This window comes from Saccostrea cucullata, unplaced genomic scaffold (assembly GCF_032062105.1).
Source record: "Saccostrea cucullata isolate Sc308-1 unplaced genomic scaffold, CSIRO_AGI_Scuc_v1 ctg2077, whole genome shotgun sequence".
In the NCBI taxonomy this organism is placed as follows: domain Eukaryota; kingdom Metazoa; phylum Mollusca; class Bivalvia; order Ostreida; family Ostreidae; genus Saccostrea; species Saccostrea cuccullata.
Window position 1 is genome coordinate 43,836 of NW_026941541.1, and position 72,089 is coordinate 115,924.

The 72,089-nt window shown below is 34.8% G+C and overlaps 1 protein-coding gene and 2 pseudogenes across 1 annotated transcript; 2 read left to right on the forward strand and 1 right to left on the reverse strand.

Annotated features, from left to right (window-relative positions):
• Nucleotides 1-12,326: 12,326 nt before the first annotated feature.
• On the reverse strand, nt 12,327-23,240 carry LOC134258026 (uncharacterized; annotated as a pseudogene).
• A 12,721-nt stretch (nt 23,241-35,961) lies between these two features.
• LOC134258027 (uncharacterized) lies at nt 35,962-38,517 on the forward strand. The gene is made up of 3 exons (XM_062740585.1): nt 35,962-37,293; nt 37,469-37,596; nt 37,938-38,517. Exons 1-3 carry the CDS (start codon nt 35,962-35,964, stop codon nt 38,515-38,517), a joined length of 2,040 nt encoding a protein of 679 aa, XP_062596569.1.
• A 30,086-nt stretch (nt 38,518-68,603) lies between these two features.
• Nucleotides 68,604-70,763, forward strand: LOC134258031 (uncharacterized; annotated as a pseudogene).
• The last annotated feature ends 1,326 nt before the right edge of the window (nt 70,764-72,089 follow it).

A 72,089-nucleotide genomic window follows, 5' to 3' on the forward strand; every position in this document is an offset into this window, starting at 1 on the left:
TCGTTGGTGAACATCAACAATAGTTTCCTCCTCGATAGTTTTGTGTTCGAAAATTTTCACATTGTGCTCAGACCCCAAGTCGAAAGTAAAAGTCTCAGTCATGTCCATGGTTCTGCATTATCGGCCACTCGCCGAATTGTGAGATGATTTTCCTGCGTTGTAGGTGCGATTGTTACATAGTTCCTTGTTTACATGGAAAATAATCTTGTTTGGGCAGATATATATTTCAAAATAAAGGTAAACTGCATAACATGATTTTACCTGAGTATGATTATCTATTATTTAACTGGTAATACCCAATTAACAATTTAGTCTCCATTTAAAATTTTCTGTAACCCTGGAAAAGTTACCGCATCCTCTTTTCGCAGTTTCTATACAATTTTTAACACACTAGTTCTGAACAAAACGACAATTTCTCTTTATAATGTTTTAATGTTATGCATACATCTTACCCTCAGAATCATAAATGTAAGACTCAAAGTTTTGTTGAATTTTGTCCGAATTATGGGTTCTGTTGCTTCAGTTATCACCATACTTGGTTAACTTCAGAAGTGTCCTGAAGTTGTCCCTTGTCCGACTGATAGAGTGCTGCACTTTAAGCAAAGGACAGCTTCAATTTCTGAATGAAATGTTTTTGAGAGAGGAAATATTTTCTAAGTTGAGTATATATGTATGTATTGTGTGGTATCGATATACAACAGTTTCAGCTATGTCTATATAAAAATGACAATTTTTTCCGTAATATTGTGAGGACAAACATATTTTTCCAAGAATGAGTGCATTTTAGTACCTCATTAGGAACCTTTTCGGCTACCCATTCCGCAAATTCAAGAAACCGTGTTAGATGTACATGCTTTCAGTGTAATAGCATACAGAAAAAGTCATTCAAATGACGTTTATAGTCAAGGACTTTTGATAACTTAGTCCATGAGCCGTGCCATGAATTTTTCGGTATCGGTACCATCTTGGGTGAATAATTTTCATAGTTATTTATTGAAGAACATACATCTCTACCTTCAGAAAATGTATGATAGCATTCAATTGATTGTGGCTTTAATGGTGTATCAACCGTTTATATACACCAACCCAACTTGTTCGTTCTCTCAGCCGTGTCTTTGAAAGAAGAAGGTTGGTTTTTTAATATGCAATTTCTATCTTATTTTGAATGATGTTTTCTTGAAAATTCTTTTGAATGCAGACCAAGCCTTTACCCTTCTCAATTATCATTCAATATTGGCTCTGTAATGAGCCGTCTAAATTATATAGGAATATAATTCTACCCATGATCATAAAAGTGGAATATGCGACTTTGAAATTTTAATCAGCTGAAATAAATTAACTACACACATCAAAAACATATTGCACGGTCACTTACTTAAAGAATTTTTATCACGTATTAGCATTTTAAAATAACATTTCAGTAACAAATACACATGTATATATAAAATGATTTCATAGTTAATTTTTATCCCTATCCTAAAATGAAAATTGAAGAAAAATTCCCTTGATTTAACCTGTGTGTATATTCTTTACTTAACAAAGATATTGTGAATTTGTCAGGTCTCAAGTAGAGCCTTTACGTAAAATGTTTTATTTATTTAATCTCAAGCTAAACCATGGTGATAATGGACACTTGTATGTTCTTCTTCTTAGTTCAACGTGCAATTTGTTACAGATTTTTGACATCAAAATTAAGCAACATATGTGCACGGTTATTTGTTTCAATATATATGTGGTTTGTGGGCAGTGTGCAATGGCCTGACGCCCCTTACCTCTACTAGTCCGGGTAGAAGGAACCCGTACCCTCTTAAGGGAGACTCCTCTAGGAGAGCACTCTCTACATAAAGCTCTGAAGGGTCTCAAACCCCCGTTGATTGAAGTCTTGCCTACCTATTACGAATGTGAAGACTGTGCACCGGCGGACTCTGCGGAGGAAACCGTCATGGTTCAATGGAGAAGGCAGACACAGCAAGCACCGTGGGATGCTTGGAGCAAGACAAGGAACATATATCACGTCTAGGTAATCCACTGCATTTGTCTTCATTTCCAGACGTCCTGATATTTGTCTTGCCAATAGATCTAGATGGTTGCGGGCGAGAAAGTAAGGTTGGCGACGCGCAACCCTTCTTCACTTTAATCAAACTCATCACGCAAGTCATTATTCATCTTCCATCCCTTCTATCATCCACCCAAGGCCCTGTGGCGACAGGTGAGGAACTAAGATGACAGGTGCGGGTTCACTGGAAGTCGCTAGTCGCGGACCTGCACAGGCCATAGGATTGCTCTTCACCGACCGAAGCAGCGTTGGAGTTCGGCAGCCACCTGTGCGACTGAGCAACTCTCTTTAGGAACGCACTGCACCAACTATGGCAAAGAGGAGCCGATTAGAAAAGGTATCCCAAACATTGCCTGCTCCACCTTTCTCTAGCCAGTTTACCGCGGCTGGTGGGGACCCTACACATGCAATCGAAATAACAAAGAGAGCAAGAAGAAAACAAGGATCATCCCACTGAACCTTGGATCATGGAATGTTTGAACGCTTCTCGACAGAGACATTACCGACAGACCCCAGAGATGCACAGCACTGATTGCATGCAAACTCGCGAGATATAGCATTGACATTGCGGCTCTCAGTGAAACTAGGATGGAGGTGACAAGGAGAAACGAGAAGCTTGCATAGGATTTGCTATAAAGACGACGCTTGCTGGCACGCTAGTCGGCGTACCAAAAGGAGTGAACGACCGCCTGATGACGATGAAACCCCCTCACTCGAGGAAAGTTCGCCGCTATTGTCAGCGCATATGTTTCTACCCTCACTAACCTAGAGGAGGCTAAAACAAGTTCTATGATAACCTCTTTACATGACACTACTGGCTTTTAAACCCCTGTCCGTATGAAAATCCACTGACTTTCTCTGTATCCTCTGTATCCTACAGCATTTTCACAGTGATCTACGGTATATCTACAGTATGCTACGGTATGCTAGCTCTGTATACACAGTAAATCTCTGTATGCCACTGTATGTATCCCCAACTTGCCACAGTTACTTACAGTAGGCCCCGATACGCCTACAGTATGCCACTGTATGGCTACTGTTTCCTACAGACAACTACGGTAAACCCCAGTATATGCCCCAGTACGCCCCTGTATTGAAGCAAAAAGAAGGTCACACCCTCCCAGAGCACTGAACGGTTACCTAAGATGTGTGATTATCAATTGAGTACACAGAGTTACTTACATAGGAAATTTTTGAACGCTATTTTAAACACATAGTAGTTTTTTTTTTTTATTGTTAGGAAACTTATTGTGTTCTTTTATAACTCTGAAATAACTATGAAAAATTAATAAATCATTGCTTCAGAGAATATTTATCTATCAATTTTTAGATTAATTGTTTAATTATTCTTTGAATTGATTTATAAGTTAATTAATTTATTTATTTTCCGAACATCTATTTAATCTATAAAATACTTGGAGTGACTTTGTAACTTTTGTTAAAAAAAACACAGCCCGGGTAATTCTTTTTTTTTTTTTTTTTTTTTTAACTTTTAGTATTATATAATTCTTTATTCAATAACTTTAAGCCATACGGCTCATCAGTTTATATAAACAAATATACATAATGAACGAGAGGTGAGAGTCTGCGGGGGGTGGAACCCCTAGTGTCCATCTACCTGACTCCCCTACTGGTACACCAACAGATATACAATATATTTCAACTTCTCCATTATTATGTGAAAAATTATTATAGCATGATATAATACATGAATACATATGATTTATATTATTCGTTATTTCTGGTAACAGATACTAGTATACAATTATATATTTCAACTTCTCCATTATTACATGAAATATTATTATAGCATATAGTACATGTATACATATGAATTCATTGTTTCTTGTCACAGATATACAATATATGTTTCCAATTCTCAATTCTTAAATGAAAAATACTAATGTTATAGTATATAATACATGAATACATATGGATTATATTATTCATTATGTTCCCCAAATGAAGTTTGGGAACATATTGTTTTTTCTCTGTTTCTTATTATTATGTCGCCCCGAACGAAGTCGGGGACGACATATTGATATTGTACGCATGTTTTTTTTTTATCCAGGCTGTTTATCGGAGATGCATATGGCTGGTGCAATCTTCCTGAAACTTTCCTCAAAGGACGATAACTGGTTGTAGTTGTGCAGTGAGGTCGTTCAGTTCCAATATGTCTACAGTTGCCATGGAAACCTGTAAAAAGCGACGAATTTTGTCCGAGAGTGTTCTCTCTGGTCCCTTAAACGTTCGTCATGAAACTCTTTTTATTTTAATGATTAGTATCTGTAGTTGTGCGCTTTGCATTTTAAATTTTCAAATAATCGATTATTGCCATGGAAACCAGGGGAATGTTAAAATTCTTTAATTTCGATTTTATCCATAACAACTCAAGCAATCGTAATGAAACTTTCAATGTTAATTCCATGCAATGTGTCAAAGTGATTTCTTTTTTTTAAAATAATTGTAATGAGTCGCTCACAGTTGTCATAGAAACGAAACAGAAAAAAGGTTAAGATGTACACATGTGTTCTCCAAGGTCTAAGTCAAAGGGTCAAAGTTCTTCGTGTCCAATAAAAGTTCTTTTCACAAGGATTACATTTTTGAAATACGAAAGCCCTAGCCCTTACCGTTCAAACGTAAGGTACTGTGTTCAAGACGCCCTCCCTTTTTTGAAGCGCACTGCCAGGTAGAATACACAGACATAACATATACAATTTACAAGTAACCTTTTAAAAGTTTCATTCATAAAATTCAGTTCTCCTGATGTGATTTGATAGTTTGCCAACAGTCATTCTTCTTCTGTCTTGTCTCTAGATTTTTATAATTATTCAATTTTTTCTATATAAAAAAATAACGATTGTCAACTGCATTTATTAGCATTTCGCGTTATTTTGGTATATCTATTACTTGTATATTATTAACTCATTAAATAGTGCAAGAATAAATTAGAAAATTGGTACGTTATTTCCATAGTTTTTATTTATTTATAAATTTTTAAATACTCGGCTTATTTGCCGTTCTCTTTTAAAGAAAGCTTCAAATAATTGCTTTAAACAATGTGACTGCGAATAAATGAAAAAAAAAATGGGCCCATCTCTTAAATAATTTTGCTCGCCCTCTTCTGACTCAGGGTTCACTTATTGGGTCGGTATATATAGGTAGGTGAGAAGATCTTTTTCCAGAAAAGTCCGCACACATGTATACTTGTTGACAGGATATGATGAATAAAACTATATTTATCTGTACTGGAGTTATAAGTCGACAATTTTTAGTCAGTCGGTCGGGATAGGGGATCCACACAATTTTTTAATTAGGGCCCCGCAAGGATTTGCGGGTGCCCTATAGTAATCACTCTGTCTGTCTGTCCGTCTGTCACCTTTCTGTCCACAAATTTTCGGTTTTTTTCTAATAACTTTTTTTATGGTTGCCCAATCAAGTTTCAATTTGGTATGGTTGTTTAATAGGCAGAAATACATATTTTGATGCTAAGTTTGATTCTCTATGTCTTCTAGTTTGGAGCTGGGTTGGTGAGGTAGATTCCTTTATTATGCATAAGAATGAACAGGCAACTTTTTTTATGGTCGCCCAATTAAGATCAAATTTGGTACGGTAGTTCAGTAGGCAAAAATACATATTTTAATGCTAAGTTTGGTTCTCTGTGCTTCTTGGTTGGGAGCTGGGGTGGTGGGGTAGATTCCTTAACTTTATATAAGAATGCATTGGCAGAGAGAGATAACTGCTGAAGATGTTCCCATTCAGTAAACTGATTGCTACTAGGAGTCCTATGGGATTAATTAGCTTTCCTCCTGAAGAAAATCCAGAGCATTATCTTTATCTGTCACCTTGAGATTAATTACCACCTCTGTCTGCAAATGAAGTTTGTTTTGAAGTTAAATCAATTTGGAATGCTTTGAACACTCTGAAATGTGGATTTTAATATAAATTTTTATTATTTTTTTTGTTTGATAGTTATGATTTCATTGAATCCTAAAAAAAGAAAGAGATTAAAGAAGATTTTTTGATATACCTGGGTACTTTTTTCACTTTTTTCCTTTTTTTTAAAAAATATATTAATTCAAGAATGTTTTTAATTTCTAATGTAGTTGTATAAAAACCCCATTCTAATCATTAATACTGAAAAAGTTCTTATTGTAACTTTAGAAGAAAATGATGAGAGAGGTACAATTAATCCCTTGGGATTAATTATCTAGCCTGCTACAGAATATTTAGTAGGCTTTTCTTTATCTGTCACTTTAAGATTAATGAAAACTTTTGTCTGCAACTGCTGTTTGATTGAAGTTAAGGTCAAGCCTTCATGATATTTGCATTCATTGAAGGCTGGCATTCTATATAACACATGATTCATAATTGTTTAAATATAAATTCAATATTAAGTTGTTCTTTACTGCCTAATGTAAATACAAGAATATTATTTTCAGGTTTTTGAATATTCAGGAATTATGTTGAAATTTTAAGAATACAGTTGCTGTTGCTTTTTTGTACATTTATTAATCATTCTGTAAGCTGCACCCTTTTAATTCTACCCCATGGCGGTGCCCTTGAGGAGTGGTCAGTTTTCTAGTTGATCTAATAATGATAATTTGTACATGTACTTTAAAAAATGACTAATTATGATAAAAGTTTTTAGAAACAATAAATTAAAACGAAAATACCTAAAGTAAAAAAAAATCTTATAAAAGCATTCTTTAAACCAATTTTTGCAGGAGTCTCTGAATGACGTTATCCTAATACGACATTATAAGGTTGATGTCACGACGTTGTGGGTTAATTGAGCTGAACACAATGCATTGGTTATGCAACTGTTATCGGAAAACGGTTGGAGAAATTTGAAAAAAATTAAACTGTTTTCAAACTAGCAAGTTATTGTGATATTTTATTTTGAATTTAAATAAATTTGATAACAGGGCTGCCCTATTATACATACTGTACCCAGTTCATTATAATTTTTTATGCATTTTCAATCACAATATATATGTAAGGAATCCATTAGCATTATTATGTGGTTTTAATGATGATTAACTCTAATGTTTAAGGATAAAGTTTCATTTATTACCTCAAATGTTGTCATGTTGGTAGATCCATAGCAACGCTGGTTGTTGAAGTCATTAGATGGTTGTATACACTTTACAGTGTATACAGCTCCTACTTCAACTTTCTCTTCTGCCTCCTTACCCCAGAGGGTAAGGAGGACTGTTCTACATGTACCCCCATAGCCATTTGCACCTCAAGCTGTTGGGAACCATTGGATACAAGTGTTATTTCTCCAACCAAAATGTTGAAAAAATCTGTATCGTACACATTATTTAAAAGTGTGAGACATACACAGAGATAGAGAGAGAGATGAACTTACACTTTTTACTAGCATGGGAGCAAGGGACATCCTCATGCCATTTGGTAGTGAAGATGCCTCCATTAACGAATATGTCTTTAGGTTTATGTATATTTCAATGGCTCTTTGCTCCTCTTCGCTCAGAACAAAGAAGGTGTCCATAATCTATATGAGAAATGTGAAATAAGTTTTAAGAGTTGTCCTGAATCTATTGATAGTTTCGGAATAATTGCTATTTAGCGAATGAAAAAGGTCTTTTTAAATATTTATAATAAATATCTATATAATTTTTAAAACAAAATTGATGAGAAGGGCGTGCAGAATGCTCATTGTCATTAAATATGTATGAAGTCATTTGAGGAATGTTTTAGGTCACCTGAGTAAACTCAGGTGACCTATTGCTATCTGTTTTTGTCCGTCGTCGTCCGTCGTGCGTTAACATTTGAAAATTTTCAGCTTCTTCTTTGCAACCACTGAACCAATTTCAACCAAATTTGGCACAAAGAATCTATAGGTGAAGGGGAACAAAAATTGTGAATTTCATGATCCCTGCCCCCCTGGGGCCTGAGGGGTGGGGCCAAAACCACTAAAATTAATGCAATCTTTAAAAATCTTCTTCTTTACTCCTGGACATCAAGCAGTCAAACTGTTTGCATGATTGTAATCAGCAATGAGTCCTCTACAAAAATTGTAAAATTCATGGCCCTGGGGTCAGGGGTTCTAGTGCTAGGGCGGGGCTAAATAAGTAGATAGTGAAAATGCATTATTTCTTTGAAAATCTTCTCTGCTCCTGGGTATTAAATAAACCAACTAAGTACATAGTTATGATGACCAAGAGTGCCTCTACCAAAATTGTGAATTTTATGGCCCCAGGGTCAGGGGTTCTGGTGTTAGGGCGGGGCTCTATTGATTATATAGTGAAAATACATGAATTCTTTGAAAATCTTCTCCTCTGCTCCTGGGTATTAAATAAACTAAGTACATAGTTATGATGAGCAAGAGTGCCTCTACCAAAATTTTGAATTTTATGGCCCCAGGGTCAGGGGTTCTTGTTTTGGGGTGGGGCTCTAATGATTAACGTTATATATTGAAATGCATGAATTCTTTGAACATCCTGGTAAATATGCTAATGATCTAATTACATATTTAAGGCCAGGATTTATTTTATTTTCAGTTTTACAAACCCTCCGCTCAAGGTTTTGAATGTTCAGAAAAAAATACAACAATATTTTTCTTTCCGATGTCAAATTTGAGTCGGGATCGAGATTTCACATTTACGAACTCGCACTTCCGGATTTAAGATGAAACGGCGGGTAAATAAAACGAGATCTGAAAGATAGCTTGGTTTAGTGTAAAATTCATCGATACGAGTGCCATTCAAAAAGTTTCACCTGTTCAAAGGACAAATAAAATGCTGACGACTTTGTTGCACAATGACATGCTGGTGAGATAATTATGTATTCGTTTCAAAAGTATCTGTAAATTATTTTCCTTCTCCAGGTTTTAAACTGCCCGTGGTAGCTGTTGCATATTGCCAGCGGGCAGCAACATTGTTTAGGTCTCTGTTATAGCTTACAGTCTAAGCATCATTCTTCAGAAACGGGTTGCTTATATGCATCAGATGTAATGAATAAAACTTTGGGAGAAGTTCAGTCCACTTGAGGAAGAAATTGTTAAGGCAAGAATATACAAATATATACAGGCATGTAGTATTATTTGTATCAGCCAGAAAAATTATTTTACACTTGATTGAAAAAATGTTCACCCTACACCTGCAATACCCCCTGTCTGTTTTATGATAGGATTAAATTTTAGAACAATGTCTAAACATTCACTTAACACATATTTAAAAAAATGAAGATATATTGAAAGACTTTTAAAGAATTGATTTTTTAAAATATATTTTGACCAACATCACAAAATTTATATAACTGGCCCAAACTGGCAGATGATGAAATAAGCAATTAAATGTTTTACTTTCCCCTTTGTAAGCATTATATATGTCTATTGGTAAGGAGCCTATTATAATAGCATAAAAAAGAATGTACAAATGTTAATAATTGATTTATCCAAAAAAAATTTTGATTTCCTTCTCCTTTGGGACTTTTTTATTATCATGCTCATAACTAAACCTAAACAAAAAAAAATGCTGGCCTTATAATGAAGAAAGGGGCCTCTTTCAAAATAGATACTTTCAGGGACGCTGGGTCAGGGGTACCAGGGGGTACTTTGACTAAAAATAAATTAATGCTCTGAAATTTGCCCTTTGATAAGCAATGGTGCCTTCTTCAAAATTTGTGACTTTCATGGCTTTTGGATTAAAACACGAACCAAAAGCAATCGCTGGAAAGTTGTTACATGATACTCAGGTGACCTATAAGGCCCGTGGGCCTCTTGTTTAGTATTGTGTGAGTTATTGGTGTGTGAATCACACAGACGTGGTTAGGAGGCATATTTCATGAAGCGCGCTTCATGAAAAATATGCCTATGTGCAAGTCTGTGTGATTCACACACCAATAATTCACACTAAACTGATAAACATTCCTTATATTTACATTTTACCTGTTTGGAGGCAACTAAAATATACCCACTATTTGAATAAAAGGATATGGAAATAACGAACATTTTCGCTGTCCTATATACTCCTTATTCACGGATTGCGTCATCAAATTTCAAAACGAGGCTCGGTACGCAAACAAGATGGCGAGTTCCAGTACAAGTACGGGTACAGATATCATTGTTGTGTCCCATTGTGCAACAATGATTCCCGGTATGACAACAATAGAGAAATCTCTTTTCACAAGGAAAGAATGGATTATTAAAATCCGCAGGGATATAGGGCCACATTTCAGAGTAAGTACATACTGTATGACACGTCGTTGACAAGTGTTAACTTTATTTACTTACATCGGGTAGCTTTATTTAGCTATTTCAATGCAACTATTCAAAGTTTTTCTGTTTATTAAAAAGAGACAAAAAGTTGCTATTCAACGAATATTAATATTTATACTAGGGAGGGTTTTAAAAGCATTTTTTCATGAATTTGTTTGCAGATAAGTTGAAAGTTAAAAATGATCACTGCATCAAATTGTGATTTGCACATCCTGAGATATGATTTTTTCGTAGATATCGGACGTACCAGGGTGTGTTCAGCCCATTTTCTACAAACTGAAGTACGTCGGTTATTGAATGGTAAACGACTGCTAAGGCCAGGAAGTGTACCAAGTATATTCGCCTGGAATTCCCCAGTCAAGAGAATCAGGCCACTTAGGAGATCACTGAAAGTCATGTAAGTTGATATGGTTCTTAATTCTAGAGAATGAGTCAACATTTGTAAAAGTGTACAGATGGACACCGACTGATTGTAATAATATTGGAAGGTGTTGTAAAACTGTTAACATTTCTAGTGCGGAATATATTCATATGGTCTCACAGACACCTCTGTAAAGGCGTAATGTACAAAAACATGGTATTTCAAGGATAATTTCCAAATTAGTGCCTAGTTTTAAATGTATATAGTATATATCAACCAACTTTAAAGGACAAACATTAGTGCAAATGTACAATCATAATAAATTAAAATAAATAAACTATTATAATTTCTTGTTTTTATCATTGTCATATACACGGCCCGAGAGAGGTGAATGCACAAGCTGATGGCACAGAGTGAAAATGTATTTTAGAAACTTAAATTGAAACATTGATTACGATAAAATTTATAGATATGTATTGTAATTTACAAGCTAAGTGAAATAAGACCTTTCGTTTCGGTCTTTGTAAATTGATTTATGGCTCGTGCAAAGGTGGTATTAATAGAAAGAGCAGGCAGAGGATGATTGAATAGAAGTTTGTACCTCATTCCCTGAATTTTTTTAAAAACATAATTTGAAGGTTTTTACCCTTCCCTGCTAATTTGTTTGTGCTGCTACCGCTACCTTAGATTTGTAACTACATGTACATCACTGATATTGTTTTCATTTACTAAATTAGGTCACCAGCCAAGTCTGCAGAGGTCAGCATTGAGGAAGCACCTGAAGTATCAACCATTTCCGAGGACCAGACTCCACCTGTGTCAAGTGACCATGACTGCATAGTCCATACTGCAGTTCATGACCAATTGGAGGCAGCCCAAGAAAAAATTATGAACTTACAAGGAAAACTTGTGGCAGTGGAAAAGAGACTTTTTTTTGGAGCGATTCACTACAGATCCCCAGATGATTAACTTTTATACTGGTTTTAAAGATTATGAAACCTTAAAATGTTTATATAATGCTCTTCAGCCATCTGCAGCAACAATGATTAGATGGACACAAATGCAAAGACACTCTTCAAATACAGAGAAAATGAAGTTGAACGCTATTCGTAATGAAGCATTGCCACTCATAGATCAGTTCTTTATGTTCCTTTGTAGAGTGCGTCAGGGATTTTCAGAACAGGATTTGGCTGTTAGATTTAACATATCTCAGTCTTCAGTTAGTAGAATTTTAATAACTTGTTCTAATTATTTATATACTATGCTAGGTTATTTACCTATTTGGCAACCTCGTTGTGTGATTGACAGTAACATGCCTACTTGTTTTAAAGAGTCATATCCCCAAGTCCGAGTCATCTTGGATTGTACAGAAATTAAAGTTCAAACCCCTAGCTCAAAAGTGTTAAATTCTGAAACTTACTCCAATTACAAGAGTCATACAACATTTAAAAGCTTGATAGGGATAACTCCATGTGGTGCTGTGTCATTTGTTAGCTCACTGTATACAGGAAGCATCAGTGATAAAGCTATCACTGCATTATCGAGAATTTTGGACCTGTTAGAACCTAACGATCAAGTAATGGCTGACAAAGGATTTTTGATAGACAAACATCATGCGTCTTTGATAATACTCCCTTTTCTTGGTGAAAAGGGAAAATTTTCTGCTAGTGAGGTTGCACAAACACATGAGATAGCACAGCTCCGTATTCATGTAGAGCGAGCTATAAGGAAGATAAAAGAGTATCATATATTCGATGGGGTCATACCTCTTAATTTAGTTGCATCAATAAATCAGATATGGACAATTTGTGCAATACTGACAAATTTCAGGGGACCTTTATTCTAGTATAGTAGTTACACCATATTTTCAATTTCTTTGATTATTTTGAAATGTGAATACAACTCTGCATTTGATACTTTCACATTCAGCATTACTGTATTAGAATGGAGATAGTGGTCATCATCAAGTATTGTACTCAATGTAACTATTGATTGTATATATTAAACATTACAGCTTTTCAGTGCAAATTATATACAAGTACATCACTTTGTATAAAACCATTTCCTATGAACATGATGAATTCAAATGAAATAAATGATAAATTTAAATATTATTATGCATGTTTTTTATTCAACCAGGATTAGACATGTATGTTAAATTGAAATGATATTAGTTTAATATGAATGGAATAATATTTGTAACAATTCTGCAAAGAGATCAAAGCAGTATCTATTGAAACATATATATATATATATATATATGTAGTCTTAGAAGAAAAAGTTGAATTATTATAAAAAACAATACATGGCAGTTTCTATAGCTTTGCCAAACAAAACTGTGGTACATGTACATGTATGCATTTACATTGTATGTGTTACACACAAAAGCATTGGTAATTTCTTACTGTTATGTTCAATAAATTCTGAATAATATTCAGTATCAGTAATGTCAAGTTAACACATATTACTTCATTTTAAGAATTTCAGACAAGAAATAATCAAAATAAAATTTGTTTAGAGACAACCTGATTTCTTCCCACATTATAGTGAAAATGCATGATTTCTTTGAAAATCTTCTTCTCTGCTCCTAGGTATTAAATAAACTGACCAAGCACATATTGATGATGAGCAAGAGTGCCTCTTCTTAAATTGTGAATTTTATGACCCCAGGGTCAGGGGTTCTGGTGTTAGGGCGGGGCTCAATTGGTTATATAGTGAAAATGCATTAATTCTTTGAAAATCTTCTTCTCTACTTCTGGGTATTAAATAAAGTAACTAAGCACATAGTGATGATGAGCAAGAGTGCCTCTTCTTTAATTGTGAATTTTATGATCCCAGGGTCAGGGGTTCTGGTGTTAGGGCGGGGCTCTATTGGTTATATAGTGAAAATGCATCAATTCTTTGAAAATCTTCTACTCTACTTCTGGGTATTAAATAAAGTAACTAAGCACATACATGTAGTGATGATGAGCAAGAGTGCCTCTTCCTAAATTGTGAATTTTATGACCCCAGGGTCAGGGGTTCTGGTGTTAGGGCGGGCTCTATTGGTTATATAGTGAAAATGCATTTATTCTTAGAAAATCTTCTTCTCTGCTCCTGGGTATCAAATAAACTAACCAAGCACATAGTTATGATGAGCAAGAGTACCTCTTTCACAATTGTGAATTTTGTGATACCAGGGTCTGGGGTTCTGGTGTTAGGGCGGGTCTCTATTGGTTATATAGTGAAAATGCATTAATTCTTTGAAAATCTTCTACTCTACTTCTGGGTATTAAATAAAGTAACTTAGCACATAGTTATGATGAACAAGAGTGCCTCTTTCAAAATTGTGAATTTTATGACCCAGGGTCAGGGGTTCTGGTGTTAGGGCAGGGTTCTAATATAGATTATTTAGTGAAAATGCATTTATTCTTTTAAATACTTTCCTTTGCTCCTGTGTTTAATGCCAATGATCTAAATATATATATTTATGATGAAGAAAGGTGCATCTAGCAAAATGGTTATTTTTTGTGCCCCGGCCCCTTCCCTGGGTAGGGGTGAAGGGGGGGGGGGGGGGTGTACAAAGTCTGAAAATGAATTAATGCTTTGAAATTTGCTCTTTGGTGTGTTAATCAACCATTTTATGATAAAATTTGCAAAAGTTTGAAATATGTGGCCCCAGGATCAGTTGTTCCTTCGGGATGAGGTGTACAACTGGTTATAAAGTGGAAGTGCATTTTCTCTTAATGTTACTCTGATCTACCTCTGGATATTAAGTAAATAGAGTAAGCATGCTAAGTCAAATTTATTATAAGGAATGGTACCTCTTTCAAAATTGTGAATTGCGAATTCTGTTTTAAAACATGAACTAAATTTAATTGTTTGAAAGTTGTTGCACAATACTCAGGTGACATATAAGGCCCGTGGGCCTCTTGTTGAATGAAATGCTGACTGACGTTTTTCATACCAATTGTTAGTCCATTATTTATACACTGAATTGACCACGGATTTTTTCCGTTATTTCCTGATTATGACAACGAGCACACGGCGGGTGTGACCGGTCGGGAGGGGATGCTCACTCCTCCATGGCACCTGATCCCACCTCTGTGTCAGAGGTCCGTGTTTGCTCTGCTCTTATTTTGTATATTTGTTTAATGGAGGTTGAGATTGAATACTGTTCGTTATTTCTATATCCTTCTCTATTCCGCATTTTAATGTACTCATCCAAAGCAATGTTGTTGTTCTTGCCTCCTTGGATATTTACAAAGCGGTTCACTATAAATCGTTCCTCTTGGTCAGCATTTAGAAATCCTGAAGACAGAGTTGTGGTATGAATAGAGAAAATGGAATATTTTATTTTATTTGTTTTGTGGTAAATTGGAAGCTCATACTTTGCAGATCTTACACATCTTCCCCCATCCCCCATATCTACAGCACTGTCAAAGTTACGGTGAAGCATAATGAGTTTAAAAAGCATCAACACATAATCGTATAATTCATCACTGCTGCATTTGCTCTTTTTCTTTGTTTGACTTAAAGAAACATCATATGATCCTGACTCGTGAGCTTTCAAAGAACTCACTCTTTTATAATCTTTTTCACAATGATGACATTTAAAACGACCATTTTCCAATGTAGAAGTCCAGTAGTTTTCTTCATGCTGAGGATTTTCAAGAACACTCCTAATTTCCTCACAAATATCTTGGCCATCTTCAAAGAACCATTTTTCCACCAGCTCCCTACACACATCATTTAACCACTGAAATCAGCATCGGCTTCACCATCATACTGTAGTTTCATCAATTTTCGTGGATTTTATTAAACAGGCGTTTTTGTGGATACGTAATTTCGTGGACAAAAGCATTGCTTATGCAAATGAATGGCATAATTCTTACATTGTAATTCAATGAACATTTGAATTCATGGATCTGTTCAACAACGAAATCCACGAAAATTGGTGCTCAACGAATATTGACGAGACCACAGTACTTAGAAATGAATGGCGAATCGATTTCCAATGAAAAAGACATGGCCAATGGTTTTAACGACTTCTTTTGTGGCATTGGAGATAAATTTCTGCGAAATATGCTAATTCCCTACCAGAAATTGAACAGTTAATGCCTAAGGGGGTCTTTTTGTATTCCAAACATTTCCATTTATTTTGCATTAAAAGCAATGTCAAATTCTAAGGCTAATGGAATGGATGCTATTTCGAAAAAATTGCCAAAAATTAGCTCGGATGATATTGCCCACACTTTAACTTTTATGATGAAAAAGTCCAAGAAATGGTCACGTTCCATCTAAATGGAAGAAAGCTAATTACTCAGTTTTACCAATTTTTAGCAAATCATAGAAAGGCACGTTTTTTATACACTTTATGAGTGAATTTTGTTTGATTCGTGCTAAATTATCCAAATTAGAAGTGAAAGTTACTAAGATGCAAGATAAAGTGAGAGGAGGAGGAGGAAGCACTTACCAGAAAAAGGACAAGGGGAATTGGGAAAAAAAAATAAAACTAGACAGACGGATCCATGCTTCATCTGCAAAGAATTAGGGCATTGGGCCCCAGATTGCCCCAAAAATGATGTGTGTTACAAGTGCAGGAAATTTGGTCATTCGGCTAATCATTGTACAGAGGATGAGGAGGATCAAAAATTTGTCAAAGAAATACAAAAACTAGAGAAAAACCTCAAGAACCTTAAGATTTCAGGGACCCACCAGACCAAACCTTTAGTGAAAGAAGGAGACACACAAGAGGCCCCTGGGCCTTATAGGTCACCTGAGCATTCTGCAACAACTTTCCAGTTATTGAATTTGATTCATGTTTTAAGCCAGATGCTATATGGCATTCACAATTTTAAAAGAGGCACCATTGATCATCATAACAATACACAAAAGTAGCTTAGCTTGGTTTATTGATTTAAATATGCCCAATAATAAGTTCATACGATCTTCATGAACATTTCATGAATAAAATTCATGAAAAATTCATTTCATGAATAAAATTCATGAAAAATTCAAGGAAATCCATGAATTATTCATGATCACCTCGCAGGGGTACTGAATACCCATACCCAAGGTAGGGGAACAAAAATGCATTCCAACTAATCAGTAATATTCAGCAATAATCAGTAGTGCCCCTAACACTGTGAAATAAACCCCTGACCCTAGGTCCACACGTTGCACAAATTTTAAAAAGGCTCCGTTAAAATTGCCTATCAAAAAATAAATAAATGCTTTATAAATACAAAGGAGCAGATTTCAAACAATTAATTCATTTCCAGTATATGAGTCGAGCTCCACCGCACCCCTGACCCTGGGGCCTTGAAATTCAAAATTCTGCAAGATTTGGGCCCTTGCTCATCATAACTATTTACGTAGTTCGTCTTCTTCATACCCAGAGACAGAGAAGAAAATTGTCAAAGATTTAATGTATATTCACTATGTAATCAACAGAGCCCCCCCCCCTCCCCACACACACACCAGAACCCCTGACCCTGGGACCATAAAATTCACAATTTTGGTAAAAGCACTCTTGCTCATCATAACTATGTACTTAATAGTCAGTTTATTTAATACCTAGGAGCAGAGAAGAAGATTTTCATAGAATTCATGAATTTTTACTATATAATCAATAGAGCCCCACCTTAACACCAGAACCCCTGACCCTTGGACCATACATAAAATTCACAATTTTGGTGAAAGAACTCTTGCTCATCTTAACTATGCACTTCGTTAGTTTATTTAATAACTAGGAGCAGAGAAGAAGATTTTCAAAGAATTCACCTATTTTCACTATATAATCAATAGAGCCCCCCCTAACAACACAACTCTTGACCCTGGGGCCATAAAATTCACAATTTTGGTAGAGGCACTCATGCTTATCATAACTATGCGCTTAGTTAATTTAATTGATATCTAGGAGCAGAAAAGAAGATTTTTCAAAGAATTCATGTATTTTTACTATAAAATCTATAAAGCCCCCCCTCCTTACCAAAACCCCTGACCCTGGGGCCATAAAATTCACAATTTTGATAGGGGCACTCTTGCTCATCATAACTATGCACTTAGTTAGTTTATTTAATATCCAGGGGCAGAGAAGAAGCCCCGCCCAAACACCAGAACCCCTGACCCTAGGGTCATAAAATTCACAATTTTGGTTGAAGCACTCTTGCTCATCATAACTAACTTCTTAGTTGGTTTATTTAATACCCAGGAGCAGAGAAGAAGATTTTCAAAGAAATAATGCATTTTCACTACCTACTTATTTAGCCTGCCCTAGCACTAGAACCACTGACCCCAGGGCCATGAATTTCACAATTTTGATAGACGACTCAATTCTGATTACAATCATGCAAACAGTTTGACTGCTTGATTTCCAGGAGTAAAGAAGACGATTTTTAAAGATTGCATTAATTTTAGTGGTTTTGGCCCACCCCTCAGGCCAAAGGGGGGCAGGGATCATGAAATTCACAATTTTTGTTCCCCTTCACCCATAAATGCTTTGTGAAAAGCGTGGTTGAAATTGGTTCAGTGGTTGCAGAGAAGAAGCTGAAAATGTTCAAAAGTTTACGAACGACGTACGACGAACGACGACAGATGAAAACAGATAGCAATAGGTCACCTGAGTTTACTCATGCAGGTGACCTAAAAAGAGAAAATAAAGGAATACAACAGAGAGATTCCAGGACCCAGTACTACACACAAGAGGAAACTATCCCTGATGACCGATACGGCACAGAAGATTGATTGTATACTGTTTTACGTCCCGCTCCAGAATATTTCACTGATATGGAGACGTCACCATTGCCGGCGAAGGGCTGCAAATTTAGGCCTATGCTCGGCACTCAGGGCCTTTGAGCAGGGAGGGATCTTTATCGTGCCACACATGCTGTGACACGGGGCCTCGGTTTATACGGTCTCATCCGAGGGACCGCCCCATTTAGTCGCCTTTTTACGACAAGCAAGGGGGTACCGAGGACCTATTCTAACCCGGATCCCCACGGGGTGGCACAGAAGAAGAAGTAAATGGATGTATTTTTTACTTTAATAAAATTGCTGTGTTAAAATTCTTTTGTTTTGTCTTTTGTAATTTGGTATTGTATTGAGGAAATCCAGTTTTAACCGGCTGGCTGGCTAGACTGTCTAGACTGTGAATGAAAGCATGACGTCATAATCTTGAATCCCTGCCAAAATCGTAGTAGCAGCGTATAATGTAAACATAGTACAAACACACCCCCGTATTAAGGGGGCTATATGTAATGAATTGACCCAGTTATCCACCAGGGGCTGCACTCCGTTGACCCGCCCATTTTGAATTATTACAGAAAATTAATTATTTGTAGACATTGCTACTACTTTATACAAACATTTACGAAATATGATTTCTTAAATTCATATTTGAGTTTATACAATACTAGCAAATAATAATGTTACATAAATCTAACTTCTTCCTCTTAATTCTTTTTACAGGTCTCCTCTGCCATTTCAGTGAGATGGGGAACAATCTCACGCTCTCTGCGCTTGATACTTTTAGGTGTTATTGTTGGGATGTTTAATGCAGAGAGTAAACTGTTTATATGGGTCTCCCCTACACCCACATCTATCATGCCTATAGTAAAAATGTTTTTGTTTCATAAAATTTCTATTACACTAAATATATTGTTTCTTGATGAAATTTTTCTGTAGGAGTTTTAATGTCAGCCATTGTCAGGCTTACCTGCTGCCAACTTTGTGTTTACGTCCCAGGCAATGCCACCGGCAACGGTTTTGTGTCGACTGCCAGTTGGAACATCGTTAATCAATTTACAGTCTTCATGATAGCATCTTATAAGCAAAATATGCCCCAATCCAAATTTTCTCTCACCAATACAGTCTTTCAAATGAAGGGCATTGCCACATAATTGACAAGCTTTCAACCTATCTGCCAAGGTCCCTGCATTAATTTTTAAGAACATGTTAAAACATATAACCCTTTTTTTTTTAATTTTTAATCAACTTATCTTAACACTGCCTGAACCAAGATTTTTTTTTACAACATCGCACAAGGTAAATCTAGAATTAAACAGTTACATGTAATGGTAAAAGCAAATTATAAAATTTTCGGTATTATTAAATATTTATTTTATGACTTGTGCTTACCTAATTCAACAATCCGTCTTCCTACCCTCCATTCATCCTTCTGCAAGTTATCATTATGCCCCCCTTCGAAGAAGGGAGGGCATATTGCTTTGCTGCTGTCTGTCGGTCTGTCGGTCCGTCGGTCTGTCGGTCTGTCGGTCCATTCAGTTTCCGTTCATTTTCTTCATAACCGTTGCCCATACTGAAATGAAATTTGGTATACAGATATATCACATGAATATCTAGGCCAAGTTCTGTTTTGGGTACGATCGCACCATTTTTGACAGAGTTATGCCCCTTGGACTTGGAAAAATTTCAATTATTTGCAGTTTCCGCTCATTTTCTTTGCAACCGTTGCACATACTGAATTCAAATTTGGTATACAGATATATCACATGAATATCTAGGCCAAGTTCTGTTTTGGGTACGATTGCACCATTTTTGACAGAGTTATGCCCCTTGGACTTGGAAAAATTTCAATTATTTGCAGTTTCCGCTCATTTTCTTTGCAACTGTTGCACATACTGAAATCAAATTTGGTATACAGATATATCACATATATATCTAGGCCAAGTTCTGTTTTGGGTACGATTGCACCATTTTTGACAGAGTTATGCCCCTTGCAGTTTGAAAAAAATTCAATTATTTTCAGTTTCCGCTCATTTTCTTTGCAACCGTTGCACATACTGAAATCAAATTTGGTATACAGATATATCACATATATATCTAGGCCAAGTTCTGTTTTGGGTACGATTGCACCATTTTTAACAGAGTTATGCCCCTTTGCAGTTTGAAAAAATTTCAATTATTTGCAGTTTCCGCTCATTTTCTTTGCAACCGTTGCACATACTGAAATCAAATTTGGTATACAGATATATCACATGAATATCTAAGTCAAGTTCTGTTTTGGGTAAGATCGCACCATTTTTGACAGAGTTATGCCCCTTGGAGTTTGGAAAAATTTCCATCATTTGCAGTTTCCGTTCATTTTCTTTGCAACCGTTGCACATACTGAAATCAAATTTGGTATACAGATATATCACATATATATCTAGGCCAAGTTCTGTTTTGGGTACGATTGCACCATTTTTAACAGAGTTATGCCCCTTTGCAGTTTGAAAAAATTTCAATTATTTGCAGTTTCCGCTCATTTTCTTTGCAACCGTTGCACATACTGAAATCAAATTTGGTATACAGATATATCACATGAATATCTAAGTCAAGTTCTGTTTTGGGTAAGATCGCACCATTTTTGACAGAGTTATGCCCCTTGGAGTTTGGAAAAATTTCAATTATTTGCAGTTTCCGTTCATTTTCTTTGCAACCATTGCACATACTGAGATGAAATTTAATATACAGATTAATCAGATGAATATCTAGGTCAAGTTCTGTTTTGGATACAATCGTGCCATTTTTGACAGATTTATGCCCCCTTGGACTTACAAAAAAATTCAAATTTGGGGGGAGGGGGGCATAAGTGTTTTACAAACATCTCTTGTTTACATTGGTAGTCGTAACTTCAACCTGTTGACTGACAGTGGCGGTGGGACTAGAGTTACATGTAGCATACAAGTGTTCGTTACTACTAATGGGTACACTCGTAGGCTCTGGACACTTATCAACGGGATTTGTGTCACTCCAACGTTTTTCCCTCCCCCTCTTCAAAGCTTGAATAATCTTTTCCTTTGCCTGCTTGCAAAATTTTCCTCTACAACTTGCCCATATTGACTAACTACTTCGATAGGACACAGACTACCAATTATTTTGCTATACATTCCTTTATAATATAAAAAAAATATTTTTAACAAGAGGCCCACGGGCCTTATAGGTCACCTGAGTATTGTGCAACAACTTTCAAACAATTAAATTTGGTTTATTTTTTAAACCAGAGGCAATGGAATTTGCAATTCACAATTTTGAAATAGGTACCATTGCTTATAATAATTTAGACTTAGTATGCTAACTCTATTTACTTATACCCAGAGGTAGATCAGAGTAAAATTAAGAGAAAATGCACTTTCACTTTAAAACCAGTTGTACACCTCATCCCAAAGGAAACACCGATCCTGGGGCCACATATTTCAAAATTTTGCAAATTTCATCATAAAATGGTTGATTAACACCAAAGAGCAAATTTCAAAGCATTAATTTATTTTCAGACTTTGTACCCCCCCCTCACCCCGACCCAGGGAAGGGGCGGGGGCATAAAAAATAACCATTTTGCTAGGTGCATCTTTCTTCATCATGAATATATATAAGTGGATCTTAGGCATAAACACAGGAGCAAAGGAAAAAATTTCAAAGAATAAATACATTTTCAATATAAAACCAATAGAGCCCCGCCCTAACATCAGAACCCCTGACCCTGGGGTCATATAATTCACAATTTTGAAAGAGGCACTCTTGATCAACATGTCTAGTTAATTACATAGTTTATTTAATACCCAGAAGCAGAGAAGAAGACTTTCAAAGAATTTATGCATTTTCACTATGTGATCAATAGAGCCCCCCCCCCCCAACACCAAAACCCCTGACCCTGGGGTCATAAAATTCACAATTTTGGAAGAGGCGCTCTTGCTCATCATAACTATGTGCTTGGTTAGTTTATTTAATACCCAGGAGCAGAGAAGAAGATTTCCAAAGAATAAATGTATTTTCACTATATAATCAATAGGGCCCCACCCTAACACCAGAACCCCTGACCCTGGGGCCACAAAATTCACAATTTTATAAGAGGCACTCTTGCTCATCATAGCTAGGTTAACTAAGTTAGTTTATCTAATACCCAGAAGTAGAGAAGAAGATTTTTAAAGAATTTATGCATTTTCACTATATAACCAATAGAGCCCCGCCCTAACACCAGAACACTTGACCCTGGGGTCATAAAATTCACAATTTTGGAAGAGGGACTCTTGCTCATCATAACTATGTGCTTGGTTAGTTTATTTAATATCTAGGAGCAGAGAAGAAGATTTTCAAAGAAATCATGCATTTTCACTATATAATCTATATAGCCCCACCCTAGCACTAGAACCCCTGACCCTGGGGCCATGAATTTCACAATTTAAGTTGAGAACTCAATGTTCATTACATTCATAACAACAGTTTGCCTGCTTGATGTCCAGGAGTAAAGAAGAAGATTTTTAAAGATTGCAATAATTTAAGTGGTTTTTGCCCCACCCCCCAGGCCCCAGGGGGGCAGGGACCATGAAATTCACAATTTTTGTTCCCCTTCACCCATAGATCCTGTATACCAAATTTGGTTAAAATTGGTTAAGTGGTTTCAGAGAAGAAGCTGAAAATGTTCAAATGTTAACACACGACGCACGACACACGACGACGGACAAAAACGGATAGCAATAGGTCACCTGAGTTACTCAGGTGACCTAAAAATTACACCGGCTCATCTTACCTGAAACTTGGCACAGAGTAAGACCATTTCAAGTCCAAAAATTTACCCAGTTCTCAGGAACATTCATAGTCTGCAAGTCTTTTTATGGCCTGGCAAATAACCCCTACCCTGCTTTTTAGGTCACCTGAGTAGACTCAGGTGACCTATTGCTATCTGTTTTCGTCCGTCGTCGTCCGTCGTTCGTCGTGCGTTAACATTTAAACATTTTCAGCTTCTTCTCTGAAACCACTGAACCAATTTCAACCAAATTTGGCATATAACATCTATGGGTGAAGGGGAACAAAAATTGTGAATTTCGTGGTCCCCGCCCCCCTGGGGCCTGGGGGGTGGGGCAAAAACCACTAAAAATAGTACAATCTTAAAAAATCTTCTTCTTTACTCCCGGACATCAAGCAGTCAAACTGTTGGTATGATTGTAATCAGCATTGAGTCCTCTACCAAAATTGTGAAATTCATGGCCCCAGGGTCAGGAGTTCTGGTGTTAGGGCGGGGCTCTATTGATTATATAGTGAAAATGCAGCAAGTCTTTAAAATCTTCTTCTCTGCTCCTGGGTATTAAATAAACAAATTGAGTTCATAGTTATGATGAGTAAGAGTGACTCTTCATAATTTGTGAATTTTATGGCCCCAGGGTCAGGGGTTCTGGTGTTAAGGGCGTGGCTCTATATTGATTATATAATGAAAATGCATTAAATCTTTGAAAAACTTCTTCTCTGCTCCTAGGTATTAAATACACTAACTAAGTAAATAGATATGATGAACAAGAGTGCCTCTACCAAAATTGTGAAACTCATGGCCCAAGGGTCAGGAGTTCTGGTGTTAGGGCGGGGCTCTATTGATTATATAGTGAATAGCATTGAATCTTTGATAATCTTCTTCTTTGCTCCTAGGTTTTAAATAAACTAACTTAGTACCTAGTTATGATGAGCAAGAGTGCCTCTACCAAAATTGTGAATTTTATGGCCCCAGGGTCAGGGGTTCTTGTGTTAGGGCAGGGCTCTATCGATGATATAGTGAAAATGCATTAAATCTTTGAAAATCTTCTTCTCTGCTCCTAGGTTTTAAATAAACTAACTAAGTACATAGTTATGATGAGCAAGAGTGCCTCTTCCAAAATTGTGAATGCCTTAGCATCTAGCTTAAAACATGAAACAAATTCAATCATTTGAAAGTTGTTGCATTATGCTCAGGTGACCTATAAGGCCCGTGGGCCTCTTGTTTTCACTTTCTCTTCGAAGAAAGGGTAAATATGGGTCTCTTTACACCCTTCCTACTACGCACTTAAAAGCAAAATTTCCCATTATTATCATTTTTATATTTTTTCAGACCCTCTCCTTTCCTTTTATGCTCCAAAATAACCCCATTCTACTATTTGGTTGCAGACTACCAATTTTACCCCTATTTCATTGACCACTCAAGTAGTTCCAGTTTAAAAATAGAGGTTTTTTCTTTAAAATTCTTTGAGGTGTTTATGGAGTAGAAAGCTGTTATTTTTGGGCATAAATGGAAAGGAGAGGGTCTGAAAAAGGATACATTTGAATCTAAACTACCCAAGTACACTTCCATATTTTTAGCTTAGTCAGAGACCAGAAGTGCTAATGCGATAGTAATGCGTCCGGCGTTTTTGGTCTGATTTCAATGATTTTAACGTAGCTCGCTGCGGCCGTTGCAATCATTGTTTACAACATTGTTCGATGTTTTGATTGTGACGTCACATTCACCCTCCGGTGAATACGGCATAAAATCCAGTGAATATGTAGTATTATGAACTGTTTGCGTTTGAATAGATTATATAGGGACTATAAATAGACTATATAATAATGTGTATTATCCAATGAGGGTGGCATTCTGTGTATGCAATGAAAGTGACGTTTGTTTGATTTGTACCATTTTACAGATACCGAAACAACATTGAAACTCCGTCAGTGGGTGTACTGTTTATCATCATGTAAGTTCATAGACAGAGAATTTAACTCCTTTTGTAAATGCACATCTTTATTTCCAGTGACAGCAACATGCATGATGCCGTAACATGATGTGATGTGACGTGACTTGATTTGATTTACTGTAAATACATAGAAAACATGTATAAGTACTTGAAATTACACATAAACCACATACTCAGTGATTGACAAGTTAACATCACTCTCAATTATAAATAAATGCTCTATGTTCTTTGTAAACAATACTTTTACAATAAGTATTACACTTGTACCCTAGTAAATTAGCACATATGAAATTCATATTACTGTCAAATCACACAACTTCAAAAGAATCACTAGAAAATGCTCAACAAAATATACGATTATTACTGAGTGCACATGCACCAAATAATTTCATGCCAAAAATCACAATAAATCTTTAACTTTCAATATCATATTACAGATATCAACCTATTATGGCCTAAATTTCCTACACACTGTCATAATTCAAAAATCTTCCATGTGAACTTTCTAACACATCCGTAAAAATTTACACCTAACAGGTAAACAGTGAACACCTGTGTACACATATGATTTACAACAATAATGCATGTCAAAATTTCTTCTGCAACAATATACAAATAGATTTCATGTTTAACTTACCAACTTAGAAGTTTTCTCGCGTAGAAAAGTTGAAATAAATATGATAAATCAGCACAATGGCTGGTAAATATACTGGTAAACAATTTCAACAGTTGTAAAAAAAATCTCGTGCTCGCGGGAAAAATTATAATATTAGAACCAAATCCGGAAAAATCTAACATTTAAAGCAAATCCGGAAAAAATGTTTCGTACAATGTTAAATTTGCTGTAACAGCGGGACTGTCTTTGTACAGACCTTGCCAGCTGAGAGATTTCAGTTCCCCACAATTATCAACAGCTATCTTAGTAAGTCTTTTATGACAAGTTCTTCTTTTACTGTTTTTGGAATGACGAAGTTGTTAAACCATCACGAATGAAGACAGAAGGCCCTTTACTCTATTCAATAGGTTAGTTCTATATTCATCAGAAGTCCTTGATTCTGTTTCTTTAAATTGTGGAAATTCTTATTCAGATATAGCTGATGCTGCTTCAAGTCTGGAAGGGAAAGATCCTAAAGGGAAAGCCTAAGAAACTTCAGAAAAGGATCCATGTATGGATTTTTGAAAATACCATTGCCTGCGTTTATCTTTTGTTCTCTTGTTAAAACTTGAATACAACTTGAATACATGATGATATTTAAATTAATGTATTTGTGATAAAAGAGGTATCCTGTTGTTTCACACTGTCAGGGGGGATCAAAGTACTCAGAAGCACTGAAAGCCGGGCTCATTTACAGGGTAATGAACAAAGACAAGATGGCAGTTTAAAAACAAGCTGATTCAGACATTGAAAATGTGATTATATATATCTATGCCATATAGAGCATTACAAAGCTTTAAAATTAATTAAAATGTAGCTAGATTTTAAAAGCGTAAAATATTTGTCACATGGTTTTACATACCAAAAGAAGTAAATAATCACTGATGCAGCAAGATTATTTAAGGTCAAACAATTGTGTACATATGGGTGCTCAGCGGGGGGTTTTGCATCAAAGCGTACCTCAAGTCATTAATGATGTTCCCCGCATTTGTATTAGCCTGATAGTACACCCTTTATTTATATAATATGACGCAGACAGGGATACCTGTTAAAAACCTTACGCATATTTACTAAAATTTACTCAGCAAAAACGATATAAAGTATTTTATTATAATTATTTTTTGACAATTTCAGATAACTATGATAACTATGATAGTTAAATTCAGTGTTTGTACTGTTTCAAAGGTGATCGATTGCGCAGACGTACTATATTCTAACTCGTAAATTTAATTTAGCGGTGAAGAAGCAGCATTTTCTGTTGCTCACCGTCGCAAGAACCGGACATTTCTCTACGAGAAATGAGCCCGTCTAAAAAATTAAGTGTGAAATATATATACAATTGTCGAAGTTGCTTTTATTCTCTTTTGAAGCCACTGATTCTCGCAAACTGCCTGCACAGCCACAGAAAATCCATCCAAAATTTTAAAACCCAAAAAGAAGTTCCAAGTCTAGATCAAGACCATCTTCAATGGATAGTCGACATTTTAATACGTCACAGTCAAGTTCAGACTGATCAAGGAAGGTTAGGTCAGAAAAATAAAGAAAAAGTATGCACTCAAGGTCCAAATCTGTGTCATAATCACTGAGGGATAGCTTAGAGGAAAAGAAGGTCGAGGTCATCATTAAATGACGTAAGGTCATGCAAATCGCATTGAAGATCCAGACCAAGGTCATGGAAAGTGTGTTTACAGAAAAATAGGAAAGAATCGAGGTCAAGAAATAGATGAGGATCAAAGTCCAGCTAGAGGTCATTATCAGTGAGAAAAGAAAAGCAGGGGAAAATCATGTACAAGCTTGTCATCATTACATGCAAAGTCTGAAAATTTTAGAAGCAGCTCACATTTAAATTGTACGGATCACGGTATTTTCCGCTGAATATCGTCATCTGTTTTATAACAAAGCCAACATACATTTTTCAGGATTAAGTTAGAGGAGAAACTCTCTTACATATTTCCACAAAAGATATTAAAGAAATCCTCTTTAACAAGCTGCGCCAGGCTCTTATTTACACACATTAGGAATTCTGCCTCTGTCCACGGGTAAACAAAAGGGTAAATGTCCAAAAAAATCTTCGTACGGAGTTTGTTTGAAGAAGCTGACTCTTAAACAAGAGTAATAAAGCAAAGTTGTCAAAATTATTGGGATATATATTTGACGTTGAAAAAATGATTAATACATGTTTATTCTAAAATAGCATTCTGCATCTTTTTAGGCAGATTGAAATAAGATGTAAAGTTTATGACACTCTCCCTGACAATACAGCTCAAGTATGTAGTGACTTGACGTCAAATTCAATTATGACATCATAGATTTGTTGTTCAGAGAAGTTCATGCAGGGAGTACACTATATTCTCTGGGAAGCCTTATTCATACCTGCGAACATCAACTTCCGGCCTCCCATTTTAAAGTTTACGGAATCGGTAGCAGTAGACTGAGTTTGAAGCGATATTTGAAGAATTAGAGAGGATTTTATGTGATTTGAGTTGAATTGCCCGAAAGTATAGACATAGTTAAAGTAAATACTGAAGAGAACCGTTTGTATATGTTAATCTTTAACATATTATATATCTGTTAATTTTAAAAATATTATAGACTAAAACTCGAGGTGAAGTAACTGAACTGAAAAATCAAGATGACGGCCGTGTCGAACCTTGTTTACTATAGTAGGGAAATTTCTTATTTATAAATAGAAAGATTAAAAACGTCAAGCGCCTGTTAGCTTAGTGTAGTCTACTTGCTTTCCAAGTTATATTGAAATCAGACCAAAACTGTAGGAGGAGTAGTGTTTTGACAAATTGTTTACAGACAGAAGGACGGACGCCGGACGCATTACTATCGCATAAGCTCTTCTTGTCTCTGAGCAGTAGAGCTAAAAATTATCAAAATTTAAAGCATCTACAATTTGTTTTTCTTTTAAAAGTTAACCTAATTATTATATACGGAGCCATTTCTGCAACTTTAATCTTTTTCGCCGGAATAGGATTAGAAGGAGGCCAAACCGCCTCACATTTTAAGATGTACGAAAGTGTGCATAAGACAATGAGTAGCTCTAATTTTAAAAATGTGGCGAATGTAAATTTTTTATCAGTAAACTCCACAGTGAACAATTTGAGATAAACAAGAGGCCCATGGGCCACATCGCTCACCTGAGCACTAAGGGTAGGAAAAAGTAGAAAATGGCTTTTAAAAGTAGTCCCATGACCAATCGTGGATTTGCTTATTTTTAGAAAATGATTTTTTGAGAATTTTCCTATACATATTTTTAAAAACTTTGGTCGGCCAATTTGGCCCTGCCTACCCCTTGGGGTCATGATTTGAACAAACTTGAATCTACACTACCTGAGCATGCTTCCATATAATATGATAAATAATGGTTTTGTCATTCTTGTGGAGAAGATTTTTAAAAAATTATCCTATATATTTCTATGTTAAACTTTGGTCGGCAATTTTGGCCACGCCATATCCCCGGGGGTCATGATTTGAACAAACTAGAATCTAAACTACCTGAGCATGCTTCCATATAAATATGATCAATTATGGCTTTGTCATTGTTTAGGAGAAGATTTTTAAAGAATTTTCCTATATATTTCTATGTAAAACTTTGGTCGGCCATTTTGGCCACGCCCTACCCCCGGGGGTCATGATTTGACCAAACTAGAATCTAAACTACCTGAGCATGCTTCCATATAAATATGATCAATTATGGCTTTGCCATTCTTGAGAAGAAGATTTTTAAAGAATTTTCCTATATATTTTTTAAAAACTTTGGTCGAAATTGGCCCAGCGGTTCTTGAGAAGAAGTCGAAAATGTGAAAAGTTTACAGACAGAGAGACGGACGCCGGACAAAAAGTGATCAGAAAAGCCCATTTGAGCTTTCAGCTCAGGTGAGCTTAAAACAAAATTAAATCTTTAAAACTAAGTAAAAATGTTTTCTTTTTTCCTTTTTCCGATTTTAATTACAAAGAGACACACTCTCGTAAATTCGTACCATTGTAGAAATGTCACGCAAACATCTATATTTTTGTTAATTAATCCGACTAGTCATTGTTCTTTTCATTGTTTACATAATGTATCGAAGTTTAGACGAAAAAAGACGCCAAATATTTTTATCAGTCTTGAAGCATATTGAGACTTTCCGCATAACAGGTAGTAATGTACAAAATAGTGGCAAGTTTTAACAAGACACAAATAAAGTAGTTCTCCTAGCCATAGAAACAAGTTATGTAAAAAAAAAAGTATATAAACTCAGGAATTTATCAAATAAGACATTCAATTTCTTGAATTTACTATGGCCGTTTCACTTTATAAAATAGAACTTGGTGAGGAAAGAGTAGTGAAAGTACTTAAACACGAAAATGTATTTCAAATAGACTTAAGAATCTTCAGTGACGAAGACGAACCAACTAAGGGACAGTGTCTATCTCTTCAGATGGAAAAATGTGCTGAACAATCTCTCAGAAATTGAAGAAACTATTCGACAAATGAAAGTTGAGGATGCCGTCAGCTACATTTAGGAGTAAATATGTACATAAGCATAGGCAGTCCCTACGCCTGTGTCAACGTTAGAAAATTCAAGAAGGGCTCAATTCCGACTTTTGAGGAACTTTCGTTAAAATACGCGCAATGGGAACATCTAGTGTCGATCCTTGATGAAATTAGTTATCATATACCCTTGGACATGGAAACCGACATTCCTTGTCAATTATCGGACGACCACCAAAACCAGATGGAAATGCTTAGATGTCCAGAATGTAACCCGGACAAGTGGGAGAAGTACTAATAATTTTGGACTCTTGAAATAAAATGGGGAATGAAAAAGGAAGTTCTAGTAGTGAAGAAAAAGTAGAGACAAAGAGGAGCAGCATCTGAGCAGTTCGATGAAGATAGAAGAAACACAAAAAGAAGGTTGCATTTTTTTTTACAAGCTTTTAAAGAACTTTAGAACGTAAGAAAAATCGAAAGAGAAAAGAAAAGAGATTAAAGTTTCAAGAGAGAAATGACCTTTTAAGAGAATTTCTTGACATCTTAAAGAGAAATAAATTGAAGGTACAAAATTCAGTGGCAATATATACACTTAATGTAAATAGTTTTACATTGACGATTTTCTGATCCAGAAAGTAAAAATGACCAGACTTTTCATTAAAAAACAAGATAATCCACATATACATAAATTTAAGATAATGATATGAATAGTTTTCCCCATTTTGATACCTCTTTCTCATATTTTAACAGTTTCAGTGGACATCAACTTGATATACTTACCACATGCCGCTCTGGAAAACATCTGCTCTTACCTTGAACAGTGTAAGAACACCAATAAGCTAAAACTAAAAAAACTAAATTATTTCTATTATCTTATAAACATCTCATTTTCTGTTAAGATAGAAAATATTGACCTCTGTTGCATACCGAGTACTACATAACAGGTAAGGGTCCAGTACCCTAGGCTATTGATATGGTCTATTCGGTACTACAGGACAGATAAGAGATCAGTACCCTAGGCTATTGATACAGTCTACCGAGTACTGCAAGACAGGTAAATGACTAGTACCATAGGCTATTGATACGGTATACTTTGTAATACAAGACACGTAAGAGACCAGTACTCTAGGCTCTTGATACGGTCTACCGAGTACTACAGTACATGTAAGATATCAGTATCCTAGGCTATCGATACGGTCTACTAAGCACTACAAGATAGGTAAGAGACTAGTGCCCTAGGCTAGTTTTATGGTAAGGATTACTCTAGAAGAAGTATTAGACCAGTATAGGGTATTATCGTAACTGTGTAACCTGATATCCAAGTAAAAGGGCAGTATTTCTTCTTTTTTCTGATTATGAAGTCTTTAATTAACTTGTGGTTCCAAGTTTAATGCTTTTTTTAATAACACATCTTTAAAAGGATTCTTTGGAAGGATTGTCAGGTGACTGAGGGTCTGTCGGTTGATTTTGATGGAACACCTTACATTAACAAGGTGGATGGTTAAGGAGTGTCATCAAGGGCCTGATCGACAAAGAAAAGCAAAGGGAAAGAGGAAACGCAGAAAAGTTTGAAAAAAAGAATATTCTTATCATATTAAGAAATTACAGATTTTATGCTCGCTATTAAAAATAAAATACCATTTTTAAGGACAAATCTCTAAATTTGTGTCTCATTAAAATATCCAATTACAAGTTAATTTAGTTTAAAAATTTTTATACCTAAAAGATATTACAGTGCTGCTATCCCACAAGTTGACATGGGATGGGATCGGATAGGATTGAGGATTGAGGATTCACGATAGAAACAGATAGAAGTTAATCCAATCCTATCCTATCCTATCCTATCCTATCCTGTATCCTACAGCCAATCAGATTCGAGCGAAGGTTCATTCATATTTTTGAATAAATAACAAAAACGAAATACGATATAAAATGTTTACAAAAGAAATATTTATAAAATTTCAATAGAAAATAAAACATTTTTTCCTCAAAACACAGATTTACATTATAAACTTCGAGTAACACGGCGTACGATCTAACCGTGAACGATCACCGGAAGATTTGACATCGAAAGACCGTATTTCTTCAGCTTGTTTGGATGATTTAACCGATTCTCACTTGTGTAAAAGTGTTCTAACATGTTTTCTGTTAAATATGCTCTGCTTATTTCGATAATTCCACAGGAACCGTCTACAGCGGACTTGAATGATGTGCGAGTTCATGTAAGTATACTACACACTGTACACTGTACATGTTTGCATTTTTATACTTATTTATCCCTCAAAACAATGCTCTCGAGTCTAAAAATAAAAACATTTTATTCTATTTGATATAAATAAAGATTAAGCGCGGTAAAAAAGAAGTAGTGTAGACAGAAGGGGCAATAAATAATTACAAATACCCCCCTTTAGGCTTTACTCTGCAGGTCCAGCACAATACCCCGGTAAAGGTATATAGCTTGATAAAGCTATATAGCTTTATCAAGGTATTTAAATACCTTGATCAAGGTATTTTATGCAATGAAAATTCAAAAAAAGATTGTTGGAATACCTGGTCTCCAAAAACCACATAGATATTGTCAATCAGAAACTCAAGCATCTTCTTGATGTCAACTTCAGAGTACTTATGTGTGCAATCAGAATCTGTTTTAACAAAATAATTTTTCAAATGACCGATGACGAGGTAAGTAAACTTACGAGTTCCATTTTTGTTGAAGAAGCAGCTGACAATGATATTAAAAAGCCTGGATTTTAATTTGTCGTGCGGAATTGTTGTGTATAAAGTTGAAAAATCGTAAGTTTTTATGCTGTTGATTTTTGTAAGGTCTTGTGATTTCAAATTGTCCAAAAGTTCTTTAGAATTTTTAAGTATCCACATCTGATTTACACCACTTCTTGAATATATAGTTGTACAGTACTCTTGAAGTTTTTCCTTCACTACTGTCAATATTTTAATGAGAAGTATCGAAAGAGGCTTGGTTGAACATTTACTGGAACATGCAATGTATCTTTGTTTGTAAGGATTCTTATGAAGTTTCGGAATCCAATATATATAAGGTAGTTCAAATTCATATTGGCTCTGTGGAATATTAAAAGTATTCAAAACTGACAGGTGATTTTGAAGAATTTCTTCCTTAGAAAGGATCAAATTAATAAAAAAATATGCCTGAATTCCATTACTAGTATATTTTAACTCTGATGATCAATGAAACTTTCATCATAACAACTACATCAATCATGATTTCATTTTACCCCATGTACCAATATTTTGGTTTGGGAGAATAAATTGAACTTGAAGATAATAATATTAAAAATCTTAACTATAGTATAGGTGTGTCACATAAAGAGCTTAATCCACAATGTGCCATATTCGGCCTAGCAAATTAGGCAATTTTAAACACAGCTTCAGAATAAATTTGTTGGTATAATTTTAATTTATAACATTTACCAAATTAATTTCTGCAGTAGTCCTCTCTCACCGGATGTTTATTAAAGCAAACTAATTGCCCGAACCTAACACAGTTTTAGGATTTCCGGGAAAATGTCGCTGTTTTACCCACTTCAGTATTAAAATTCACATAGAGCACATTCGTTACGGTTTAATTTTCTTTCAAAAAAATAAACTACAATATTAAATCAATATTTCTGATAAAAAAAAATATTTAATCGTAAACAATGTGACCAAACCGAAAAAAAATATTATAATATATGCGCGGCAACTTCAAAAGTATCGTCTGGAAGCTGGATTCCAAGAAAAAAAAATCATGTGATAATCGGAAACATATTTAACCTTCGAAGCAGTGATATTACTAGATATTTTCTACAGAAAGGTGAGTGTTTTATGTTTTTTAAATGTATATGAGTCAATTGTTAAAAAGAATAGTAGCTCTTAGGCCTGATTAAACTCATTGAAACGAATATTGGAAATCAAGGGCCCTATAGATACATGTACGTTCAACAGTTTAAGATACTGTACCTTTAACCTTACATGTAACGCCACAGACAGAAAAACAGTAAAAACCTAAATTTTCATATTTAATTTTACTTAAAATTAGATCTTGAAAAACACATTAAATTGGCAAAGTGTATTTACTTGGAACCTGTATGCCTATAAGTTAAACACCTTTCACATGTAGGTCGGTACATCAGTAGGCCTACATGAATGTTACGCAAAAGATGCGAGTTTCCAAATATGATCAGTGTACACGCAATATTCCTACATACGGCATTGTATTTACACCTGTTCAGAAAACGCTAATTTTGATATGGCAAAAACAAAACAGTATACATATAAGTAGTCAAGTACTCGAATATTTACACAAGAGAGTCCGCAAGATCACACCGACGGTCGATTTACCTATTTATAATATTTTTGCATAATTAATTAATAGTTGCTGTTTTCGCAAACAGTTAAAATCATATCAAATTAAAGTGATATGATTTATTTGGATGGCTATATCTGTTGGTAAATGGATATGAATATATCTTGTTTGCTTATATTAGAAAAAAAATGAAATCAGTTCCTAAGATTTTTTTTTAATTTATTTTTTATTTTCGTAAAGGGCAATAACTACGATCTCAGCATGGTAGCACCGAAAACACAAATAAAGTGACTCAATCGGAAATTTCTTTTTATACTAATTATAATTGAAATCATAATAATTGTAACAATTATAATTTGTTTATGTGTGAGTGCAATCAATAAATATAACATGGTAAAAAAAAATAATACAATGAAACAAAAATAAAAACATTTTTTTTTTATTTTATCATGTTCATAAAGGGCAATAACTTAGAAAAGCTTGTCTAGGTTTTAAAAAATACATACATGCAATATTATATAGACAAAAAATACAAACAGACAACAAAAAGAACAAACTTTTTTTTTCAATTTCATAAAGGGCAATAACTTAGATAAGGGTTCCTATGTTTAAATAAATAGGCTATCTAGACAAAAATATATTTGACATTTTTTTAAGACCAGAAAAACAAGAATCCAAATACATGTACATGTATATGCATTCCTGAATTAGCTGCAGAACTGTAGCTATCCGAAAAAATATATATTGATAGACCGGTCTATCAATATATATTTCTTCGGATAGCTACAGATCTGCAGCTATCCTGATATTTGTTTATTTTTTTTTTCAATCACAAGGACTTTATAAATAATAAAATTCGCTTAGTATCCATATTTCTTTGAACATACATGTATGTGCATGCAATCACAAATTAAATGTATACAATTTTTTCCAAACTACATTGCATGTTTAAATTTGAAAGATTTTGAAATAGAAACTAAATTAGGTCAATATTGAATGCTCTTTATAATAACATATCATTTACATGTAATCAATTGAATGTATTTTATTCAGAAAAGCATTTTAATTGCAATTGTTTATTTCAATATAAAAAATAAATATATATACTACCGTATAAGTGGAAATTTTAGCGAGACGCAAATTTAGCGTTTTATAACTAAAATCTGGTATTTTATTTTTAGCGAGAAATAATTTTAGCGATTTTAAAATGCTAACTAAATAAGCTATTACAAATAAAACGCAATTAATTTTTAGCGATATTCAATTTTAGCGATGTCATCACCCTCGCTAATATTGCCAAAATTAAATCCTCGCTAAAAATTCTACTTATACGGTATATAAGACGAACTGTAATTAAATTATCAAAATTGTTGTTTCAGATATGCCTGGTTCAGGTCGAAAAAACTATGGCTGTTTCAACTGCCCAAGAAGAGTACGACAGAAGGACAGGCATAGTATATCATCCAAAAACAGATCCATCATTGCCAAACTGACAGGGAGGACACCATCTGATAGTGATTTTCTGTGCAACAAATGTCGATGCATGTGCCATTATCATGCAAAGCAGAGGAAAACCTCCAAGTTAGCCAGGGCACAGATTCAAAACAGGCAAACACCAGAATCTACATCAGAAGTTAAGGCACCTCCATTCAGTCCGCCATCCGTCTTACTTCCTTTTCCCAGTACTTCAAGAGGACACGCTTCGTGCTGCATCTGCAAGCGCCCTGGTCCAAAGTTAGTTGTGATCCCAGTAGAAGTAAGACATCAGCTCTTCATTTCAAGGGAGATCATCATCCCTTCTGGAGCTCGCTGCTGTCCAAACCACCTACAACAAAAGATTGAAGAACTCAACCCTGTAACAGAAACCACCATGTTTAACAAAACAGGGATTACCAAACTTATCAAGTTTTTGCGGATGGAAGTTCTGAAAAAAGACAAAACTAGACTTGATTTTGACAGCAGTGAGAGCCTTAATACAACTGAGTATCAAAATCTGCTGGGAATAACAAAAGCTGCCTTTGAGGACTTGCTTACATATGTTGAGGGGAAAATAAAGTTAACTCCTGTCAGAACAGTGAGAACCAGCTTGGCCATTTTCTTAATGAAATTAAAAGGCGGGGAATCTAACAAAATTCTATCTACATTGTTTAACATTTCAAAATCCAGCATACACAGAGCAGTTACGTCAGTGAGGACAGCACTGATGAATGGAGGATTTGTCCGAGAAAATCTTGGATTTGGACATGTCACCAGAGAAGAGGTTATTCAAGAACACACTCGACCTCTGGCACAAACTATTCTTGGTGATGCTGTGTCCCAACAGGCAATACTTGTCCTTGATGGAACTTATATTTACATCAACAAAAGTGGAAATTTTAGGTTCCAGAGACAATCTTTCAGTCTCCACAAGGGAAGGCCGCTTGTGAAACCGATGATCATTGTATCAACAACCGGTTATTTTGTTTCAGTGTTAGGCCCCTACATTGCCAGGAACAATGATGCCACTATATTGAACCAAATAATGCACTGCAACATTGAAGATATTAGAAATTGGGTAAAGGAGGAGGATATATTTGTGGTCGATCGTAGGTTTAGGGATTCTCTTGATTACCTAGAAGAGATCGGGATCAAGGCCAAAATGCCATCATTCCTAGCCAAAGGAGACAAACAAATGTCAACAGAAAATGCTAACACCAGTCGATTGGTGACGAAGGTACATGTACTGGATGAACAATCAAATCTTTTACTTAATATATATTTTTAAAATGCATTCCATGTATCCCAATTGTGCTTAACTTAATAGAATCTCTTATTGTATTTCAAAATAAGTTACTGAGAAAAATATACCTTTAGAGTTACAGACTACAGTATTTTATACCATTTTACAGATACGGTGGGTTGTGGAGTCAGCCAATGCCAGAATCAAGCAATGGCATTATCTAGGGCACATTCTACCCTCTAGCCAAATACCTTACATAGGAGACTTTGTCAGGATTGTATGTGCCATTAGCAATAAGTAAGTATTTATTTGTATGATCAGTGATGATATACCGGTATACGGTACTTGAGTACCGGTATGCATGGAATAGTTCACAGTATATAACAAGACGTCTGTTAGCCAGTGCTCATTAATCAAGTTAATGCTTACTAGTAATATCCCCACTTTAATGTGGATTTGAAATGGACAGATGCACAGATAAATAGAAAGTTTATATTGAATTGTACAAAAATAAAATCTACCATAAAGGATGTTCAAATAAAGAGATTTTGAAAATAAATTGAATAAGTATTTTTGCTGATTTAAATATAGTTTCTTAATGCATTCTCAATGTATCAAATGTATAAAGTTACTTTCAGATACCTTAAACCTCTGGCTTCTGGTGACACTGAGGAGGATCAGGCTCTTGGTGCAAAGATGGTTTTTTTATCCAAGCAGGTGAATACCCTTCAACAACATGTAGAGGACAATCATCTTGACCGACGCTCTGTCTGTTGGAGTGAGATCAACGATCTGCCTGACTTCCCCCACCTGGACAAGGATCAACTCAGATCCCTCACTTGTGGAGTATACCAGCTTCGTCTATCCCCATGCTATGCGAAGGAGCATCTTGACGGCGACTGCAGTATCCAAGTACACAGAGAGGAGCCAGGCCTTCTACGTGTCAAACTACAAAGTAGACATGTATCAGCAAGAAGCTACTTGTTGTGGATTCAGTTTGATGCCGGTAACATCAAGGCGTGGTACTGTAAGTGCAGGGCTGGGGCTCGTGTTGTGGGTATGTGCTCACATGTTGCTGCAATCCTATGGTACTTAGGATATGCTCGCCATCACAAGGATGAGAGACTGGGTGTGCGTGACTGGGGGGAGTTTGTCGAGGATGCCACATTGGTGGATATCTCTGATAGTTCTAGTGACAGTGATGAACCAGAGGAGTAAAAGTGTGGTGGACATGGTTGTAACACCTGTAATGTTATTATAATTGTAACAGTACAGTTGAGTGATACACAGTTGAAGGGAGGCCAGGGCATATTGCTTTGCTGCTTTGGAAGGGAAGGGGAAAAATTGTCCTACAAACATCTCTTTTTTATCAAGCCAGTACATGTAAATAAATATATGTGTATATCTTTTTTATTTGCTAAAACTTATAGATTCATGAGAAGGTTGGAAAACAAGCCGCATGTTGAACTTTTGAGTATATGTCATGACTAGGATAAATAATTTGCATTACAGAAAATATGCATTGTACATAGCATATAATAATTAGGTATTGAACAACAGGTGTGAAATGTGTTTTGATATTAACAATTATAGTCTGATTTCTGGTTAGGAATTACCCGGGTTTACCTGCATTTACCTATCATGAAGAGAAACAATAAATGTAATTTCAAATTAATGTTATGGTATATGAATATTTATCGCAAAGAGTGAATTCATTGAATGTATTTTATATCAATTATTATATTAAAAAAAAAATAAATGCCATTTCTTAAAAAAACATTGAGCTGATAATTCAGAAATTGACATTGATTACTTTTTATGGTTAAATGTTAGTTATTTCTATCTTATTATAAAAGTAAAGATTCATAGATTGAAATAATTGAAAACTTATAATTCAAATAATATTCATTTAAGTTAGGCGAGAGAAATTTTATATTTCGTTTTACGGATCCGCCGACTCTATTTTTTCCGATTTGTAAAAAAAAAAAAAAAATGAAAAATGAAGAAAAAAAACGATCTTTGAATTCCGGAAAATTCAGGTTCAACCGAAGTGGGTTTTAAAACAACTCTTTACAATTTGAAATCAGCAAAACGTTTGAAAACATTAGCACTTTGTTTTGAAATTCAAGCGTCTTTAAACAGTGAATTTATCAAGATGGATAGCCATGCGTGGTTTGGACTGAAAGTGTTTAGTGGAGGAGATGTCATTTTAAACAAGTTTATTAAGTTGAATTGGAAAGACAATATCGGCATAGGTATCAATGATGAGCTTGAAAAGCTAGGTAAGGAGATGAAGATTGTTGATAAAGTAAACGGGAGTGAAAGAAGTCTGTTGTCAGCATTGGACATTACAAAATCGGTGACTTTGGATATTTCTATGCCATCTGAAATTTTAAAAGACATGGGAATTAAGTTCTTGTATGTATCACTCAAAGATGAAGATATCCAACCTAAAGCTACGTTCTCCAACAAGTCTGCCTTTGATGTATTGATGCAAATGGCCAAGAAATATGAATATTTGCCAAATAAGAGGTATGGAATTTTCTCTTGCACCAGCCACGTTTAAAATAAGAATTACTGATCTAGATTTTTTGATAATATATCTTTTTCAAATAAATTTCAGAAATGAAAATACCTCAAAGGATCGGCTGTTCAATGATTTAGTTGAATTTCTGAAAGAAATGCAAGTCGGTTTCCTGTCAAGCCAAATGTCCATGGCCAGTAGTTTTATATCCAGTTTGTGTGATATCTTGTGGTATCTAGACCCTTTTCACTACAAGTTTGCTGAAAGGGGATACAGTATTCCAGAAAAGCTTAACAAATTTACAGGATACAGAGACTGGAAAAAACAGCACAAGCAAGAACCTAGGGTATTGTCTTTTGTATTTTTGTACTCACATTTTAATTCAAATGTTAAAAATGAAATAAAATAAAATTGATCAAAATAAAAGAAGAAAAATTTTTGTTTCATCAAGTAGTTTGACTATATTAAATTTATATTTTAAAAAAATGAAAGGAATTCTTTCATATTTATTCAAAAATATTAAAATTATTTTATTCAATTTTTAAGATAACCTCAGAGGAGTTGAAGCTACAAGCAGAGTCACTGGGTTCTCTAATAATGCTGCCATGGATATTTAACCGGAAGTTTTCATCACTGCGAAACATTTTGGAGGAGTTACTACATTCTTTAGAAAAGTATTTGTCTTTCCTGCAAAAACAAACTGAATGCTCTAAGAAAACGCATACATCTACAGAACCTGTCAGGTCTCTTACTGATAACTGGTGTTTCAGCATCATTGAAATTACCACACATCAAGCAGATATGATGCTTTAATAACTCACCTGAATACCATTCCTGTGTACACACCTGTTGATTTGATAGACTTTGAACCAGCAGAGATTTGACAGACGAGCATGGATACAGGATCTGAAACTGCCATTTGCAGTTGGTTTATTCACATACCATCATGGAAACTATTTAGGAAATATGAACATTATTTGGAAACAGCCAGAGAAGTCTGAGAGAGAAAGTACATTAGATATATCCATAATCAATGATGTCAAAGCCAAAATTCCAAAATTTGCAACAAGAGCAATGTTTAAGGAGTTCCAAGAAAAGTATGCCAAGTCATGCAAAGAGAAGCCTGCCATTTTACGGTCTTTGTATCAATACCTAACAGGATACACTCTTACTCCATCAAATAAAGCTGAAGATGCTATTGATGAACGAGTTTCCAAATTTTTCTTGAATTCTGATGATCCGAAACTACTTGTAGACTTAAGAGCATTGAATGGACGTGTTAAAGATCCTAAATATGACCCATTTTGGGAGGAAATGCAAAAGTTTTTAGATGAAAAAAGTGTTGTCCATGAACGGCGTCAGAATGAAATTGCATACATGCCTTTTGCTATTTCTGTGCGTGACTTAAGGGAACAGGTATTAAGCAGAATGGCACCAAATTCAGTTGCCCCAACAACATCTTGGATCAGGCTGAATTTTTTTCCTGCAAATGGACTTGTCAATTCTGCAGCACAGTACACTGGAAAATTTAAGGTGAAGCATGCAGTACAACAGAGGCTATTAAGGGTGCACCATGAAGATGCAGACTTTGCCTATTACCAATATCTGCTGTTGAAATCTTTTGCTGTTAAGTGGAGAGATTTGTGTGTGATGCAATGCCTGGACGATAAGGCCATAGTGCCTGTTGGGGAACCTAACAAGCCAACCCCGGTAGTTAGTAGGGCCCACCACAGAGGGCTTCTAAACTCTAGCAAGTCCAATTTAACCACAGATCATGACTACCACATATGTGGCATTGTGCCCTCGGTATGTCTATGCGTCGACATCCCAGACGATAGCAGGGGATCTTTCTATCATGGTGATGTTCACATTACTCTCAAAGACAAAATCTTTCAACCATCCAGCCCTTTCCGCCATGCAGCAGAAACTGTCAAAATTGTCAGATCTTACTTCAGTCATGATGATGTCAATGCCAGCAAGCCAATCATTCTAAGATACACAGATGGTGGACCAGACCACAGACCAACATTTGCCTCAGTTCAGTTGGCTTCTATTTTAGAGTTTATAGCGTTAGATCTTGACTTATTCATTGCTTGTAGATGTGCTCCACACCAAAGCTACAACAACCCAGCTGAAAGGATGATGTCTCTTTTAAACCTTGGCCTGCAAAATGTTTCACTGACACGCAAGGAAATGGAGTGTGGATTTGAGATGAAAATGAAATCATTGTGTAGCATGAATGCAGTGAGAAACAATAAAAATGAGGCTCTGAAATCAGCATTGAAAGAGTCTGTGAATGCTCCGATTCAAATTGTCAAGGATATATTTTCCAGACTCAAAAGAACCCATGGAGATGTCTGTGCTCATGATGCTTGTAGTGATACTGAAATCACCCAGATTCTAGACATGGCACAACTTCTCTGCAAAGATTTACATGGTAAAGAAGTTCAGAAACTTAAAGACTTGTCCAAGTATCCCGAATTGAAACAGTTTGTGCAGCGTCACTGTAGGAAACGTCAATATAGCTTTCAGGTACATGTATTTACTATATAGCAATTTTAATATTAAAAATTATATATGCTTCAAGTTTACATTGTAAAGTTGAATATTAAAAGACTGAATTTATTGTATCATAATAATTTAACATATAGTACCAATGTCTTCTTTAATAGGTGAAGAAATGTAGTCTACAAGATGTGGATAGCTGCTCCTATTGCTGCTTAAACCCTCCAAGATTAGAGGAGTCCTTATACAGAGAGTTACATTTCTTACCTGACCCTGTCTTGGAAACGGAGAATACAAATCATTTGAAGCAGTACATGGCACAGAAACAGATGACAATGCAAGACCAAGCCTTAAAGTATCCAAAGAGGCAATGGAACGGGACATGGAAAATAAATCACTTTTTGTTGCAGGTTTGACTGTAGATATGTATTCAAAAAATGAAATACTTTCTTATATTAAATTATAAATATTCTTATTAAAAATTGATTATTTTCTAGGTGTATTTATTTCTGATATTTTATTTTGAACAGGAGATGAAAAGGTAATATTTTACACTAGTGTATGTGGTGGTTTCTTGTAGTGTAAATCTAACAGCTTTTTGTCTTCCATGTGTGTACTTATACTTCTATTGAATCATTTATAATATGCACATAAATCATTCACTATTCTTCTTCCTCTGTGGTATTCCTTTGTCTCCTTTTCATAACAGTCTATAAAATTATCATTCTTTTCCGTTGTATACTTTAATCACAAATTTAAGCTAGATTTGTGCACCCATTTATTAAAATGTTTGGAAAATATCTTAAGATTTATATACCGTATATGTATATACCAAACCATATTTAATTGCAGGAAAAGTACGTGGATTTGTATCCTGCCATGAATGTGGTAAGAGGAGGGTCGTTTACAGTGCAAGCCTTTTGACAGCACAGGAGCAGAGAGCAGAGAGCTGTTTTGAGAGTTGAGGAAGAAATGCTTTTTGTCTGCGGAAGCCCTTTATTCCCAGGGGGAGAATATCAGGACAGGATAGTTGTTCGTGCTTCCCTGATATGTAGAGCTTACATTGAAACCCAGTACTATTCAGGTGTGAAGTCATTGAATTTATTCTAATACCTGTAAATTTCAGAATGATATTATATGTATTATTAAATTGAACATATGAACATTGTTATACCTATAAAAAACTATACATATCATTGTAGGAATCACTGTGTCATTTGATCCCATCTGCTTCTACTGTGGTGACTTTCAGCTGGAGTCAAATAGGGATATTGATCAACTAAAGGAAAACTTTGCAATAGTGCGCCCCATTTGTACAGCATGTTATCACAAAGGACTGCAACCAGCAACACGCAATTCAAAAAAAAAACAAAAAAACAAAAAACTTGAATTAATGTATGATCAGATTGAAATAAAAGTCAGCTCACCTTTTTTTCCCCTCCTACCCAAAATTTTCAACAAAAAAATCCGTAAAACTAAAAATCAAATTTCTCTCGCCTTATTCAAATTTTTAATTAAATATCTCCTATAATTTCACCTTTACCCTATCTAACAACTTTGGTCTGTTGGTATAGACAATACCAATTAATTATTATCTCATCTGGTCAAAAGCCTGCATAGCATATATTTTATTATATGCCTGATATTCAAATGTGTTCAAAATGGGAACAAATTGAGTAAACAGGTCAACAGCACATTGCCAATTTATGCTTGATTTTAATTTCAAATTGACATTATTTAATCAATTTAGCAAGGGTAAATATGATTTTGTATGAACAAACAATATATCTTCATTAAATTGTAATATTCTGAGTACAAACCCTGCATTTAATTTGTTTTCTGTTGTTTTTTAACAAACGTGATACACCTGTGCAGTCATCAGCTGATTATCGTCAAATCACTTATCAGTATACGATTGTACAATGAGATCTAGAACTGGAACATTTATAACAATTCAAATGAATAAAATACTTACACTTTTGGTACTGGTAATGATAGTTGCTGCAAATACCAGGGACATTTTACGTGTCACGGTCAATTGATTGTACAACAAGTTTAACTGCGAGTGCGAGTAAATCTGAATATGACACTGTTTATTTTTAAGCGGTGTAATGTTAGTCTGTACCATCGGTGTCGATTTATTTCGCTGCCGAGTTCAAAAATCCACACTTTCACATCCAATGTTCAGAATTATATCTTAAAAGAATTTTGTTTTAAGATATTTCTTTTTCAATATTTTGAGTGAATATATTTACATTATTTATAACGATATAATTCAGGAATTTTATTAGACACCCTTGTGCTCGTCGATCTTCCAACACGTTTTACACATAACTTAAGTAGGATCTTGGTTAGAACATACTGGACTTTAAACTTTAAGCTACTGATTTATACATTTCAGATAAATGTAGCAATAAATAACCAAAATAAAAATGATAAATAATTTTATTAGAATTGATTTCTTCGTCCGCAACAATAATAACGCACACTGATCATAGCGCACATCGAGCATAAAACTGAATGTTAACGTTTTTGAAAAGTCCATTTTTAGAGATTATATAACTACATCAAAATTAACGACGTCTTACAAAAAAACTAAGAAAGATATTTTAAAAAGAAAACCATTTCAAGAAAGCACAAATCCAAGGGAATATATTTATGGCAAAATTAGAGAAAAATGCAGCTAGGCCACTTCTCATGGTTCGTGGGTCGAGCTCTTTAGAAAAACTTGATAGAAAAGGGGATTGTTGTTAAAAAGGAATTTTTGTTATAAACAGTTAACAGTTTAGGGAATATATGTTTAAAAGTATTTGTACATACCACAAAAAAAATAGATTTTTAACTGATATATCACATTATTTACTAACCTTTAGGCTTTTAATTCCAGTCTTCTCCTCTTTGCAGCTCTTGTCCTGTCCAATGCCTTTCTCTTTCTATGTTGCAAATCTTTAAGCACAACAAAATTTTTTTGGTGTATGTGCCAGGGGATTATCCAGTCCTTGTACATGTATATACCTGAAATGGTTTATTCACAGAGATACACTTGAAACACTAGTACATGTACATGTATTTTGACAATGATAATGAAAAATATATTAAAATTAAAGTTGCATATAGTTTGATTTTGAATTTTCATTAACTGCAATAATATGATAGAAATATACATTGAACGTGCATTTCTCAACAACTGATAAATATCAATTATACCTTAGAAACATATTTGTGGCCAATGTGTATCTGGGCAAAAGCTGCAGGTACTCTGAAGTCTTGTCTCGCAGATTCACTTAAATGATTTTTCTTGGGAGCTTTTGATGCTATCATGTTGTTAAGACTTTCATTGGCCTGTGTGGATTCTAGTTTGGAAATCTTTTGGCAGTGGCTCTTGTATTTGATAAAGATATTGGCAGGCGCTTTCTGTAGATTTTTATCAGTAAGACACTTCCCAAATGGAATTTCGAAGCTGTCTGTACTTCGCTTAATAATCACAGAAAGTGGATTGTGTGACCAAGGACAAACAAACACAACTAACCATATTTACAACTACTTCTTCTCGCTCTACCACACTTGGCATGCTTAGGTCACAACCATTGACATTGTCTGTTGATCTAGAGTACGCATGGTCTTCAAGGGAAAAGCATATTCTTCTTGTCTCTTCCAATTTTTCTAATATTTTTACTTGGCTTCTCTTAATAAAGCGGCACAAAGTAACTTAAATGTTTCAAAGTTATGAATTTTATTCATATTACACAAACATATTAAAGGAAATATGTTACACTGGAAATACGGTAACTACTTTACTATTTACAATCAACATCTAGCATATAGTCTGAACTTTGTGCTTTTGACCACATATTTTATTTCCCTGTCAAAACTAGAACTGTCCAATAGGGACAAATACCCCCGCTGGGTTTTTCAGAGTAGGTGCCAATTCAGAAATATTTTATGGATCTAGTAAGAGGTATTCACTATTGTGTAATAAAGTGCCTTGCCACAGCATAATACGTCCATCAAATATTGTTCGATAATCATAAATTGGTTAGGGTGCAAGAAAATTAAGTAACCTTGATTAACAGATTGACATAGATTTCAATGATCTAATTTCCATTTCTTAAATCATATTTAAAATATTGCACATACATCTGTAAGAGACTTACAGTGTAGGGATTAATTAAAACAAATAATACATCATATAATTCTAAACTGGCTGTGTTAGAGCTTAACAAATATCCATCTGCAGCTTTAAATTGTTTATTGCATATTTTATGAAATAATGGAAATGCTACAGTCTAATAAAAAAATAAAGTGCCCCGCCACAGCATGATACGCCCGTCAAATATTGTTCAATAATCATGAATTGGTTAGGATGCAAGAAAATCAGGAAGCCTTGATTAACAGATTGACACAGATTTCAATTATCTAATTTCCATTTCTTATCATACATCTCTAAGAGCCTTATAGTTACAGTGTAGGGACTGATTATAAAAAATAATACATCATATAATTCTAAACTGGTTGTGTTAGAGCATAACAATATCCATCTGCAGCTTTAAATTGTTTATTGCATATTTTATGAAATGCTAGTCTGATAAAAAAAATCAAACATAAATTATTCTTCAGACTATAACATAACTGCAATTTGTTGCAAATATATAAAAATTGAAATATAATTTTTTTTTCAATGAACACATGTATAATAAGTTTTAATCATATCAAACAATACTAATTTATTTTTAATCATGCACTAAAACATCAATTTGTTTTAATTACATTTCACCAATTGAAAGATCTTTATCTGGACTAGCCATCAAGAACTCTTAATTAACACAAGCAACTATGAGGCCATTTCTTTTTGCCCAACTCCCAAGAGATAAATTAAGATTACAGCTCCATCAGATCTAGAGTTGCTCTTAGCTCCTGACAATAAACTCATTAATTTCTCTCTAAACTGACATGCAAATTTCTGCTATCAAAATTGTTCTTGACCAGTGCTTGATAATTATGCCCATGGGACAAACTGAATTCCTCTCAAAGCATAAACATTTGTTACAGATTGCTGTAAAGTATATAATGAAAAAATAAGTTTTTACTTAATTAAACATTTTTTAATAAGGATACAACTATATTTTTACATTTTTTAGGATTATGCAATTAAAAATTTAAACAAGAGGCCCATGGGCCTTATAGGTCACCTGAGCATTATGCAACAATTTTCCAGTTATTGAATTTGATTCATGTTTTAAGCCAGATGCTATATGACATTCACAATTTTGAAAGAGGCACCATTGATCATCATAACAATACACTTAGCAGTTGCTTAGCTTGGTTACTGAATACCCATATGCAGGGTAGGGGAACAAAAATGCATTCAAACTAACCAGTAGTGCCCCTAACCCTGTGACATAAACCCCTGACCCTAGGTCCACACATTACACAAATTTCAAAAAGGCACCCTTAATATCAAAAAATAAATAAATGTTTTATAATACAAAAGAGCAGATTTCAAACAATAAATTCATGATAAGTATATACCGTATATACTCGCCTATAAGTCGGTCCGCCTATAAGTCGGTTGTATTTTAAAAGCTTATATATCATGGGGACTGACCTCATATAAAACCATTTATTTTATAACTCGCCTATAAGTTGGACATAGAGTTTTGGACCAGAAATTAACTCCCAAAAATCCGACTTATAGGCGAGTATATACGGTAAGTAGAGCCCCCATTCCTGACCCTGGGGCTATGAAATTCACAATTCTTCAAGATTAGGGCCCTTGCTCATCATAACTATAAAGGTAGTTCATCTGCTTTATACCCAGAGACAAAAAAAAAATTCAAAGATTTAATGTATTTTCATTATATTATAATCAATTGAGCCCCGCCCCCCTAACACCAGAACCCCTGACCCTGGGGCCATAAAATTCACAATTTTGGTAGAGGCACTCATGCTCATCATAACTATGCACTTAGTTGGTTTATTTAATACCTAGGAGCAAAGTAGAAGATTTTCAAATAATTCATGTATTTTAACTATATAATCAATAGTGCCCCCCCCCCCCCCCTAACACCAGAACCCTTGACCCTGGGGCCATAAAATTCACAATTTTGGTAGAGGCACTCATCCCCATCATAACTATGCACTTAGTTAGTATATTTGATACCCAGGGCCAGAGAAGAAGATTCTCAAAGAATTCACGTATTTTCACTATATATAATCAATAGAGCCCCGCCTTAACACCAGAACCCCTGACCCTGGGGCCATAAAATTCACAATTTTGGTAGAGGCACTCATCCCCATCATAACTATGCACTTAGTTAGTATATTTAATACCCAGGGGCAGAGAAGAAGATTTTCAAAGAAATCATGTATTTTCTCTATATATAATCAATAGAGCCCCACCCTAACACCAGAACCCCTGACCCTGGGGCCATAAAATTCACAATTTTGTTAGAGGCACTCATCCCCATCATAACTATGCACTTAGTTAGTATATTTAATACCCAGGGGCAGAGAAGAAGATTTTCAAAGAAATCATGTATTTTCACTATATATAATCAATAGAGCCCCGCCCTAACACCAGAACCCCTGACCCTGGGGCCATAAAATTCACAATTTTGGTAGAGGCACTCATCCCCATCACAACTATGCAATTAGTTAGTATATTTAATACCCAGGTGCAGAGAAGAAGATTTTCAAAGAAATCATGTATTTTCACTATATATAATCAATAGAGCCCCGCCCTAACACCAGAACCCCTGACCCTGGGGCCATAAAATTCACAATTTTGGTAGAGGCACTCTTGCTCATCATAACTATGTACTTAGTTAGTATATTTAATACCCAGGGGCAGAGAAGAAGATTTCCAAGGAAATAAGGCATTTTCACTATATACTTATTTAGCCCCGCCCTAGCACTAGAACCCCTGACCCCAGGGCCATGAATTTCACAATTTTGGTAAAAGACTCAATGCTGATTACAATCATGCAAACAGTTTGATAGCTTGATGTCCAGGAGTAAAGAAGAAGATTTTTAAAGATTTCATTAATTTTAGTGGTTTTGGCCCCACCCCTCAGGCCCCAGGGGGGCAGGGATCATGAAATTCACAATTTTTGTTCCCCTTCACCCATAGATGCTTTGTGCCAAATTTGGTGGAAATTGGTTCAGTGGTTGCAGAGAAGAAGCTGAAAATGTTCAAATGTTAACACACGACGGACGACGAACGACGGACGACAAACGACGGACGACGAACGACGGACGACGACGGACGAAAACAGATAGCAATAGGTCACCTGAGTTTACTCAGGTGACCTAAAAACTTAGTTTTTTTTAAAAAATTCACTTTAATTTAAGGTCACAGTGACTTTGAATGGGCTGTGACACACCTTCTACTTTAGATGCATACTTTTGCCAAGTTTGAAAGATTTAGGTCAAATAGTTTTCTAGTTATGAGCAGGACAGGATTTTTCCACATTTGGCTATAGCATCATTGTTGCAAATATATAAAAATTGAAATATAATTTTTTTTTTCAATGAACACATATAATAATTAGTTTTAATCATATTATACAATACTAATTTAGTTTTAATCATACACTAAAACACCAATTTGTTTTTAATTACATTACACCAATTGAAAGATCTTTATCTGGACAAGCCATATCAAGAACACATACTTAACACAAGCAACTATGTGGCTATTTCTTTTTGCCCAACTCCCAAGAGATAAATTTAGATTACAGCTCCATCAGATCTAGAGTTGCTCTTAGCTCCTGACAATAAACTCATTAATTTCTCTCTAATTTGACATGCAAATTTCTGCTATCAAATTTCTTCTTGACCAGTGCTTGATAATTATGCCCATGGGACAAACTGAATTCCTCTTAAAGCATAAACATTTGTTACAGATTGCTGTAAAGTATATAATGAAAAAATAAGTTTTTACTTAATTAAACATTTTTTAATAAGGATACAACTAAATTTTTACATTTTTTAAGATTATGCAATTAAGAATTTAAAAGACTTAGTTTTTTGAAAAAATTCACTTTACATAATGGTCACAGTGACCTTGAAATAGGCCGTGACACACCTTCTACTTTAGATGTATACTTTTGCCAAGTTTGAAAGCTCTAGGTCAAATAGTTTTCTAGTTATGAGCCGGACAGGATTTTTCCATATTTGGCCATAGCATCTTTATTAAAGGTCATAGCGACCTACTTTTTGTGCGCGACACACCGTCTACCCAAGAAGTATCAGTTGACAAGGTTTGATAATCCTAGACCTAATAGTATTCAAGTTATGAGCCGGACAGGAATGGACAGACGGACGGACGGACGGACGGACGGACATGAAGCCTATAACATAATACGTCCCGTCTTAAGACGGGCGTATAAAAATAAAATTCTAAGTGAGACATGACTGCAATTTGTTGCAAATATATAAAAATTGAAACGTATTTTTTTTTTCAATGAACACATGTATAATTGATTTTAATTATATTATACAATACTAATTCAGTTTTAATCATACACTAAAACATCAATTTGTTTTAATTACCGGTACATTACACCAATTGAAAGATCTTTATCTGAACTACAGCCATCAAGAACTCACAATTAGAATTAACACAAGCAACTATAAGGCCATTTCTTTTTGCCCAACTCCCAAAAGATTAATTAAAGATTATATCTAGAGATGCTCTTGCCAGTTAACTCCCCACAATGAACTCATTAATTTCTCTCTAATTTGACATGCACATTTCTGCTATCAAAAATTCTCCTTGACCAGTGCTCGATAATTATGCCCTTGGGACAAACTGAATTCCTCTCAAATCATTAACATTTGTTATAGAATTTGCTGTAAAGCATATAATAAAAAATAAGATTTTACTTAATTAAGCATTTTTTAATAAGGATACAACTATATTTTTACATTTTTTAGGATTATGAAATTTGAAATTTTAAAGACTTTTTAAAAAAAAAATCACTTAAATTAAAGGTCACAGTGACCTTGAAACAGGTCGTGACACACCGTCTACCCAAGATGCATAAATTGTCCAAGTTTGATGATTGTAAGTCTAATAGTTTTCTAGTTATGAGCCAAACAAAATCACAAAATAAAAAAGAAAAAACGCCTGTAAAATGCAGAAAAATCATCCAATCATGATGAAAATCCCAGGTGCACACCTTCATATGGTGAATAATAAGTGTATAAATTTTCAGAAAAATCCATCCAACAGTTTCTGAGAAACGGTCCGGACAAAATCTTGTCTACAGACAGACGGACAGACAGACGGACATGGTGATTCCAATATACCCCCCTAAACTTCGTTTGCGGGGGTATAATAAGTGATATTTAAAAGAGTTCTTGTGATAAGATAAACAGATGCAAGAAATTTTGTACGTCACTTAAAATTTAATGGGTAATCAAATTTTAAAATTTAATCATTAAACCGTGAAATTTTAGACACGTGAAATTAAAGACATCTACAGTATCATGGTTTATACAGCATGAAAGTACATAGTATATCAAAATTTTCATAAGTTCTTGCACCCTCCTCAATGACCAGGAGTGAACCTTCAGCAGGAGCATCACTACTTACGCCAGCAGTGTCACTCTAAGCAGGAGCAGCAGTGCTACCCTCACCAGTGACAGACCAATAAGTGACACACTCGCCAGTACTTCCCCATTAATTGGGCTTAATATGTACATTCTTCTATTACATAGCTTATGCTTAATAATTGTTTTAGGCTAGATGCTATGGCATCATTGCTAATCATAACTATACACTAAGCAAATGTTTAGTCTGTTCACTTAATACCAATAAGCAGGGTAGGGGAACAAAAAACACGTCAACTAATCAGTTATATTCAGCAATAATCAGGGGTGCCTCCTTAATCACACATGAACCTCTGACCCTAGGTCTACACATTGCACAATTTTAGAAAAGGCACAATTGCTTATCAAATATGTTTGATTAATACCAAGGAGCAGATATAAAACAATTCATTTCAGTATAAAAGTAAAGCCCCCCAAGCCCTTCCCCATTTTGGTATCCCTAAAACATTCAAATGATACTGTTAAACACTTCTTTCACATTATTGTCAATATCAAAAGTTCTGTAGCTTATATTATAGAGGATATGAATGTGGATGAGACTGAAAAGAAATCAGTGAAAATGATTATCGGGGATTGGTGGCAAAAGCTCAACGACCAACATTTCATGTCAGAAGAACCTTCATAGAAAGGGAACACAATGGGAATTGCGGGGACTTGATCAAAAAGTATCCTTTCTTGGGTATTGTGGAGTTTGTAAGTATTTTTTCCTAAAATTAAATATAATATATAAATTATAATACTACCAGTACTTTATCAATTGTAACGTTATCAAAGAAAGCAAATGTTGATTTCTTAAGATTGAAATTTTTTCAAGTTAAATAAATGCTGATTTTTTCTTTAGATTGAAAAAGAGGTCAAATTAATGAAACTAGCTAACACTGTGTTAACTGCTTAATCACTTGGTTACCCATAATGCACTTATACTTCCTTTGTACACAACCATGGCTGACGTCGTCTGCTTGAAAGAGAATAGGAAAGCTAGGAGCACTTATTTCTCCTTAACTGAGGTAGAAATTATCAAAAATGAGGTAGAACTCCATCCTTTTCTGGAGGCTAAACTTTACTGTTACCAATGTTAGGAAGCAAGCCATTTGACTTGAAATTGTTAAAAAAGTTAATACTGTAGGGGTGGCAAACAGGCGTTTGACAGAAGTCAAGGACAAGTGGCGTAACATGTGCAGAGAAACCATACTGAAATTTACTGAGAACAGAAGACATATGACAAAGGCAGGAGGAGGAATTCCACCTATCCCTCTTTCCCACACAATGCAGGATCTTGTCGATATGTATAGGGATGCCAGTTCCTTCCATGGGATTGAATGGGGTATTGAAACTTCAATGCCTGGCTGTTCTGAAAATTTAAAAAAATAATGGGAAAATGATTAAAACTGTGATAGAAGCTAGGCCAAAAACACACAATGAAATAATGTCAAACTGTACTTTCATTGAATTTATTTTGTTTAAATGACTCTATATTAATTAATACTTTATCAATTCAAAATTACATCCTACTTTGATCTACAATTTGGTACTTTAATCGGAACAAAACAAGTACATTGCTACTCTGATTAAAAAGAAAACACTTATCGACACAAATGCCTACTATTCCTTTATAAATTTGTCAACTTTAAAGTGTCTTTTTGTCAAATTTTGACCTGCAACTGCAAGCTATGCTATAATAGTTTGTATTTTATTCAGCATATACATTTGCTTTGAAAAAGCATAAAAGGCAAAAAAAAATTTCATAGGAGTGAGCAGAGGGTGTTTGAACCTTAATAATTGTTCTGGTTAATTGATCTGACAAAATACAAAGAAACACATAAAAAATGAAATATCACTTATCATTGTAAATTCAAGCCAATGTGAAATTTATTCCGTCTACATTGTAAGTTACAAAGCATTGTCTCTACGATTTCCCTATATGTGTCCCCAGCTCGCTATAGACAGGATGGTACGCTTGCTGTTAGATCTCTTTTACTGAAAGATACACAGAGCACAGCCAAAGTCTGTCTTTTTTGGTACAGATGCTGAAACCCAGTAAAGCTGTTTGCAGCTGATCTAGGTCAAAGAGCCATAGCTGCCTTACCGACGACTCGGCCTACACAAGTATTTAAAAGGAAATCACCTGTTTCTATTTATAGAAACGTGTACCTTCTCAAATCAAAATCAATCCACATGTATGTAATCATTTGTGAACTAGTGTTATATTTTCATAGTTGCAACTTTGTTGCATGACAGTAATTTTACTTCTTCAATACTCTTATTCTAAACAAGATTGAAAATTTTAAAAATAAAACAGGCTAGCAGCTATGACTTTGGGTCATTAAAATAGTTTAAGTCTGTTTTTCCCCAAGATACTTTCAATGTGTAATGTTGCATTATATATCTCTTTTAAAAATTATTTATACATGTATTATAAAATAATAAAAGAAAACATAGGAAAATGCACACGAGAGAAAAAAAAATAAAATCGTAGTACACGCACTGTGAAACTCGAACTCACGATCATTATATTTTCACTCCAGCAATCATACCACTATGCCACAAAGTCTTGATTCTCAATTGTATAAAATTAAGACAGATTGTTGAATTCTGAAATAATTTTAGAAGAAAAATTAAATACATATTTTCAACATTTTCAATATGAAGACCACCTTTAACCAAAATTATGTAAGCTTAATGAAGTGCAGTTATATCCAAATAAAATTATTCAAAAGTTGTTTTTCTGGTTAATGGTGGTCTTTTCCTACAGTTTGTCATTGTTTAGGGGGGTACCTCAGTATTTACTATATTCTCCATATAAACTGAACGATTTTTATAACTATCGTATGAGGGAACTATTAATAATTGAATATTATTTTTGTGTGAGTTGCCTTAAGGGATGTATAAACTAACATTGTATGACAAAATTTTTGTTAAAGTATTCAAAAGTCACTACTAGAGTAGGCGGAAGTGACTATCAAATGCGCTATGGTTCTTTTGAATTAAACTGATAAGCAGGTAGTGCGTGTCACCTAGCTGTTCATTTTTATGTGTTTTTCAAGCTAAATACACAAAGATTAAAGTTTGAATGTCAACTTCTGCTCAGAAAGTATTATTTCCTTTCATGGATTTCAGAAATGACGTTTTTAGTATCTGCAAATTATTTAATTCTTTTTTATAAGTATATTTGAAATGTGCCTTAAATACACATCATTGGTTCGTGTTTTTGCTGATATTCATTTGGTTATGAAATATAAGTATACTAATAATATATTACACAATTTTATTAATTGTAGTTGGTCGTAAGGTTCGATCAACCAGTGGTGGAATAGATTAGTCAGCCCTGAGTGCATCCGACCCTCAGCCCGTGAATATTACAAAGGATTTCAACATTATGTAAGTACACTACGTCTATAACATTTTATTTTAGTAATAATTATTTATAATCATATTAATGCGAATTTTAACATGAAGTCAACTTGAATTCTTTTAATCATGTTCATTAAAGTACCGGAATATATATATATATTCCTTTGTCGGCTTTTTATTATCATTTATGTATACTTATTAACGGAGTATATCGTTTGAAAAATCGTGTTACATGGGATCGAACAAATGGCTTTTACATCTTTAAATTTGTTAATAGGTTTTTGCTTTAATGGATGGATTTTCCTGTTCATTTCTTATATTCGTGGGCTTTAACTATATGCTTGATTAAATCAATGGATCCGCCACTCTGTGGAACTTGAAGAACCTGGATGTGATTACTGTGACTCCATTTTCACTATGAAGAAAAATCTTGTCAAGGAGTGATTTTTTAGATTCGGTGATTGAATCTGTATTTGTGTTCGTCTTAAAAATACAGATTAAAAATAAACTCTTTTATTTCTTAAATTTCAGACATAATACTGGATTACAACTTATTTATTATACGCAAGTAGAGTAAAAACTTTTATAAGAATTTGAAATGTATTTGTTTATAAAGCAAAAATGAAATATTACTTCAATTTCAGATTTCAACAAAAAATGAAATTTTGTACAACCGAAGAATTTTTAACAAATTTTAACCTAATTACAACCAATGCTCACTTCTTTTCAATGTTTGGCGTTAAAACAAAGTTGAAGCTCGAACGTTGCATCAACTTTCATATGTAACCAAAAATCAAAGCCATTTTCAACGTTTATTCAACGTCGAAAATTGACTTTGAAACAACGTTATATATCAATGCTGTCTCAACTTTCTTATGCAACGTGGAAGTGCAACGTGATTAAACGTTGAAACGCCTGCAGGGAAAGGGATAAAGCTTTCGTGAAAGATTCTTACATTAAATCTGTGAAGATTTTTTTTTTCTGGCGAAACAGGGAATAGAGTACAGATGACAGCAAAGTTTTTCGAATCACTGAAAGAGCAAAGATCCACACCGTGCTAATCTTCAAGTTAATCTACAAGAAAAGAACTTTAATGATGCACATTGCAGTTGTATAGCTGGGTAGGCCTGATTAAACGATTGATGTTCAGTGACTTGTTTTTATTTCTTTGAAAAAGGGGGATGTGAATTAAAATGCATTTGGGTTCAAGGCTGCTTTTGCACAAAATAAAAAGAATCCCTTCAGCGGGAATTTATTATTCGATGTAAAATGCCTCCTACTCGCAATGAACAGATTTTAAAATGTAGACGTCTAGCCAAGGCTTATAGGGTCTGTCAAGAATGGCCAACCTTAATTCGCATGTTATTTTTGACCGACGTCTTACTCATTGCGAGAGGATCCTAATGTGTACCTTCGTTTATGTTAACGGCATCAACCCTAATGTTTCATGGACAGAGCGGCGCAAAGTCATTTTCGTGCCATATTCAGACATGCGTATTTTCTTTAGATCGAAAAATTATTAATTTCGACTGTTTGCTTACAATTTTATAATTACATAAGAATATTTCATGCTGGCCGAAATAACTTTATATGCCTTGAACAACAGCTAGAGACAATTTCAATATTTGGATGGGCGAAGGAAGTGGTGCCTTCCGCACGGGGAAAGAACAAAAAAAAAACAAAATAAATGAAAACTTGAGCAAAGCTCAACTCAACGAGTGTGTCTTCCTTCCTAGCGATAAGCAAAAGATTAAATGTTTCTGTTTAGATTGTCAACTTTGCTAAAAATCTTTTCCGCTTTGATCAAAGAACCTTTACTTGAATTCTTAAAACAGGTGTGAGAATATGGTCTAATGGTACTCTCTCTAACAGCATTCTTGAAACTGTACCCACAACACTTAAACCTCCTATATTTTGACTTTTGATTTCGGATATATCATCTTTGTTGCAATCATAATAGTGAATCATGATAAACGTGATGACTAACTTTTCTATCGTCAACTTCCCTTACTTATGCAGCAATATACCTTCATCACCTGCATACGGAGTATTTATATCTCAGTTGATTCGATACGCAAGAGCATGCTCTACGTATGAACAATTTCTTAAACGAGGTAAATTATTGACAAGCAAGTTGATGAAACAAGAATATTAACAGTCTCGTTTTAAGTCATTATTTCGTAAATTCTATGGTCGATACAATGACCTTGTCAGCAAATACAATTTTTCATTGAATGAAATGTTGACTTGATTCGATTTACTTTTCAAAATACAATTTTTTTTTTTACTGCGTGACTTTCGTTTAATAAATTTTCATCACAAGTTCACTTAGATGGTTACCAAACTCGTGTACAATAGAGAGCAGGCGAAGGTAGGGAGAAGTTAGGATACCGTCAGTAATACATTGTATGTATTGAACATTAATCCTTACATCGAGTTTTAGACTAAGCGGAAAAGACAAAATTCTCCATACCCCTTCCTGAGAGCGTGACCTTAATATTATACCCACTCCCACATGTTTTCCACATTGATCCGTCTAGGGGTGTGAAACACTTCCTTACTACAAGGTTTAAATGGAAAATAGGACCAAGCAGAGTCTTGGATTAAAATATAACAAACGTGAAAGTATAGGAGGGTGTTCATATATATTTTAGAGCCATTCATATATAGTGTTCCGACAGTGATATAGCAAATAACAAAGATCCTCAAAGAATTTGACCTTCCAGTATAGGAAACCACACATCAACATCAACGCCTGATATTTTTCTACAAATTGGTTGAGTGGCAGATACCAGCCATTAAACCCGATCAATATATCACATTTCAAAAACAGAGAAGAAATATCAAAACCCAAAGTGTACGTAGACTACAAAGTGACAAATATTATATACAGTGGGATACGAAAGAACAACAGAGCAGTAGAAAACCACACCGCAAAGAGACAGACCAACTCATGAACTCGTTCTTTGTACGCACTGCGATTGATTGGAACTATCTGGAAGAAGTCGTCCGCGCTCTTAAGTTAGAAAGCTTTAAGTCAGCGTTGGAACATCAGCGCGACTAAACGCTCCTCTCTCCATCGCATCAAAGCCCAACGGGTTGTTGTGATGTACCGATACAGATTATGATTTTTTTTTTTACGAACGTACACCGTACGGTTTGATATTTAGCTCTACTAGTGACTAATATTAATTTGTTCCTACATTGGCTCGTATCAAGATTTTGCAACCTCTTGTTGTCTAACGTCTTGGCATCAGACAGTACTAGATTTAACCAGGTCTTACTTATGCACTGGTTCCATTAATTTGGTTACATAGTTCGATGGTGGAAATTTTGACACATGCGTAGATATATAATCTAATATAATATATACAAGACGCATGTCGATCAGCCAAGGATGAAATGCGCTTTTAATCTTTTACTTACTTAACTGAGCACATGATCAAATATATTTTCTTAGCTGCCCTGCTCACATTATAGTAAAAAAAAACAAACAATATGATCTGTAAGAAGTTCAAAGTCGATGCCGTATAAGTACATGTGAAAAGGTTCACAGGCCCATATGATACCAAGAGCTTCTTTTTCTGTCCGAGAATAACATTTCTCAACATTTGTGAGACTCTCAGCACAGGTTTTCCAATAACTGATAGTTCGTTTTTCACAATCATATATGCTTTGATCTCACCTTTCATCCACGTCCCTGTTCGAATACTATTGCGAACACTTTTAAGAACTTGATCACTTGCGTATTCTGCCTCTATCTGTTTAATGGACATAGCTTCTGGAACAGAATGTAAACTTATCAATTTCACAAAGTCATCAGTATCAGTCTGTTCAACTTTTCTCTCATTCACTTGTGTCAATCGTGATAAAGGACCTGCAATGTTGTCCCTGCCTTTTATTTAGACGACTTTAAATCGATATGGTTGTAAACGTAACAGCCATCTACTGATTCTTGCTTCTGAATCGATTTGCCACTCTGTTAATCAGATGGAGATTTGGTGCAAGGAATCTAGTTTCGTCCTTGAAATGGTCTGTTACTGTCCCCTCCACAATTGACATTGCTGACTGGAACACATTTTCTCTAGCGGACTGTTTAACCTTAATTTTTGTTTTAAAAGTAGCACTTAGCATAACTTGAATTTTGTGTAACGTTCATATTTCACCATTTTTCTTCTAGAAATTTCATTTACCTTGGCTGAAATTGGAAACTTCAAAGTACCAGGATGAAGACGTTTGCTGCTTCCAAAAAAATTCACCATGGTGTTACACACTGGCGTATGACCAACTAGTTGTCTTTTGACCCTTGCGCTAAATTTAATAAAATTTAACATGACATTGGGTACGGGAAAATCCTTTAAAAATGATGATATTTTGGTGATATTTTGGTAAAATTAAGACAATTTCTTTGAGTTTTGAAATAAATTAAAAACACCTTTTGCTACTTACTTTGACACAAAACGAATAGCCGTCGCTGGATATTAAGAGACGTCCCTTCTTCAGGACTTTAAAAGTCACTGGGACAACCTCCAGTATATGATGTTATCCACAGGATTGCCATTCTGTATAGAGCTGTAACAAGTATTGCGAGCAAAAATGAGAAGAACTCTTAACCATTACTTTTTTTAAAGTATATATATAATGAATTAAATTTGTATATATAGATTAAAAAAAAAGGGGTCGTACTCTTCAAGAACTTGAGGAGAGTCAACAATAGCACGATGACTAATGTTGAAAGAAGCTCGTCATTTCTGCATCCTTCAGCTTCTCTCGTGCTCTCCAGTACTGGCATACTTCTGAAACTGACGTCAAATGTATTGTCTCTGATTTGTCCCCCCTGAGAAGATTCTTTCATCCGTAGATTTTTTTAACATAAGGAAAGAAAAATGTGAGAAATTAAATAAAAACTTTAATAGAAACTTCTAAAGACTCATTGTTAAAATCACATCATCAAAACATTGATTATGAAATGTTAAATGAATTATATACGGGCTCGTCCTCATCCGTTGAAATACTGTACGGGATGGATTCTTGAAGCTCTTCTAGATGCACTCTCCTATTTTGATTCATGCATTAAATATTTATACACGAGTAAATTGACAGCTGCCAAACGGATTAAAATAAGTAAGGAAAAAGGAGGCAAAAGAAGGTGCAAAAACTACTGAATGGAGGAAGAGGGTAAAATATAGAAATATCGGCGATATTTATAGATAAAAAATACATACTTTATTAAGATGTGCGATTCTTTTTAGGAATCACTTATATATCAAAAATGTAATGTGGTTTAAATCTACATGTTGGGGACATTTAGATTTTTTATATAAACTTTGCATGTAATGTCGACGTCACATGACTTTTGGCAATTATACTTGCAGTTTAGAGGTCATCTGTAAATTTCAATATTGCAAGGGCATAACCAAGTTAAAAATCTTAGTTTATCTTATAATCCTTTTCAACACTATTTGTAGTTTGTGAAAAGTGCTTCGAACCTATATAGATTCCTATTTTTAATTGGTAAAATTTAATTTGTTGGACGACAGGTTGAATATTTTGCTGGTCAAGTACATGTACATTAAATATAGCTAAAATTAATTTATTTGCAAGATTTCAAGAGGTTCGCAGCACTTTTCAAATATCTTAATGCTTCTTGAGTTTACGTGTAAAATTTTGACAAGATACATTGAGTGTATGCCCTTGCAATAAAACGATTTATTAGGGCCCTTCCATTACTTTTTTAATGAATCTGCATACAAACACACGACATTATCGCTTGTCTGGAGAATGCACGTACAGTTTATAAATAAAATATTAAAATAGACATCTTATACACGTTAACGGCTTTTTATTTTTAATGCAATTAATATTTCATTTGAGAACAAAAGACATTTTTCATTGTACAAAATGTGACTTGATCAGCATCTCACTGTGTACAAACTGCGTCATTTTTGCGAGATGACGTCACATTGACAAGTGCATTGCTATCGATGCATCGTTTATATACTGTTGCATGGGATTAACAAACGACAAAACTGCATTTAATAGTAACTTAGAATGTAGTATACAGCTATCCAGCTGTTTGAAATAGAAAATGATTTCGTTTTATGGTATTTTGAAGACCTTACATTATGTGTGACGTCATAGTAAACATTTCCCGTACAAATCAGGCCTCGCCTCCTTACTGTAACCTTAACTGTGCTGCGTTGTTTGAGGTTCAAACATCCCACCATAGTTGTTATTTTTCCTGTATATTTTTCTATGCACAATTCCAAAAAAAAAATGTTCGTGATTGAATTTATTAACACCGAGTCGGCAAATTTTCAGCTATATTTAGGCAGACTAAAAGGTTAATGGATAAATAAAGTTTTTGGTTTCTCAGGCGGCCCCCAATGAGCCTACACTTTTAAGAACTCCAGAGAAAGGATCTTTTTTGTGCCAAGAGGTTGTCATCCTTGACACAGAGCACCATTTAACACCATTGGATATACCGTCCGACGGACTTAAATATATTTTAAAAGATATATAAACTGTTGATAAAATAAATTCATATATGCTAATGTATTTTTATTTAAAATAACTTTCAAGATTTTATTCAAATTTTACTATAATAATCCTTTTCTTGTAGATATTTTAAAATTTTGTAAAAATGAACATTTGTACAAAGTTCATACACTGTTTTCATACTTCCAAAAAGTCTATTTCGATTAGGTGTTAAATCGGAACACTCTAAAAGTATGTGATTTATAGTTATCGGACAGTCACAGGATATACATTCTGGCTGTGACTCCCGATTCAATAAATATCCATGTGTAATTTTTGAATGCCCAATACGTATTGTTGATATAATTACTTCGTTCTGACGTTTCAGAACCAGGGTTTTTTAGGGGTCGTAGGGGGCCTGTATAAGGCTCCATTCCCAATGGTAAAAAGTATGTGTTTTTCCCAATTTCATTGTAGAAAATTCCCAAAAGAGAATCGAAACAAACAAACTGATTAAAAAATGTTAAAACGCAGTAACATTTTTATCAAAAGTATTATTCTAAATAAAAATCTAAAAGGCATTCTCCCAAAACTGATTGACTGAATGCAAAATAAGTCAAAGAAATACTTTGCAAATAAAACAAAAACCCTCTTATTTGAATTTATATAGAAAAAATATTAAATATGATACTTTTCCTAATATCAACTAAATGTCGCTATTTTTCCCAATTGGAAAGGCCCAGGCCCTTGTTTTTAAGACCTAGAAAAAACCCTTAGACCTAAGTGAGGTGATAGCGTTTAGAAATAAAAGTGTGGAAAACCAAGTGGGACAGACAGACGGACCGACGGACGCAGAGGAAACCTATATTCCCCCCGGTTTCATCGGTAGGTGACTCATAAATTCGAAAAACAATAACATTTGCACAACTTCAATCCTTCTATTTTAGGCCTCAAGGTTGGCGTCCTGGAAGCAGAAGAAGAAAAAAATATTTACCAACAGATTCAGGCGAAGGACTTCCGTTTCCAACACAAAACCTTAATAAAATAGTAAAGAAGAAACTAATCCAAGTTATTGGTGCATGGAATATCTATAAATAATATTAAATAAGAGAATAATATATTTTGTTGAGATTTATTGATTGTATGTAGTTAACGTCCCTCTCGAGATTTTTTCACTTATATGAAGACGCCACCACTTGTTAGCTCACCTGAGCCAAAGGCTCAAGTGAGCTTTTCTGATCACAATCTGTCCGTTGTCTGTCGTCGTCGTTGTTGTAAACTTTTTACATTTTCGACTTCTTCTCAAGAACCACTGGGCTAATTTCAACCAAACTTGCCACAGCGCATCCTTGGGTGAAGGGGATTCAAGTTTGTCCAAATGAAGGGCCACGCCCTCATTCAAGGGGAGATAATTGGGAATTAATGAAAAAATGGTGGTATCTTTTAAAAATCTTCTTCTCAAGAACCACTGTGCCAGGAAAGATGAAACTTTTGGGGAAACATTCTCAGGTAGTGTAGATTCAAGTTTGTTCATATCATGACCCCCGGGGGTTGGGCGGGGCCAAAATGGCCGACCAAAGTTTAACATAGAAATATACAGGAAAAATCTTTTAAAATCTTCTTCTCAAGAAACACTGGGCTAGGAATGATTGATTGATTGATTGTATACTGTTTAACGTCCCTCTCCAGAATATTTCACTGATATGGAGACGTCACCATTGCTGGTGAAGGGCTGCAAATTTAGGCCTATGCTCGGCACTCAGGGCCATTGAGCAGGGAGGGATCTTTATCGTGCCACACCTGCTGTGACACGGGGCCTCGGTTTATACGGTCTCATCCGAAGGACCGCCCCATTTAGTCGCCTTTTACGACAAGCAAGGGGGTACTGAGGACCTATTCTAACCCGGATTGTCACGGGATGGCTAGGAATGATAAAACTTTAGTGGAATCAATCTCAGGTACTGAAGATTCAAGTTTGTTCAAATCATGACCCCCGGGAGTAGGGTAAGGCCAAAATGCCGACCAAAGTTTAACATAGGAATGTAACGGAAAAATCTTTAAAAATCTTCTCAAGAACCACTGGGCCAGGAAAGATGAAAATTATGTGGAATCATCCTCAGGCAGTGTAGATTCATGTTTGTTCAAATCAAGACCCCCATGGGTAGGGTGGGGCCAAAATGGCCGATCAAAGTTTTTCATAGGAATATATTGGAAAAAATCTAAAAATCTTCTTCTCAAGAACCATTGAGACAGAAAAGATTAAACTCCTGTGGAATCATCCCCGGATAGTGTAGATTCAAGGTTATTCACAACAAGTCCCCCAGGGGTAGGGTTGGGCAAATAATCTATAAAAGTTTAACATAGGAATATATAAAGAAACCTTATGATATTAATAGGGAATTATCCTTAGGTTGTGTAGATTAGATTCAAGTTTGTACATATCATGACCCCTGGAGGGTTTAAATTCAAGCCCCCCCCCCTCTCAGTAAACTTTCAGGTCTGATATGATCTGGTGTGTGCTTTTTCCTAGCCAATCGCTCAGGTGAGCAAAGTGGCCCCTGGGCCTCTTCTCTATAGAGGGCTACAAATTTTGTCCTATGCTCGGCACTCAGGGTTGAACTCTGAGGAATCTCAGCTATGTTAAGGAACGATATGGAATATTGACCTTTGCACCATTTAAATATGTATTACTTCTTTTAAAATGTGTAAATTAAGAGATTATTATTGGTAGTTTAAAGAAATGTTATATGACGTAAAATGTGTATGATGTCTTAGCCAAGTTTCCAGTAAACGGCTTTGAAGTTTTCCAGTAAACATTAGGTTCCCCCTCCTTTTTGTAACCTTAGTGTGCTGCGTATAATATCATTTTTCATTAGAACTTTTGATTGCGAAGAGATAAGTGTTGTATATTTGACATGTGTATTAAGCTGTGATTTGATTTTTCTGAGCATGAGAATTTTGCATATAATTGAAATTTGCTCGTATTAAAATGTGAAAAGTATTAACAATGAAAACAATGGCAGACATTTTTGATCAGAACGCTTACTTGACGTTGTGTTTTTAGATTTCTGTAATCGTTAGTCCTTGAATAACTAGGGACATGTGAAAGATTTGAGATTTGACAGACTCCGGATAGTAATATGATTTCTTTTTTTCATTTCCTGCAGGATTCTCTCCAAAAAAAATATTTTCCTCACCTTTAGGCAAAGTAGTTGTCTCTTGATCAGTTATTTCCCCTCCCCTATCGCCAGGAGTCTTGATGTTTTGGTGTTGTCTATAAAATCATATTTACAAAAGTTATTAAATTTCTGTTACATACATTTATATTTACATTTATATAAATACCATGTGGGGCTCAAAAGACTATATGTGGTATATTGCATATTTTTGCCCAAACACAAGTCATATTTTGGGAAAATCTTGAAATGTACTGAATTGTATATATATTGTGTGAAGAATCTAAACCTAACAAAACGTATTGAAGAAATGAATTAAATTTGTGAAGATTCATGAGGTTATGAACTACGATGCGATGTTTCACATCGGCATTTTTCATGAAGTCAAGATCTTCAGATAAGATCGTGGCACCAAATATTGTCAAGAATTTGGGCTTAAAGAACGTTATGACCGAAGCTGCCTCCGTCAAGAAATTGAAAATGACAGTGTTTGGATTTTCAACCCGGCACATGCTTTCCATTTCGGAGGTGTTAGGTAGCGGAGGATAGGCGAATTTCACATTCCTAAGAGCTATCTCCCGTTGTCTGCGTAATGCTCATTTTTCGCACTTTGTCCTTTGTAAGTTACATGTAAATTCGAGGGTCATTCAAAAAATACGTAGACAATGTTCCTCGTCAATACATAATTTTTCAAATCTGAATATCAGTACATTTTTCAATGAAAAAAGACACATTTAATAAATTTCTAAAGTTTCATTCCATTTGATTAAATGGAACTCATACTAGACAATTTTAAATGCAACATGTATGTCACCACGGAGCACGGTCAAAACAGTGTAACGTCGAAAACAACTTTAAAGAAAATTTCTCAAACTCACAGTGCATTTTCATTTTATAATGTTTGTATCGTATTCCTCATTCATTTAAACGTTTCCACAACACTTGACAACTAGTATGCTTACAATAATTTGAACTCCAGACAAATTCTTAGATTATTAAACCAATGCTTCATATTTGCCACATTAAGTAAAACCATATTTGGAAACAGAATTCAGTCATTAGTCACCAAGCGAAGCTACTGGAAAAACGGGGCGGCTCTCGATTCTCACAGAAATTCATCCAGCAGAATCCAATTCTTTTCCAATCTCATCTGGAGCGAATTGCAGACTTCATGCTGTGTGGGGAGAATGAGTAGTGGTCAAAATGTGAAGGTGGGATCCAATTCCATGACAGCCTGGATGAAGTAGAAGTCAGAGATGGATGTCCTCTTGTCCACCATTTAAGGTCCTCCAACCTGCAAAAAGAACGACACCACATCAATACTGACTGGAAGACCTGCTTAGAGAAGTTTAGAACAGGAGAAATGGTGTTACCACTACAAAGACTGAGAGAATACAACATCGGTGGCAAAATGATGTACATCTACCCCCCTACAGGTAAATACTTTACAATTAATTTCAAAATCATGTCCATAATAAGAAATCATCATAAATACTGTAAAAGATCTAATCTTCACTTATAAACTTGTATCATTAATATTTAATATGCAAGTTTTTTTTTTCTAATCCACAGTGAAAACTGTCAAATCCGACATCTGATAATCCCACACACCGTGAATTCCAACATTAAAATTCTTTACCGATTCTAGTATTTTCATTAATTTTAACACTGTGCTATCCGACATCTTGTAATCTTTGTACTCGTCTTTCAGATTCTCTTTGACTGCAATCTCACATCACCGAGTGTCAGTGCCTTCACAGTTGTCAGGGGCAAATTTTAAAATACAGTGCGATAATAAAAGGATAAATTCTAATTTGTTGGTTTGCAAGAAATTAGCATAAACAAAGAAGTTCATAATAGTGACTGATTTTCACACATTTACTACCTGTAGTAATTTGTTTGATACACATACTACCTACCATTGATAACAAATTACAAAAATTCCTGCGTACTTTCATGAATGATTAAACCATTTACTTATAACCTTCACTGATTACTCACATTACAATTGTGATGATTCAAAATATTCAATTTGCATTTTAATTGAACTTTGTTCATTATATTTTTACATACTTGGGTTATGAACATGGAATAAATTTATGAAGTTGAATGTTGTGTACCTGTACTTGGGAGTTTCTTGTAGTGTTCAAAGTCTTTTGCGACTGCCATTCATTTACCATACAGTGTAATATGGACAAATACTGGCCTATTTTCAGATCTACTTCAGCCATATCACGCCACAGGGTTACGTCGATCTTTTTACCATCTTCTTGTAAGCTTATTGTCCTGATGACAGTGTCTGAACCGTTTACTTTCAGTTCTAGTAGATTCAATCTGTCAAAATAAATTGAAATTGTTGACTTACTTAATTATGTAACATTTCAGGATGTGTCCATATTATTGTAAGGCTTGAAAAAGTTTGTTTCCTGTAACATTCCAAAAAAAATCAAGGGTCGTACACATTATGTATAGTTACATAAATAAGAATATTGAAAAATGTGCGAAATAAAATGTGAACTGACTTTTACAGAAATTAATTGCTGTGACAGTGTCAAATATCATATATGCTTAATATAATAAAATTACATATCCATGATATTGAAGTTCATACCAAATTTGATTTGCTATTGAATTGAAGATGTTGAAATGAAATAAAAGAATTCTATGCTGAAGTATGAGGGGAATGGTATGCTAAAGTACAAGGGTTTATCCAAAAATTAATGGAATTTCTAATTTTATTATGAGTTGATCGAAGAAAGCAATAGGCATATTCATAATACCGTCAATTCTCGAATTATCGCCATTCGATTCATCGCCATTTTCGCAATACCGCCATGATTTCCCAAGAACATTTTTCCTGCTATAAAAAATTCTCTTTATAACGCCAAATTCGCATACCGCTATCCGCCACCCTGTTTTCAAAACAAACGTCTATTTTTGAGTGTCAATTATCTCGATATACCGCCACAGGTGCGTGCGGTCAGTGAAGCGCGGCTTATTGATTGACGCTATCCCTGTTGTAAAGCATCCAAAGCCAGACAAGGTACATGCAATAAAATAATTAAATTAGAATTAAATAAACAAATAATTTTAATATGAGCTGTTACAATGATTTTGTTCTGTTGTTTTGTTGAAATAATCATTTAGTCACTGCTTCACCACGAAAGCCGTAGTTGTGAAAGTACGCCGAATACGATATTATTTTGATGAACTCTGCTTTAAACAATGCAAAGTTTGCTTAATAATGATTATACGGTATACATTTTGAACGTTTCACGACTAATGATGCCATAAACAATAAATTTATTCAAGAAACTATTTTATGTACTGTCAACAATATATCACGACGATCGACCCAGCATGTTTTTTTCAATATAAGACGTGCCGATTTATATGTACATAAACACACATGTACATGTCTTTATTTCATAACTGCACATTTTGTTTTAAAGAAATTGTACATAAAAAATACTTAAAGTATTTTAAAATTTAGAAATATGTTTTGTATACATGTACATGTAATTATGAACATACATTTAACAATGTCGGATATCTCCAAGAAACGGGCACTAGGTAAAATGGACAGTACTGACGAGAGTATGGAGCAAGGTGACCAAAGTGACCAGAAACCGGAAGATTTTCAGTTAAGGGATATAATGCAGGGCATTGCAAGTATTCAGACTACTTTGGCGAATTTTATGTTACGGCTCGATGGACAAGGTCGACACTTAGATGGAATTACGAAAGAAATCAGAGCAAAAAAAAGGCATTCAAGAAAGAATTGAAACTGTTCAAGAGCAGGCTAATGACACAATATACCTTGTAACAGAATACAGGATAACCAGAAAAAAATGGAACGTGAAATGAAGAGACTCAAGAATTATGTAGTTCGTCTTGAATACCGTGTAAATTCACAAAGTAAACATATAGTTGATCTTAAGGCAAGGTCGATGGAGAGTAACATCATTGTTAGTGGTCTGCAGGAAAAAGGCCCCGAGAGGAAGTCACCAGAGAACCTTGCACAAATTCTAAGAAATGTATTCATATCAGAGATGAACATGGGGGAGACAGCAGTTGATGAATTACAAATACAGAAACTCTTCCGAATGGGAGTATACGATGCTCAACGAAAATTTTCGAGACCAGTTTGTATGCAATTTGCCGATAAAGCCCAAAAAGACCTTGTTATGAAACACAGAAAAGTTCTGAAAGAAACCAGAAGTCTCTGTCGAGACTGTAGCTCTACTGGTATGTACTTATCAAAAACCATTGCACTATTTTATGTATCTTTGTGTAGTCTACTAGTGTGCCAAGTTATATTGAAATCAGATCAAAATTGTAGGAGGAGTAGCATTTTAAAAGAATTTCACAGAAAATTCTATTTTTAGTAACCATGGCAACACCGTTCATCGAAATCAAAAACCAATGCACTATTTTATGTAGCTTAGTCTTGTCTACTTGTGTGCCAAGTTATTTTGAAATCAGATCAAAATTGAAGGAGGATTAGCGTTTTAAAGGAATTTCACAGAAAATTATTTTTTTAGTAACCAGGGCAACACCGTTCATCGAAATCAAAAACCAATGCACTATTCTATGTATCTTAGGATAGTCTACTTGTGTGCCAAGTTATACTGAAATCAGACCAAAACTGTAGAAGGAGTAGCGTTTTAAAAGAATTTCACAGAAAATTCTATTTTTAGTAACCATGGCAACACCATTCATCGAAATTAAAAACCGATGCACTATTCTAAGTATCTTAGTGTAGCCTACTTGTGTGCCAAGTTATATTGAAATCAGACCAAAACTGTAGAAGGAGTAGCGTTTTAAAGGATTTTCACAGAAAATTCTATTTTTAGTAACCATGGCAACACCCTTCATCGAAATCAAAAACCGATGCATTATTCTATGTATCTAAGAGTAGTCTACTAGGGTGCCAAGTTATATTCAAATCAGACCAAAACTGTGGAAGGAATAGCGTTTTGGAGGAATTTCACAGAAAAATTCTATTTTTTGTAACCATGGCAACACCGTTCATCGAAATCAAAAAACCGATGCACTATTTTATGTATCTTAGTGAAGTCTACTTGTATGCCAAGTTATATTGAAATCAGACTAAAATTGTAGGAGGAGTAGCGTTTTGAAAAATTGTTTACAGACAGACAGACAGACGGACGCCGGACGCATTACTATCGCACAAGCTCTTCTGGTCTCTGACCAGTAGAGCTGAAAAAATCGGACATAAGAATTGCCCAACAACAACCAGAGGAGATACGGGAACAACGAAAACAGCTGTATGAAGTTCAAAGAAAATATGCAGAACGAAATATTGAGACGAAAATGAAGGGGGACAGGCTTATCTTTACCCAGAGTAATTCAATCTACAGAGAGAAAGTAGGATCTCCTCCAACGGCAGATGAGGTGATTTCCAGCGACGTAGTCAAGATTACCGTTAACCCTGGAAAGTCAATTGAGAACAACGGAAACCAGTTTATGGCGCATTCCACCCAAGTCGATTCCTATAAACAGATTAAACGATCATTAGTGGAAATCATGCGTATCGAACCGTACCCAGCGCGAGCCATAACGTTTATGCTTATCGCTTCACAAGCAGTGATGGGATAATCCATGAAGGATCAAATGATGACGGGGAACATGGTGCGGGAAGGTTACTTTTAAAAATGCTAGCCGAAAACGAAGTTAACAACGTACTGGTGGTTGTCTCTCGATGTCATGGAAACAATATTGGACCTCGTCGATTTTCCCATATCAAAGTAGCAGGTCTTAGTGCCGTAAAAAATTTACAAACTTCAGTTTGAAAACATGAAAAATAAACACAGTATCATCTTCGACTCTAGAACTGTTCTGGTTTTGATCTGAAATTATTTTTTAAATGTGATCTAAAGTTAAAATGTGTAATACATTTTTAATGAATTTTCAAGTATCCTGGATTTCTTTCTTCCAGCCAATAATATTCCGGCAGGTTTTGAAACATACTATTTCCTGTTCTTGCTTACCTTATGACATTTCCCGAAATAAGTTCTGTATTCTTTTTGTCAGCTCAACTTTAGGCGATATGTAAGTTTTATTTTTCTACTCAACATGTCACATAATTTATAGGGATCTGTATACATTGTCTTTTTGGTTACTTATAGATACATAACCTAATTAATTAAAAAGACGGACAAGTTGTGATTACATTACACAAGTAGTGGTTTCCCTCATAAGAGATTAATAAATTTTAATTCACAACCTGTTAGGTAGATTCATATTTTTTCTACAAATGGAATAGACCATGTATATTGTATTCCCTACACCTGTAAACCAATTCTCATTCTTTTAAGAGATGTTTAATGTTAACTCTTAAGAAATACCAATTATAATCTGTTTTTGGTATAAATTTTCTACTCTCAAAATCAACAAGACATGTATTCTCTGGCAACCCACACATTTTTGTATACATGCATTTGATTATACATGCATTTTCACTATAACATCATTACAATGAAATTAAGAACTTTGGAAGAGGTGCCCTTCCTTATCATATATATGTACTAAGTTAATAAGCGTGATGAGCGTTAAATTAATGTAATACATTCTTTCATTGTGAGAAATTTCATGATGAACTTAAGGATAAATATTTTTTTTCATTTACTGATTTTGAGATACTTCAGCTTCTTGTGTGCAAGATTGACTAAATACTATAAAGTATATAGAACATTCACATTTAATAAACATTGTTACATTCAGGATACACAGATTAACGCAAATTCAATTAATAATAATTTTATTAAATAAACAGAAGAATTTTTCTAAGAAAAAAAAAAATGGTTAAACCTTACTGTCACTAAAAAACACATGACAGAATCTGTACAAAAAAAATTCACAAAATAAAATATATTGTCCAAGAATGTTGTACTCTTGTGACTTCTGATTTTGAGATACTTCAGCTTCTTGTATGTAAGATTGAGCCTTACGAGGGTTGTATCAAAATTTTGTAGACTCGGCTCATATCTTTCAAAGAAATTAATGTATCTTTATAAAATTTTCAGGGTTGATAAAGCGTGTTCTTGACTGATAAATTACGAGGTTTTATCATGTTTACTTGAAAACTTTTTGAGAAATAACATTTAAAGTGATATCGT

Bases quoted from the DNA above. Each gene is read 5' to 3' on its own strand.
- LOC134258027 (XM_062740585.1), top strand. From the start codon at position 35,962: ATGCCTGGTTCAGGTCGAAAAAACTATGGCTGTTTCAACTGCCCAAGA. The intron at 37,294-37,468 runs GTACATGTACTG...ACCATTTTACAG, and splicing joins CCAGTCGATTGGTGACGAAG to ATACGGTGGGTTGTGGAGTC. The intron at 37,597-37,937 runs GTAAGTATTTAT...AGTTACTTTCAG, and splicing joins GTATGTGCCATTAGCAATAA to ATACCTTAAACCTCTGGCTT.